General features: G+C 34.6%; 2 protein-coding genes across 2 annotated transcripts; one reads left to right on the forward strand and one right to left on the reverse strand.

Annotated features, from left to right (window-relative positions):
* The first annotated feature begins 5,843 nt into the window (after nucleotides 1-5,843).
* Nucleotides 5,844-16,647, forward strand: LOC133199684 (transmembrane protein 178B-like). The gene is made up of 5 exons (XM_061335558.1): nucleotides 5,844-6,182; nucleotides 12,053-12,160; nucleotides 12,369-12,506; nucleotides 14,542-14,642; nucleotides 15,618-16,647. Exons 1-5 carry the CDS (start codon nucleotides 5,966-5,968, stop codon nucleotides 15,924-15,926), a joined length of 873 nt encoding a protein of 290 aa, XP_061191542.1. The 5' UTR covers nucleotides 5,844-5,965; the 3' UTR covers nucleotides 15,927-16,647.
* Nucleotides 16,648-29,499: 12,852 nt separating this feature from the next.
* LOC133206305 (uncharacterized) lies at nucleotides 29,500-48,143 on the reverse strand. Its single transcript, XM_061342260.1, has 4 exons — nucleotides 47,471-48,143; nucleotides 40,101-40,181; nucleotides 39,230-39,367; nucleotides 29,500-33,866 (listed from the first exon to the last, which is right to left on the reverse strand). Exons 1-4 carry the CDS (start codon nucleotides 47,709-47,711, stop codon nucleotides 33,613-33,615), a joined length of 714 nt encoding a protein of 237 aa, XP_061198244.1. The 5' UTR covers nucleotides 47,712-48,143; the 3' UTR covers nucleotides 29,500-33,612.
* Between the last annotated feature and the right edge of the window lie 23,946 nt (nucleotides 48,144-72,089).

Consider the following 72,089-nt stretch of genomic DNA (forward strand, 5'->3'; position numbering starts at 1 on the left):
TTAGTAGATCCGACACTTAGGATATACAGTGTTGTTGGTTTTTAGTGCTTTATATATAAATATATATATATATATATATATATATATATATATATATATATATATATTGTCATATTAAGTTTCAAATCTGTATTAGAACTTGACCTGTATTTTCTGGTAAAACACTTGCATATGCAATTCCAACCTTTTAAATACATCCCTGCAAAAGTTAAATTTCTATGTACACGGTGTAGTACCTAAACGGTTGCTATCAGAAAAAATGCGCGTACATTACTGCTATCTGAAAATTGTGCGGTTGCTATTGGAAAAAAATGGACGAAATGGTAAGTATTTTTCTTCGCTGGCTCAATAAAATGGTCAATAATTCAATTATCAAAGTTTAGCTGCTTATTATTTCACCCTTACGGAACGTAACATACCTTTTAAAACTAACATGTATCTCTAATTTTTTATGAATAAAAGGATTGTTGATGTATAGAACGAAAAACTGTCGTAAGTCTCGGACACACTTACATGCACATAAGACATATATTTAATTAGCGTCAAAATGTTTAAGATATTTGATAAAAATGAATCGACAGATCGGTGTATTTTTGTAAAACGTATTGATTATTTCATAGAATTACCCATTTCAAACGGTTTCTTAAAAACAAAAGCGTTTTCATGCGGAGAAACTTATGTTACGGCTACTATTAGACAACAACACCGGTTTCTATTGGAAATGTCTCAAGTTTTCAATTTATCTTTAATACACGTCCTTAATTTACAATTATTATGCAATAGTTTAGAAAATTATATTTGAAATGTTCATTCTATATTCTTTTTAATAACTGACTTGTTTATATTACCTTGATTTCGATCCTATAACGATAAATTGATTTATTTCAATATCTATATGTATGGTATGACTAATAATAATAGTAGTGTTTGTGAATACCCTGTACATTTATTAAGTATCCTGCACAAAATAAAATTGTTAGTCTTTAAATTATGTGCACCTTCCATTGAATTTATCAGATTTCACCTGAGTAATTACGCCAGATTCACAAATAAAGGATCGCTCATGTCTTTTTTGTTTTATTTTTTGTTTTTGTTTTTATTGTTTTTTGTTTTTTTTTTTTGGTTGGATATAAACTATAAACTTTTATTCAGTGAGTTGTGGTAATATAGTTTCTTTAGAATGGACTTGTCTCAAACACTTTTCAAAAATTGAAGGCCAGATCAGCAGCATCGGATCCTATGTGTAAGCAAGGCAACCGTAGATACACCATCCTTACAAGTTTCATCCAAGTGAGCGGCTCGCTCGAATAACAAACCTTATTATAGATGCTACTATATTATACATCCAGTTCAATAAACTACTTTTTTTAAATTCAATTTTTGATGTACGAGTACAGTATGGTCAAACACTTCTAATGTCCAAAAAATATGTACATGTATTGAAAGTAATAAAGTGGAATTGCACACAATTACCCCCCCCCCCCCTTCTGTTTCGAAAAAGACTACATTTGTCTGTAAATAATTGTAATGCCCTCTCCTTTAAATGTACATAATTATATATTACTTACTGGATAGAATATTAGCCTTTTTCATGTTCGGATCTCCACCTTTTTAAGGGGGGGGGGGGGGTTCAAAGCCCACTCAAAAGAGACAGAGAGAGAAATAGAAGTAAATATAAGAAAATTGAAAAGCAAACAAGTAGCTCAGTCTTCTCCATCTGAAAGACCTTCTTCTTTTGAGCCCCCCCCCCACCCCCGGGAGGGGGGGGGGGGTTGATTGTCTCTTCTATCTGCATAAATTTAATAATCCAGAAAAATCATCCAAAAGGGGGAATCGGACATCCTCTCCATTCAAGATCCGATGGTTTGAATAATGCGTGTTAATTGTATTTTCTGATGCAACAGCGTACCAAAGCACTACCGTCAAAGGTTAAACTGAAAATTTACTAGACATTATTTAGGTCTGAGTATACATATAGGCTACAAAAATTTAAAAAGAAATAGTTTTCGAAAGCTTTCCAAAGCTTTTGAAGTACTGATAGAAAAGTTCTTTCATTTAATTTAAACTTACGTTTCCTTCGTATAGCTTTCTTTTTGATTTTGTATATGTATAGTGATGTTTTTCGAAGATCAGCTCTACTTGGCAGAACACAACAAATTCGAGTTAAGTTGATAAATGTCAATTGTACATGTAGACATTGTGTTCCATATGCTCTTTGGATGTTTTAAATATATTTACTATGCCTGTGCAGCCATAAGATTTTTAATTTTCTCTTTCTTGATTGAAAAACAAATTATATTTCAAATAGCAGCCGGTGCATTATATTCAGTTTATAGCCGGTGCCTACATACCAACATTTCTGATAGTAACCGTAACTTAAGAAGATCGTGTTTTGTCCAAAAATCTCTTTCAAAATACACTTTTTTTTATAAAAAAAAATTTCATATCTACGAATTATTATAGATTGACACAACTTTACATACCAAAATGAACTCAAACTAACCTATAAATGATGAAAAAAGGCATGGAAACTTGGAGTATATTGACTTGCGAATGGGTACATGCTTCGGAAATTTTACTATATTTAAATTTTTAGAAGGTTGTTCTACAAAATACATCTGGCATCATTTAAAGAAATCCCTTACTTGTTCCGTGCACAAGGATTTTTCTGAGACTAAATCGATTTGGGGTCACTTTCTGACAATTTTACCTCTTGTTCCAAGTTTTCCCGACATATTTATTTCAGCTAGTAGCCGTAAAATTTACGAATAGAAACAAAGAACGCTTTTTTGTTCTGATAGCAACCGTTTAGGTACTACACCGTGATGTAACTCTGTCAAAAATCATTGGACCACAACCAAATTCGAACTTGACCTGCATTTTCTGGTAAAATACCTGCACATGCAACTTCTTATATATACATCCCTACAAAAGTTAGAGAGCGGAAACTGAAAATGTCGTATTTTTCTAAGTTCAAGAGAGATAACTCTGTCAAAAATCATTGGAACACGACCAAATTCAAACTTGTCATGTATTTTCTGGCAAAATACTACATATGCAAAATCAACCTTGTACATACATCCTTTCAAAAGTTAGCAGGGATAGACATCAACTTACAGATTCACTTGCCCTTTGGGCAAGTGAACTCAAACTTTGACTTGTCCGAATACAAAACTTGGTTGCCCAAAATTTAGAAAGAAGGGAAACCGATAACTTAATTTATTATTGTAAATAAAGTGAGATATTTTTTTTTATATTTGGCAAGTTAAGTGCCAGAAAAATATCTTGATGTGCAGGTGATGCTACATTTTAAATACTTGTAAACTCACACTGCCATGCAGCAATATCTCCTTTTAAATGAAATTCATATTTTTGAAATTTATTTTCTTAATGATCTTTTTGTGAATTTAGATTTTTTCCCCCTGAAAAACTGAAGCCACGCTAAAGAAAAACATTGGCCATGTTTTGAAACATAAATATCCTATTTAGAATACATCGTGTGCCGAGAATAACTGGTTTTCTTTATGTTCTGTGAGTAAATAAATGAGCTATTTTTAAATATCATATTTCATAATAAGAATGTTAAGAAGTCAGTTTTGTCAACTACCCAGAAAGAAAAATGGAATAACGAACCCGATTTTGGAATAAACGGCGCTACCGAGGAATTTCCGACTACAAAAAGAATGTCATATATTCCTGGTAGAAATCAAATGTTCAAATTATTGTTTTGTTTATAAACTAATGTAAGATTTAAAAAATCTATCAAATATTCACTTGCCCGATCGGACAAGTACATCAGCAGTTTCACTTGCCCGTACTGAGAATTTACTTGCCCCGGGCAATCGGACAACCGTTAATGTCGATCCCTGGTTAGAGAGCGGAAACTAAAATTTTCTTATTTTTTCTAAGTTCAAGAGGGATAACACTGTCAAAAATCATCGGACCATGACCCAATTCGAACTTGACCTGCGTATTCCTATGAATGCAACTGTTGTAGGGATAATGAACGGAAAGTGAATGATGGCGGAATGACAGAATGACGGAAAAGGGTAACACTATATGCTCCGGCCATTTTATGGCGGGGACATAAAAATATAGGTCAAATCCAGCATGTGTAGCCAATCTGGAAGCGAGCATTCCTAGATGCATCATCCCTGTTTGGTCCAGGTAGGACTTACAGTTAATTGGGAATGAACGTGCTCTAAAATCTTTTATCTGTTCACTTACCTGGAAAATGTAAGTCAGATCCAAAATTCTAAGCCAGTCTTCTGATGTGCATCATTATATGCATCAGCCAAGAAAGTTTAGTCACCATAAGCCTTATACATGTAGTTACTTTGGAATGACACCTGCTAGTATAAGATCAGCTTGCTCTAGGAACTTAAACCTGGTTTCTTACCCGGAAAATGTAAGTCAGATCCTGCATTCGAAGGCAATCTATGTATGTATGATCCATTCAAGTCTGGTCCAGGTAAGGTTTATAATTACATGTACATGTACTTTGAAATGAGTCTTAAGCGGGACGCCAACACCGACGCCGGGGGTATAGCATAAGCTCATATGGACTTCGTCGGGGTGAGCTAAAATTATTAAAATACATAAATGAACAGCTATATAGCTCATATAGTGAAGTACCAAGTTTATTTAAATTTATAAATGGACCTGGTGAATGGTGACCAATATGTAAAGTCTGCAAAACAGATTATACTTATTTAGCTTTTTTTAAAAAAAAAGTAATTTACAAGTACGTATTCACTCTTAGTTAACAACTTTATTCAAAAGTCACCAACGGTATATGATTATTTTTTTATTTACATAAAAAGACATGATTTTTATCAATTCTATTAATTTTACTAATCCATGATTTGAATCTGTTTCACTAGCTTGGTACAACGTACACAAGTGAAAATGGTCTGTTGTCTCAAAGTACATGTGGCTATGAGTATATAATGATGCGTAATATTTAACGGCGAAATCATGGTCAGCTAGTCATAAAACATGCTGCATGAATTTTCATTCTCTTTTCCATACTTTTGTCCTACTACACAGTCTTTAATATTTTCAACATTCCTTTCTTCGGTGCATACAGGTTTTCAATAAATAAACCACCCAGTATTAAAATTGCTACTGAAGTGAATGAGCGAGTCACATTATTTTGAGTACTAATTGACTTCAAAATTGTATTTGTGCAATTAATGAAAGAAAAGACTGTCACTTTCAAGAATACAGCGCTTATTAAAATATTTAATCCATTAATGCAATACATGTATACAAAATTAATACATGTAAATATATAAGTTATGATACATGTACATGTACGTTTTACCTGGTTCTTTTTCAGTAATTCAAATTTTTCTCAAGGTACAGTGTATTTTGCAAGGGAGTAAAAATCTGGTTTCTAAATATCATAAGTGTGAGTGTAGGTTCTTTTTAATTTCTACAGCTGAGGCGTAGAGTCGTGAGTCAAGATATGCCTCATTTTTAATGTTACACCCTTTTTCAAAGAAGCATTTTAAGTATTTAATGCGACGGAATTCAGGGATGGCTTCGGAACCACACCTTATATTTGGCTTGACTTTTGAAATGTTTTAATAACATAATTGGCGTTGAAATTAAGACAAACTTACGAACCGTTTTGACTCTTTAACGTTCACATTTGATAAAGTTTTGAGAAATTGTTTCAATAATAAAAAGCAGCGCTTTTCTACCTGGTTTTACCTTTAGCAATGGCAGCGAATATATTATTATGTCTCCATTATGCGAAATCACTGGTCCGGAACTTTTGCAGGCCCACAATGTAAACTGATCAGTGAACAAACAATATATGGATTTTCTTCACAGTCTGTGAGCTCGTTCTGTAGTGCCTATTTTTTCGTCGGACCCTGCCCTGTTTTTTCTTTACCTCGGACCAGAGGTTCGGTATTTTATAGTGTGAGGGGTCGGGTATTTCCCTGGGAGGATAAATATGAGAACGAGCACCTGCGGGACGGTGATGCTGGTGTGTGCCACCATTCTGGGGCCCATCACCATCGTTTTTCTGGCCGTTTCGTTTGCCACAGATCACTGGCTGGAATTTAAGGTGGCCCGGGACAAACTCACCAGTCCTTCCGAACCCAACAGAGTTACCCACACAAGATACAGGGGTCTATTCAGGGAATGTTACCCAGGAAACGATACAGAATGTAAGTATTTATTTTCAGGGATATAAATAGACCTTGTACACAGGAACAGGTATTTTTTTAAACATCGCCCCACCCAAATAATGGCCGATCTTATGATTTCTTTCTGAGGTTTATTCCCAGGAAGATTCTATTTCAGGAAGTTTTCGCGGATTGAAGAAAATTTGTGGATGGTATTTTGATCGATTTAATTCTACTTTTACCTGTAATTCGATATAATTCCGATCACGTTGTACAGTGTTAGTGTCGCCTCATTTTTTTCTGCAAAGACATGTAATAATTAATACCATCTAGTTAATTGTTCATTTTATTATGAAGTTTCCCTTGGAGACAATGAATGCATTATTTCTGGATTTAACACCGTAAGAATATTTTTAAAAAAAAAAGAAAAAAGAAAGAAAAAAGAGATATATTAAGGTGTGTTATGTGTAAACCCAATGTTTTGCTGAGGTAAATTCACAATAATGAAACAATTTGTGATAAAAATAACATTACCGAAAAAGAAAAAAAACTTACTCGCTGTTTGATGCAGGGGAAAAAGTTGTTCGTTTGGCCTAGATAACCATATTCACGGTCAGATCGAATTTCCGAGGTGTGCTTGTGGAATGTCAAAGATGAGTGATTTTCAACAATATTTCTGTAGATTCCCATTGAACGAAATTCGTGTCCACTATTAACTTCCCAGTCATTCCCTCTACACTAACAGATTGGAGCAAAGTAATGAACGTCTTAATTTTCATCAAGAGGCAATGGGCACATGGAAATATTCTTATATTGTATACCTTTTATTTTCACTGAAGCATAAATAATATTCACAGTTATTGACAGTGCTGGGACCATCGTTGTTGAAAATTGCACAATTAAATTATTTAAAGTGTGTGTTCCTAAAACTGTAGATGTATATTTTTGTGACAGTCTTTTTCCCCCCTGATTTGCATAATGTAAATTGTATATTCATAATTAAGTTGCCCTTTCTAGACCAGTCTAAAACTTGTGTTAAATTACCTTTCATGTTTTCATTTTTCATCCATACAACTTGAACACAGGCAAAATGATTCGTTGAATAGATTTTGTGAGGTTTTGTCGCACAGTGTAAAAATTGTTGACCTACGATAAACATGAATTTCCAATATTAATATTCTGACAGGGAATATGCCACATTTCCAATTCAGCTCTAAATCAGCTTGACACTGTAAAACAAAAGTTTACATATACAGGGTATATTATCCCAATTGATATAAATCACACAAAAGTACAAAATCAGGTTATGCTAAACTTTAAAGAAGGAAAATTGGTATTTTAGCTGTGAATATATGTAGCATATTAAAAATTTACTTGGAACTAAGTTTTAATATATAGATATAATATTTTTAGCAGATATCTAGACACATTCCTCAAATAGCCCGTACAATGCAATAGAAAATGTTACTACATGATCAACAAAATGCAGTTATAACTGCCAATTCTTTCAAGAATGAATTGCTACATCCTACATCACGTATGAATTAAATTAAGAGTGTATATGAGATGTAAACATGAAAAACGCATTCGAGAGGTTTCTTGTATTGAAACGAAAGATTATGAAATGACAAAACATCCTGAGGCGGGACAATTTAAAAGCAAGCAAGGTGTTCATTAGTTGTACACGAGGTTCGGAAACCATTGTGTTTCTTTCTCACATTGTATATTTATTGGCTAAATAACTCCCGTGAAGTGATGCATCAGTACTCGCAAGGGTTTAGTCTTTCTTTATAAATGGTCTCAGCCAGAAGAAATTAAATCGACCATCCTTGCAAGAAGATCCGACCGTATAGGGCTCAATGACCGGGGGACTCGAAAAAATCGGGAGAAATTTAATTCTTGAAATAATGAGAAGCATGGCATAACGTGTTATATTTTTTGTTAAGTAGAACAGCAATTTAAGAAAATCAATTGAAATGATGGCTATTTGAAAGTATAATACTTTATTCTAATAGTATATATTCGTTCGTGATGTATGATAACGGGGTGTTGTCCATCAGTTTGTCTTGAGTCATATATTATAATAGGAAGTTTGAGGCCATGGTACATTACAGGATAGTGGGCTGTTTGAAACAAAAAAGGCCAAAATGGCCTAATTTTGAAAGATATATACATGTACTTGTATTCATATGATTGCACACAAAACTAGGTCTAGAATGCTTATTATGAAGTATGGGACCATTCAACTTTGTCAAAAGTCATTAAGAAGAAACTTTAGAATTTTATTGTCATCTTAATTCCTGTTAACATCTATTCTATCTTGCATGTCAGATTAAGTATTAAAATAATAAAATAACAAGCCATCTTCGCGTTTGGAATGAAAGGTGCAGAAGCCCACAAGTAGTGATCCCATTTTGAAATTATATGGCTATGTACGGTAACATTTATTCTGAATGCACAATATGTTCCAGCATTGATAATAAAATTATGATTAATTGTTAACTTTTGTATCTTAAAGAACACCCGGAATTTTCCAGGGTAAATACACTTAAATTACATAAGCTTACTAAAACCTGACCCACTTATCTGATTGTGATGTAAATTTCAAGCATAACAGACAAATCCTTTTAAACGCGATTTGTATTCTTTTAATCTACGTTTGATATATATGTAATACTTCCTTGTTGACATATAGAAACAGTATATTATTTAGGTGCTTACCTGTAATTTGTCTTCCTGGTGGTCGTGTTGAATGATGTGAAACTGAATTGTTTTGTTTGTTACTTATATGCACCTTTTGTTACAGGTGTAAAGACATTTAAGCTTCATATTTCTATTATTTAACAGACTACCCTTCTTTAGACACATTTAAAAAAAAAATAATATTCAACCGGGGCAACAACGATACAGACATGCAAGAAAATGCAGTGCCCCAAAGACGGAGCGTATACAGATTTGTGCACTCGATCTCATTTTAATCAATACGAAGTGATAAAGAATTCATAATAATTCAAAAACTTGTTTTTTAAAGAAATTCATGAATTTTAAGAGTGAAAATTTGCAATATCTTTTAAATACACACAAGAAGAAAAGCCGCCTTCAAAAACTTCTAATTGAATATAGTACTATTATACCATTTTCTTTAAAATTGTTTAATGCTTTTGACTTTTTAAAGTTCTTTGTTAAAGGAATATAAATAGTTCCGAAGTGAATTTTTCACAGGAAACTTGAGACCACCTTTAGAGATAGTGAATTTTGCTTTGCTATTTGTTTTAAACCTTGCTAATCATGAATATAAAACAGTAGTTTCATTATGAAAAATGCACCGCAATATGAGAGTGTACTTTTGCACAACTTTCACTTATTATAAATGCCAGTCATCTTAAGAGAGGCAAATGTATTGTTTCCAGACCGAAGTGTCATCTGTTTGAAATGGGCCTACTTTTCCTAGAGGATGCATATTGTTTTGCCCCACATTTCCTACATTAAAAAAATGTGGAAGAGTAAGAGAGAAAAACGTGATTTCTCTTCGTCTTAAACTGTTCCAAGGTTCTTCATCTCTAAACTATTGACCAAAGTTTAAATAAACCATACTGGGTCAAGACTGATATAACCTTTATTGGGTCAAGACTGATATAAACCATACTGGGTCAAGACTGATACAAACTTTATTGGGTCAAGACTGATATAACCTTTATTGGGTCAAGACTGATACAAACTTTATTGGGTCAAGACTGACTGATATAAACCATACTGGACCAAGACTGATAGATATAAACCATACTGGACCAAGACTGATATAAACCATACTGAGTCAAGACTGATATAAACCATACTGGGTGAAGACTGATATAAACCATACTGGGTCAAGACTGATATAAACCATACTGGGTCAAGACTGATATAACCTTTATAGGGTCAAGACTGATATCAACCATACTGGACCAAAACTGATATTATAATAAACCATACTGGACCAAAACTGATATAAACAATACTTGATCAAGACTGATATAAACCACACTCGGCCACGACTGACATAGACCTTGCTGGACCAAGACTGATATAAACCATACTGGACCAAGACTGATATAAACCATACTAGACCAAGACTGATATAAACCATACTGAGTCAAGACTGATATAAACCATACTGGGTCAAGACTGATATAAACCATACTAAGTCAAGACTGATATAAACCATACTGGACCAAAACTGATATTATAATAAACCATACTGGACCAAAACTGATATAAACAATACTTGATCAAGACTGATATAAACCACACTCGGCCACGACTGACATAGACCTTGCTGGACCAAGACTGATATAAACCATACTAGGCAAAGACTGATATAAACCATTTTAAACAAAGACTGCTAAAAACCATACTGGACCAAAATTAATATAAACCATACAAGGCCAAGACTGACATAAACCTTACTGGACCGAGACTGATATAAACTACTAGTATTCTGGACCAAAACCGATGTAAACTATTCTAGACCAAGACTGACATAAACCATACTGGACAAAGACTGATATAACCCATACTAAACTAAGACTGATATAAACCATACTGGACCAAGATTAATATAAACCATACTGGACCAAAACCGATGTAAACTATTCTAGACCAAGACTGATATAAACCATAATGGACCAAGACTGATATAAACTATACTGGACCAAGACTGATATAAACCATACTGGACCAAGATTTTCCTGAACAAAGACTGATGTAAATTATACTAGGCCAAGACTGTTATAAACCTTACGGGACCAAAATTTTCCTGGACAAAGACTGATATAAACTATACTGGGCAAAGACAGCATTAAAGTTTGGTGTGTTGTGTAATGGACTTAAGGACCCTCTATACACTAGAGGAAAATATTTTTTGGACATTGATGAGATTATAGTGTGTAAAGGTGTAAGCATTGAGCTTATCTATCACATTTTCAACAAAGGTTGCCTTACATTTACCCCCAGGAAAAATGTTCGAAGACAATGAAGTACTGATGAACATAAATCACTGTTGTTTACTTAAGTGGGTAAAACACCTGCAAATGAAGTGTTCTATCTATTCATCTTGACCTATTAAAGTGTTATGAATGCTTGATTTCATCCCAAATTAAGTAATAAACTGTACATTTCAATTTATTTTATTCTTAATCAAAGGGCAGATCACTCTATCTGCATAAAAATACCACAAAATCAGAACTCTCTAGTGTGCAGTGTATAGAGGGCTCTTAAGAGAGCTATGTACAGTGTATACCTATGTACTTTCAGTAACAACACTCGTTTACCCACATGTTTAATTTGTTATCGTTCCCGGTTATTAACACCTGTATTGGACGATACCTATCAATAATTTATAAGTAATATACAGTGTAACAGCTGTAAAACCGGTGATCGATTTCAACCTAAGTAATGAACAGATCACATAATTCCATATGTTCAAAAGAACCCTCTCTTTATATATATATGAATAATTTTTGTAAAATTCTTAAGATTTAAGGTTCTTCTGTTCTTTTATATATATTTTTTTGATAATGACTTTCTAAATAAGATATAAGTTGTAACTGAAATAAGAACAATTTCAATCTACTTAGGGGTGCAAAATTCTTCATCCTAGTGAGAGGTACATGTATCTCTCTCTTATCGGAGGTTCTTTGAACATCAAAAAATCAAATAAAAATGAAAGATCTGCTTATTTTGGCAACATGCTGGTAGGCCTGAGAGTATTTGATGAACTTAAACAAGTATTTTGCGTTCTGAGCAATTTTGATAGCCTAGGGATAATTAAAGTAAATTATGTCAAAAAATACATAAATATACTTGTATATAGTCCTTACTGTTATGTATGTCTGGTGACGATTTGACCAATCGATCCTATTTTTTCTTTTCAGTTTTATCGACAGAAACAGGTGTTGTGGATAATTACTGTTTTAACATAGATTACGAGGTGCCAGAATCATCCACGTCCAACCCAAGTACCGAATACCTCGCCAGAATCCGTAAGGGAATACACATTAATAAATAACTGTGCATATGAATGCATAAGAACGTCCTAGCTTGAAATATGATAAAATAATAGCTACAGAATTTGAAAATATTGAATAAAAAAACTTGGAAAGTTCAATAAAAAAAACTGAATGTGAACTTTTAATTAAGAATAGATGCTGTTTTGCCTATTACGGTTTTGGTTATCAACATATGTTTCAGACCTTTCTCGTTGTTTCTTGGCCTTTTACGTGGTGGCGCTGGTAGTCTTCCTGTTGGCCTTTATATTTGGTTTGGTTGTCTGCTGCTGGAGAAGATCTAAATGGGCCTATATCGCTGGCCTGTGTGCTTACATAGCAGGTAACGCGACAAATGAATGCTAGATTAGACTGAAGTATACCATTTTAGCTAACATAAAACCCTGATGTACATTGCTATTTATCAAGGATTACTATACTATTGAACAATTAATTTTACATATGATCATATACATGCATCGGCAGCATCTAGACTGATTCTCAGAAATTGCGTTTTGTCAATGTTGAAGTAAAGGTAATTGTCCAATATTAATATGACTGCTATCACTGAATGTTTCGAAAATTGTTGATTAACAATGATATTTACATTATCTGTATTTCAAAAGAGACATATTCATGCAGGTTGGCTGGGTCAGTTTTTAGCTCACCTCAACGAAGTTGGGGGAGCTTATGTAATACCCTCGGCGTCGGCGTCGGTGTCGGCGTCCCAGGTTAAGGTTTTTGGAGCAGTTTTCTTTTCAAGTACTTCTATGGCCTATATTAGTCAGAGGTGCATGGAGGATGCTTCTAGTGTGTTTTATTGTACCAGTCAAGGTTTCAGATGCTGGAATTTCAGCTAAAGAATGACCAGGTTAATGTTTTTGGAGCAGGTTAAAGTTTTTGGAGCAGGTTAAAGTTTTTGGAGCAGGTCTCATTTCCAAGTAACTATTAGCCCTATATTGACCAAACTTGCATGAATGATACATCTAAGGATGCACATTACTGGACTTGCTTCGGATGCTGGATCTGACCTACATTTTCCGGATGAGTGACTAGGTTAAAGTTTTTGGAGCAGATGTCATTTCCAAGTAATTATAAGCCTTATATTGACCAAACTTGTATGGATGATACATCTAAGGATGCACACTACTGGACTTGCTTCGGATGCTGGATCTGACCTATATTTTCCAAATGAGTGACCAGGTTAAAGTTTTTGGAGCAGATGTCATTTCCAAGTATCTATGAACCCTATATTGACCAAACTTGCATGGATGATACATCTTAGGATGTACACTACTGGACTTGCTTCGGATGCTGAATCTGACCTATATTTTATGGATGAGTGACCAGGTTAAAGTTTTTGGAGCAGATGTCATTTCCAAGTATCTATGAACCTTATATTGACCAAACTTGCATGGATGATACATCTAAGGATGTACACTACTGGATTGCTTCGGATGCTGGATCTGACCTACATTTTCCGGATGAGTAACCAGGTTAAAGTTTTTGGAGCAGATCTCATTTCCAAGTAACTATAAGCCCTATATTGACCAAACTTGCATGGATGATACATCTAAGGATGCACACTACTGGACTTGCTTCATATGCTGGATCTGACCTAAATTTTTGGGATGAGTGACCAGGTTAAAGTTTTTGGAGCAGATGTCATTTCCAAGTAACTATAAGCCCTATATTGACCAAACTTGCATGGATGATACATCTAAGGATGCACACTACTGGACTTGCTTCATATGCTGGATCTGACCTAAATTTTTGGGATGAGTGACCAGGTTAAAGTTTTTGGAGCAGATGTCATTTCCAAGTAACTATAAGCCCTATATTGACTAAACTTGCATGGATGATACATCTAAGGATGCACACTACTGGACTTGCTCCGGATGCTGGATCTGACCTACATTTTCCGGATGAGTAACCAGGTTAAAGTTTTTGGAGCAGATCTCATTCCAAGTAACTATAAGGCCTATCTGAACCAAATTGCATGGATGATGCATCAAGGGACGGACAATCTCAAAACTTGCTTCGGATGCTGGATTTGACTTACATTTTCTGGATGAGTGACTAGTTTTAAGTTTTCAGATAAGTCTATTCCCAAGTAACTGCAAGCCCTATCAGACCAAAATTGCATAAATGTTGCATCTAGGGATGCACACTCCTAGATTATTAGTTTAGTGTTGGACTTTGCCTTACTTAAAGACAACATTCGTTGAGGTGAGCTCTGTAATCTCTGATTACCTATGTTTTTCCCCTAGTATATATACATAGAAAGTTAGAAACTACTAGTATATTGCCTTACAATAAGACAGCAAACAACCATTTTCATATGTCTAATATCAGTCTGTTGGTTCTATCTCTTACAGCATTCGCCACGGCAGCAGCCATAGCGTTTTTTCATGGAGCTGAATACCTTGAGAGGAATAAAATCGAAGACGATCATTCTTTCTACTCAAAGTGGTCTGCGGTAAGTTATTTTAATTTTTTTTTTCATTTCACAAGAGAAAAACAACTGTGCTCTCATTAAGTTAGGGTTAACACTTAATTTTACTCAAAAATCTTGCATGGTGAACATATACAATGTAATCACACATTTGTTGTTGATGGAAATATTGTGGTATACTAGTACTACATGTATATACATTTATGTCAAGGTCAGGAATTGACTTATACATGAATGGGAGATTGAACAGTGTAATATTTTAAACATGAAGTAAATAATTCCAGTTCCATTATACTTAACCAGGGCTGAATCATTGTTGAAAAAGATTTTTGAATGTATTGATACAACATATATTTCCAGAGTCAAATAATTCTGCATAATCGATTATCCTTACAGAGAAGAGAAATGCAAATTCAAATATATAATTTAACACAACATAAATGACTAAAGGCAACTTGTACCCAGCTAGTTAGAAGACATTTCAGTTGAATATGAAATTGAATGACTGTCCAGAGATTTCTAAGCGTACTTTTATGTTTAAATGCATTTTTTAAATATAGGAAATACTTTTAGAAACCGGTTCCCTCAAGAAATTTGTACTTTAAGTGAATTAAAAGCTCAAATTACTCTCTCAAGGGTTTCCACTTCAATTATAAATTTAAATGCACGGGTCTGTTTGCTCTAGCTGCATAGATAAATGTCTTGTCTAATTCCAGTTATTATTCAAGACATTCTGCAAAACTTGCTCCCATTATTTGATTCAATAGATACAAGTACCATCAAATTAATTCAGAATGATAAATGAATGCAACTCAGAACACAGAAACTTACTTTGTAATCTCTGTTCAAAATTTATTGTATTATTACTGCATATATTTAACTAGGAACTTTACACACTATTTCATGCAGCATTTCGAAAATTAATTACATGTATAATATTGCACTTCTTAAACCACTTATTTAAAAATCGTTTACAGTTTAAGTTTCTTATTTTTACAGAGCTTGCAGAATGCAACAACACGCTCCTACGGCTGGTCCTACATCCTAGGATGGGTAGGCATGATCCTTGCCGCGCTCTCGGCAACGTTTTACTCAGTGGCTGGCTGCTACATAGGTGGTGAACGTTATGATGACAAAGAATATCTGGAAAAGAGGCGCGAATTTCAGGAGACTCAAATGGGACCAGATTATTATTACGGAAGACCTTATCCACAACCTGCCATGATTGGTCCATACGTATATGACATGGAAACTAGACGCCCACTACCGGCCATTGGATACGGTGACCCGTATGTGTCATGGAGCTAAAATGTAAATGGCATAGGCATTTTTTCACTACTGCATATCTTCTAATACTTTAAAGGTTTGTTAGAGCTGCTGTCAGAATATATAGTGCTTTAAGCATTATATGGGGAATAAGTTTTTGAGAGTTGCGTATATTGAAGATCTCTACTGCCTAGCTGCTTGAGGTTCAGTATTTTAGAAATAAAGCACATATTGAGGAAAAGGGAGATCTCTGAAGCCTTCATGTTCTACAGGAAATAAAATACTCTCTTTTTTCAAGAATTTTGTCTATAAAACATAATCTTTCTACCATGAACTTCAATACATATTTACTACAATTATACACATAATTTTACTTTCGAAGGACCACTTTTGTTGAGGACAAACGAATCGTTTATCATCTGACAAATGACCAAGGTTGATTGATTTCTCTTTTTTAATGAATAAAACTACATATGAAATACATATTTCTACATCAGACACCAAATATTTACATTTGTATCATTGAATGCAAGAGGTGCTTAGAAGGATCTGTGACGTCAGTGTATGACATAATGTAAAATGCTCAGAGAGAGGGAGATCACTCTTCTTTTTTCAGTATATTATCATTAAGAATCTTTTACTATTCTATATATTAGCATTTATATGTATATATTGCAATTTATCATATGTATAATTATATATATGACGTATCTTGAAAATACTGTAAAATATTTACAATGAATATACTATTTTCACAGTAAAATCTTGTTTTTGAGTTATTCTTTCCGTTGGACTATCATTCTGTACAGATCTAGATGGTTCGAGCTTACTAATACGCGAGTTTCGAGATTGTAACTCTCCTACGAAAGAGCGCAAAAAGTATCCATATCAGCATGGAGGTGGGACAGGTTCAAATCTGCATAAATAAATGAACGATGGCTAAGCTTTTAAAATTCATTTAATGTTATAGAAATTTGATCTAGTGCTAAGCAATGATCATTTTGATAGTTTTATAAAGCTGTACTATACATATTTACAAAATTTGCTTTCAGTTAGGATACTTGAAAACGGAAGAACCGTCATAGTCTTTGTAAGAAAAATAATTCTTTGATTGTACAAACCTTTTCTAAAATGTTATTGGGCTCTTTGAAGTTATTATAAGGGAAAGAGTAATTCAGAAAGCCAACGTACAATGATCACATGCGTGTGTATTTTTGAGATCCATATTTCTTCCCTCGTTTGATAAGTTCTTATGCACTGATATTTTCTTTTGTTCTGATTTTTATTTTCTTTTGTTCCGATTTTTTGTTCGTAGAAAAAATGGACGCCTTTACTTTAATTCGGTAATTTTCGGGTTGAAGACTTCATACCGACAATTAGTTACGATGTGCACATGGATGATGTAATGTATCCAATATATAAAAAAAACAAAACTTCCCTCCGTAACGAAGGAGCGCACCAAGGGAGATAATCTCGAAACTTGCGTATTGCAAGACATAACTACACACTATTCTTAGTGCAATGTGATATTCTATGAACAAACCTTCTTAAGGTAAAACTTCTTTTCAATAATCTTGAATATAACATCTAAATCTCATGTTTGTATAAACACAAGTAAATGAAAAAGTTTAGGTCGCGAAGTTTTATTTTCCATTCAAAGTTTCTCAATATTGTCCTATAAAGTGAAAAATAATGTATATTTATAAAGGAGATGGCAAAAAGATTTCAAAGAAAATTGAACATCATAGAAATTCTACAATTTCTTTATGATATAGAAATTTGATATATGCGTCATTTACAACCAAAATAAGTCCAAAAATATATACCAATCCATGCATCCAATTTTTTTTGTCTCCTTTGTCCGAATAGGTTAATGTCCGAGTACCTCTCCATTCCTTAAAAGTAATGGAGCCGAGGTCCCTAGGCCCTTATGAAGGAATTTTACTTCGAGGGGAGGACAACAACCAAACTTTTTTTTAACTGGGGGCACTACCAAGCTAAAATTCCTTGACAGGGAAAAAAGTCAGAAGTTATTATTGAGGGGGCACAAACATAAAGTAAATATGTTTTATATAGTCATTGAATTCAAGGAAAACTTTCCTAATAATTGCATGTTCAAAAGTTGTTGTGATATAACTATCTAGATTCAAGTACAGAATACTTCATGTAGCATTGTAGAATATTCATATATGTATACAAATGTATGAAGGGCATTGTTGTTGTATAAGCCAATAATATAAAAGTATGGAAGGTCTTTGCATAAATACATGTATACTGAAACCCAAAAAGTAAATGAGGGTCATCACAATTCAGTACGATTCACATTTTTAAAAAAAAATGGTACAAGTTTTATTGTGATCGGCTTCGACCGACATTACCCGACGGACAACAGTAAACTTGTTTGCAATAAGGGTTCTTGTAATTCTTTCATATTATTCATTGTGTTTAAATCATTAAAAGAGATTTTTTTCAAAACATTTTCCTTGTAATATATATGCCCCATGCTGTATGGAACTAATTTCTGTAAATGTGCGCAAAAAGTTTATTTGGTTAACGAGAACCTTTAAAAAACTGAAATAGATTTCCAAACGAACTTGTATTTACTACTGCATGGTAGCGACTGGAAGCAAATACTAGTGAGGCCAACATTTTTTTATTCCCTGTTTTACGGGAGCGCCGACCCTAATTTGGGCTAAAATGAAATAAAAATAAAAGTCCCTACTTCAAATTTTATTTTTATTTTTCCCGCCGATAGTTTATTTATAGTCACCGAAAAAATAAAAGAAATATAAACTTTTCACACGCCTTTCAAAACGCGATTTGTTATTGGCTGAGGTTAATATATTCATCAAATCGCAGGTGACAGCACTATAATATTGACCCTGTATTCGAAGCGCCAAAATGTCAGAATCGGAGGGTTTTATATATATTTTGAAATACTCGTTATAAAAAGTGACATGTCAATGTCATATATTAGAAAAAATATATATTTCAGATTAAGTTTTTATGAATGATTGAACGAAGTAGACTAAACAGTAATCTTGATCAATTTTCATGCGGAGGGCCACGTGGAAATTGAGGTTCTGTCAACCCCTTGTTTTGAAAAGTTTTAAGCACGTATTATATTTGAATTTTTTCCAATACGTCTTAAAGATTTTTTTAAAGTTAATTTTAAGACAATAATGTTTTCTTTTACAAGCAAAAACAAAACAGAACACTGTAAAAAGCGGCGTGACTGAGGAAATTCGAGTCACAGCTTTCACTCGTTTTATGACAAATATAAAATTACCTACAAAAATACCTGTTTGATTGATACAAGACATAATTTTCTTTTAATTATTTTATGGAATTTTGCTTGCTATATTACAAATTAATGTACATCTGTGTGTTAATTCAGCTGAATATAGTGTACTTTAGTGAAACAACTTTTTTTACCACTAGGGAAAAGCTATGCTGTAAATGATACGCCCATACAAATATTATTTGAATTCATTGTATCGACCATAAAACTTGCGAAATGATAACATCAAACAAGAATGTTGATATCCTTGTTTCATCAAATCGTTTGTCAATAGCTTACCTCGTTTTAGAAATCGTTCTCTTGCGTATCGAATCAACTGGGAGACAAAAACCCCACATGCAGGTGATAAGGGCATATTGCTACAAAAGTAAGGAAGCTGACGATTAAAAATTGAAGTCATCACGTTTATCATAAAGCTTTGTTGTTAGAATACCATTCAAGTCTTTTTGTAGTAAATATCCATATATGAAACAGATGTGTCTGACTCTGTGGTATTCTTTATTTCAAGCTCACTGGGATATATCGAGTCGACATATGAATGGAAGTAACTATTGTTAATTGAAATACGTCCTCTATATATCCGAATGTCGAGTTGAAGGCCACAGCAAGTGTTTTCTTCTCATGTGGAAGTTTTTTTTAATAAATTCTGCTTCATATGAATACAAAAAAGGTCTGCTAACAAGGGGGCGCAATTGGTACCCATGGGAATTCCAACAGATTACTGAAAGACCTGATCTCCAAAACTACATAGATATTGTCAATCAGAAACTCAAGCATCTTTTTAATATCAACTTCAGAGTACTTGTGTTTACAATCAGAATGCTTTTAAAAAAAATCATTTTGCAAATGACCAATGACAAGAAAATATCAGATTAAACAACTATTATCAAATGGAACATAAGAAAACCAACAACAGCTGGTTCTATTCGGATTTTTTTCTAAAGTAAAACATTTTCTGTTTCACATTTCATTATTTTAAAGTTATTAGTCATTTCTGTAAAACTAACAATATCATATATACATGTAGTTCTGGCGCATTTTCTGCTGCCATTAGCTTTGATTTTAAACCACAGACATTTAGAGTAAAATATTTTGAGTGACTGTTGGATTTGCATGTAACATTATCAGGTGGCGGCCTTCCACTATACAGTCGAAATAGTGCAAGTCTGCAAGGCACAGTTCCTTGTAGTCCACAACGTGAAAGCACCTTTGAAGGTCATTCAGAGAACCACATATAGAAGATTCATCGTTAATGGGCATGTGCATTCGTGGGTAAGGATTATCCATGAAATTCACGAATCCCCCACGAGCAATGATGATTCCAAAGTATGTTGGTACGGATGCGGAAACTGACACTCATAAGTTACATATTCCTCACAACATTGTGGCAAAAGAATAAGATCACGTGTTAAACCTAAAGATAACTCCATGGATCTAGTGCTACATGTAGATAAGATGTACAAAACCATATGTCATGTCACAATTGAGAACAACATGTAGATGCATGTTGCATACACTTAATTTCAACGAACTCTCCTTCCAGTAAAGACTGAAAAATCTAGAAGCTGTCAATTCCTTTCTAAGACTATGATCACCGGCTATTAAAATGCACATAATAAGAATTCCAACCAATATTCGTCGAATGTTCATTTATCTGATTTCTTTTCCCGAAAGACTGAATTACTGCGATGGCAGGGAATTACTAGTATTATCACCGAGTTTTAGACAATTAGGAAAAGTGTAGATGTTTAGGGGAATGTGTACCTTGTCATTTATGAGGTAGTCGGTCATATGTTCTAGTATATAACGCCTAGTGTTGAACACGTTTCAAAAGTTTAATTTTTGAGTACAAACATTTTCTTTGAATTCGACCCTGATTTTCCAATACATCACTTACATTATTTATTCATTTTCAAGTACGAGTACCTCATAATTTTTTTTTTGGGGTTAGTGCGAGAATAATATTAACAATTGCTAAGCAATTTAATAATGAGCAGAAGTGTCCGTTTCGCCTTACTCGGTACCTGTTAATCCACTCAAACCCGAATGGGATTTATTTTTAAGCTTTATTTCTTAATTTGTTTAAAAACATCGCACTTTAACCGGAAATCGCAAAATCAATCCGCTAAGAACTATTTTGGCCTAAAAATTAAAAAATACTAAAATACCATATAATTCCTGGTATATGTCGGTGTACACGTACTTATTACAGCCATGGTCATTAAGTAAATGTAATAAATTGAACCGATTTTCAGCATCATATTTTGGGAAGCGTCGTGTATTAGTATTAATGAATACATGTATTGATAATTCCTATTTCAGAAATGTTGACAAGGATAATTACCCCATCCCTCTAGGCTATTGTCATTTTCTTTATACATTCTATACATTATCTGACATCGCGTACACCAACAGTAACGGGGAGCATATGAAGAGTGACGACGCATGCGCTGAGGATTGGAATCAACACCACTTCGCAACTCCGGAAAATCATGTAATATTTCCGGTTCTGGAGTCCTTTCTGGAAGTTCAGTGATAGTAGCCTCGGCATCGGCCCCTTCAACTTTTTGCGATGACGCGGCATCTTTATCAAGTTCAGTTAACATTTTCTTTGTTTCATTTGAGGGTTTTCGAAGAAAGTGTCCTGTTTCATAAGGAATACTAGAAGTAGATACTCTCCGTTTCTCCGTTGTTGGATGATAAGACGCCTTTCTAAAAGAGGAGGTAAGTGGGGGTAATGTAACTGCAAGAGATCCTCCAGGCTTGTCTGAATGAAAATTAAACTTTACAAAATATAAAGAATTGCAAACCATTTCAGTAGTAAGTGCATTTATATCAGTACTGAAACAATGCATTTCAATTGCCGTTTATCTATTACCAACATGGACTTTGTGCAATAGACAAAAAGATTAATAAACGTAATAATGGACGAAATTGTAATAAGTAAATATTTTCCTCTTTAGTGCATATTTCTTACTTTGTTCTCGAGATATCGGAGGGAACGGATTTGAAATTCCCAAAAAGCTGTAATACTGCTGTTTTTCCTGGTTATACGAACTCTTCACAGTTGATCGGTTGCTTATTTTAGGAGTTTGCTAAATAAAATATATTGATTTCAATTAAGGTTCATTGATACTCTGATAAGAGAGATAACTCTTAATGACATAAATGTCTATTATTCCTTTATATTTTTGTTAAGTTGAAATGTCTATTGTCCAAATTTTCCCCACAAGCCATGATACAATTCTTTGTATTTTACTCGTAAAATGCATTTCTTTTGGAAAATCATAGGCGTTAAACCAACATTTTATATGAGTGAGCAGAGGGCTTATGAACCTTAAGACATGATAACAACAATGATTGTAATCAACACTAAACTTTGGAATCTGGATACTGCCATGTAGTTCGCACCATTGTACATTGACTATTTGATGAAGCGATTCTGCAATGATGATGATGACACGACGGTACGATAGCACGATGACGATAATGCGATATCGATTACTCGATTCATCGTTCAACTGCGTCATCGCCATCGTTTTGCATTGTTACTCCATCGCACCATCGTTTCTACATTATCGCACCGTTGCTTCTTGGTCATCAGGCTATTGCGCTATCACTTCATCGCCATTGCACCATCGCATTATTTCAAAACTCGATGACACGATGGCACGATACTGAACTACGTGGCCCTATCTTGATTCCATATTAAACCGTATTCGTTAAGTATGTTTCCATCTTCGCAAGTCAAGGGTTTTTGGTTCACTACGCTTCCTACATACTCTTGGCAGATTACGCCACTAAAACTTGTGCCAATATTATTAAAGGACATGTTCTGCGTGCGATAAATTTAGCCAATCACCAAACAGCTTTCAAATTGAATCCCGGTATCCATCGTAAAAAAAAAAGAAAGTTTATACGGAGAAGTACAAAAAGTGCTCAGTTCAGGGGGGGGTTGGGGGTTGGGGGTTAGGGGGTTCGGGAGCACCCGCTCTAAGATTTTTTACGCGTCATTTTAACAAGATTTTGCATGAATAAGATTGACTCAATATCCAAACCCATTGTTTTATACAAATATATAAGTATTATACTTATATAAGTATATATAAGTATTATACAAGTACGTACAACCCATTGCATTGTTTTGGTTTTCCTCTAAAGTAATATTCTTGCAAGCGCTTTTTCTGATAATTGTTTTTAATTTTATTGAACTACATGTATAAACTATGATTTTTTTTTTTTTTAATGAAATTTTACTTACAGTGTAATACAATATTTTCACAATCAGCATGACTAGATTGGCTTTTATTACTATTGGAAAAGTGGACCCTCCAGATGTGACGGTTTACCGTTGTGACCTTTACCAAAAGGTTCAAGTTTAAGGGGACGACCATTTGATATTGGAGGGGAAGGCAAAATTTTTCGAGTCAAATTATTTATTTTCTTGCCAGTCGAGGACAGATTATTAATTTTCAACATTTTCGAGGACATGGAAAATACAACGTAATAAGTTCTATAAATATTTTTTAAAAAATAACAATTACTATTGAATGATGCTTAATAAAACCCAGTGAACGATTACAACGTTGTATAATGAATTTAAGTAAAACTTTTATGTGTCCAGTAGAAGCCCTGCCAAAGCAAAAAAAAAAAAAAAACAACAACAAAAAACAACTTACAGACTCAATCTAAAATGCTGGAAAAAGCAACATTTCGAGCCATTTTTACAAAATTTTCCCGAACCTCCCCTAATGGGGGGGACCCCTCCAATGCCCTCCCCCTTCAAGCTTCACCCCCCCCCCAGGAACTTCTGGATCCGTCACTGTGATTTTAATGTATAAACACGGAGTAATAAATACAGTGTAATTAATAAAGAAATGTTTGTCTGTTGCATTTTCATATGATGTATGACAGCTGTTTTTTTTTATCACTCTCTCTGAGAGAGTAGCTTGGAAAGAATAAAATAAGTGGCGTAATCTGCCAAGGGTTTGTGTGGAGCGTAGCGGCCCGAAAACGCTTGGCTTTGGAAGTTTATATGTTTAACTGATTCGTCGGAATGGTGTCTTGTCGATATTCGAGGTTTTAGATTATAAAAATGTATAAGAAATCTCTCTTAACCTACATGCTCGTGTAATTTGTTTCTCGACATCCGCGTCGCAACAATTTTCTTTAATGCTGAGTATGCAACATTTTTAAACAAAGCCAGATGTGTCGAAGACATAATATATAATCAAGGTCCATATCACCTTCAACATTCATGCGCGGATCTAGAGGGGGTCGGGGGGGGGGGGTCCGGACCCCCCGTGGAATTTTGCAGAGTTATTTCGGTTAAAAAGAAGTTTAAGAAAAGTACTAGTACTAGATAATTATAAAGGCAAAACTATGGAAAAAGTATCCAAAATTCACAGAAAACTCCAAATTATATTTGTACAGTAAAATAAAACACAATCTTTGTACCCATGACCAGAAACCCTCAGCATACTCATCTTAAGGGATACCCTAAAGACACTGATGAATAGCACTTTCCATGGTATACATGGTATACAAGTTTATAATTAGTCAGTCCTGATAATTGTATGTTTAATAATACATAAATAGTAGCGTAATAAACAGACAAGTCATAATATTCTCAGTTTTTCAAAGCAGTGCATAATACAAATTGATATCAAATTTACAGGTGTTGTGAGCAATGAAGCGTGACTAATCCTAAGGGTAGTTGAAAATCACGAGATAACCAGGACACATTAAGTATACAAAACACTTAATTAGGGTTTCTACAAATAATACGTTTTTTATGTGTCAAAAACGGCCTGTCATGCTTTTATACAATTACACCTATCGGAGTTGGGTATGCCAAACGTAAACTAATAATTAGGAAACACCTAATTTTTGTATCCATTAATAGATTAATAAGGATGCCTTGTGTATCACTCAGAATTTTTTAAACCAGATTCCAATTCAATAAGATTAAGATTCCCTAAGTCCGTTTTTCCTGATAACCTTTTCGGTCACAAGCACCCTTGTTAAGTTTTGTTAAAAAAAATAACTAAACTATTAAATATTTTAAATGGTTTTAATAAGGCCAATTATTTTTTCCATAATCTCGCTGCACAAGACCAATATTATTTACATTAGTGACAAAAATTGGGAGTCACATGACTTTAGATCTGGTCTCGTAATCGGAAAAAATGGCCGCTATATACGAGGTAAAACGGCGATTTTATATGAAATTTGATGACCGCTGACCGCGTTACGCAGGTGACCGCTTAATAGAGTTACATTATATAGGAAAATTCATTGGGAGGAAATAAAATGACCGCATAGGACAGGTGACCGCTGGATAAAGGTGACCGCTATGACAAGTTTGACTGTACCTTAAATTGTAAAATCTTCCTTTGATTGCTTTCATATGTTTTTGGAAGAAAAATACCTCACAATGGCTGAGATCTAGCTAATATGGGGGATGCCCAAGCTCTGTAAACTTTCCTTTTTTCAAAATTTTATTTATTTCTCTATGCTTATTTGCAGCAGCGTTTTCAGGTGCAGAAAAATACTCCGGGAACCGGTATTTGGGCTTGCTTTGCAGGAAATCTGCTTAACTTTCCTGGGTGAAATTTTAACATAAAAGTTGCCAATGATAGTCTTTTCTTTGGCTGTATGTACATGTTTTACTGGACCTTTTGAATAAAAAGAAAATTAATAAAATATACTAGTATTTTGGAGCCCTTGCTTCTCTTTGCAATAATAGGACGACAGCTTTCTCTTTGATTCCACATTTTATTCTTGATCTTATAGCAAACTATACAGCGTGAAAGACTAGTCCTTCCACATATCAAAATCATATATTCAGCTATTTATGTAATGAAGCAAAGTTTTCAAAACGTCCTCATTTTCAACTTCTTGGCAGAGATCATTTTTAAACAATATTCAGCTCAGTGTAGTGACCATGCTTACTTTAAAAGTGAATTCCTTTTGCGTCAACAATAGGAAAAATCATGGGGTTTTCTGTGATTAGGAGTTCTTTAATAGAACTTTTCAACTGTTCAAAAATAAAATCAAATACTTCTACATTTGTTATGATAAACTGTGTGTTGCATTACTTATTGAATGACCCTCGTATACATGTACATCTGTTAATAAAATTTTAAAAAATGATATTGAACAATTTATATTTCTATCAGTATAATATAACAGTAAAAAAGTATATAATGTAGGGAGTTAGCAAGATTCCAGTTCCCCGAGAAATGGACAATTTCCTGAGAAGAAATCGAAGCCGAAGGAAATAGTTCTGATCTCAGGGAATGGAATCTTGCTGCCTCCTTCAATGATATACTTTAACTTTACACTAATGTTTTCTTTGAAATCTACATAACACTTCGCAAAAAACTCTCAGCACATGCCTAGTATGACAAGTCAACAAACCGATTCAAAAATTAAAAAAAAAAAATTATATAAAATGTAGCCTCTTTTGAGAATGAAATTATTGCAGTAGTTAATTAAGACATACAGATTCGTGAGGAAAAATACCAATACTCACAGAAGTCGTAGTCTTGGAGGATCGGTATGACATTTTTGTACAAAATTTCTGTTGTCAGGTGAAACGTTTAACTCTTTGTTTACCTTCTAACAAACGTTGTTGAGATGTGAAATTATTTATCATAACAGTCGCGGCTTTTGTATGTTCCTACGTCATGTCATTAGTAAGTGTTAATTTCATATCATGATGAAAATTCACACGTCTTGCACTTTGATTCTAGATGTGCTGTCTTCCCACAAATAAGTTTAAAGAAGCAATAAATTTTGCTGTGCCGTTATTATAAATTCTTTATTAACAGATTTCATATAAATTACTCAGAAATGAAGGAACCAGCTCTACTGAATATGGTATATTAGCTTACCAACTCATGTGTGCCTTCAGCTGTCCACGCATATCTCCCAATGACGCCTGTATCAAGGCACAGTGAATAGTTCGTGTCCTCGAAGAAAGTATGCTACACTGAGGTATAATTCCATTCGAGTGTGGTTTAGTTAGATTTTCATTCTCTCTAATTAATCTTTTATATCAAGAATGAACATGCATGCATTAAAGACAGATATTAAAGGAAAAATACATGTACTACGTAGCGTTTCGAATCACCTGGGGGACATCAACTCCATATGCAGGTGATAATGTATATTGCTACATAAATAAGGGAAGTTGACGATAGAAAAGTTGAGGTCATCACCTTTATCAAAAAATTTTGTTGTTATGTTAACATTAGCGTCTTTTTCTAGAAATATTCAAATATAAAACAAATGTGTCAGACTCTGTGATATCTTTTATTTTGATTTCAATGGAATATATCTAATTAACATAAGAATGAAAATGAATATTGTTAATTGATAAAACGGTTCGTCGATATAACTAAATATTTATGAATACAAAAATAGGTCTGCTAATAACGGGGCACAATAAGTACCCACTTCAATTCCGATAGATGGTTGGAAAACTTAATCTCCAAAAACTACATTGATGTTGTCAATTAGAAACTCATGCATCTTTTTAATGTCAGCTACTGAGTTCTTGTGTGTGCATTCAGATTGTTTTTGAGCAAAATAATTTTGCAAATGACTAATGACAAGGAAAGTATTTTTTTTTTATTGAAAAAGCAGCTGTCTATCACATCAAAAAGACTTTAATTTATCGAGGGGAATAGTTGTATGAAGTGTTGAAAACTCGCACGTTTTGATGTGATTGATACTCAAAGAAACTCAAAGAAATATTACAAAATTTGAAATCACAAAATTTTACCAACATCTGCTTTACGCCACTTCTCGATTATATTATAGATCAATTCTCCAGAAGTTTCTCCGTCACTGTTGTTAATATTTTCGTGAGGAGTAAAGAAAGAGGTTTGGTAGAAATATTATAATTTTATTTATAAGAACGTGCCAGCCCTGAAGAACTTCTAGGCCCTTGGGCGTCGGAAAGAAATTGAAAGTGGGATGGAGGGGATGGGGTGGGGGCTAAACCAACAAAAAAAGTTTGCTGGGCTAAGCCCAACATTGAAAAGTGGGGGGCTAAGCCCCCCCCCCCGGTTCAGACGCCTATGAGGCCTATATTCATGCAAAAATCGGTGCTGAAACGGGGGAAACGCTGCTTTAGCCAACTTTGAATGTCATTTATAAAATTGCAAATAATTAATTTTAGGTTCAAAATGCAAATATGAAAAATTTAGACATGTGTACGGTAGGAACTAACTAATGATCACTGATATTGAAATGTGATTTTTTTTCTTCCGGAAAATTGTTCTCTCCTTTAGGTCAATTCTTTAGTTACAATGAATACATCCTTTAATCAAAACTGCTTGAAGAATCATTTTCGACAGAATTTCATAAATATTTCTTCTTTTTTTGTGACCATAACAAAACCAAAAACTTGGCAGAAGTAGACCATACCATGGTTCATAATGTTTGATAATCTCTTAAAGAGTTTGATGAATGGTTACTAAAAATATAAATTTTGTAAAATTCTATGAAATGTAAAAGTAAATAATTTTGTCATTCTTTTCCTCTATAAAACTATCAACCAAGAAACAATTCTGGTTATTTTCATTGCTATTTTTCTACATGTGTCATTTTATTTATTAACAATATGCATGTATTTGAATTAAATGTCGGTATATTATTTTTAAAACCTAGTCAATTTTCATATTATCGATATAATAATACAGATTCAGATTTAGTCCAATGGAATATAAAGCTTTAAAGTTATGAATTTAATCTGCATTTGTTGTTTTTCAAACTTGACATATCATTTTTATAATTACTACAGTGAAACTCTTGTAAAGATATTCCATATTTCAAATGACATACGACATGAATTAGTATCTGACATTGATGGTATTTAGAAGTAATTGGGAAAAAGTCATAATTATAGTCGCCATAATTGTACACGTACATTACGTTTTTCTTGCAATGTTTTCCCCCTCCAAAATGAAAATAACCAGGACCTTTCAGGGACTTCGTCTTGGATCCATTGAGGGAAGGGGTTGAGTGGAGGATTGAGGGCAACTTAAAGCCTATTCACCCCCCCCCCCCCCACCATTATCATAACCCCAAATCATAGACCCCCCTGCATATTCCATACAGTTAGTCCAAAGGACACTGAACGATTATGAGCGCAGACAATGTCTTGCGTACTCAATAGCATACTACATGTACCATATCTACGGAATTGACTGCCATCCGTCTTGGCATTACAACTTCTGTATTAAAAGTTCTTAGCAACACAGAACAATGTAATTTCAAAAAGAAATATATATAACAAAGCTGTGGTGGTCCGTGAGTGACTTTATTTGATTCAGTAGTTAAAAAAGTTCAGTCCAAACTTGTTAGTGTATTTTTATTGAAAATAATGAATGTTAAATTGTGAAAAGACACATACATTTCAAAATGTCTAATTAACTGTTTAACGTTCGAGGAGAATTGATCACAACCCTACCAAAAATACTACTTAGTAAACTCTAGTTTACTATAGTTAACTATCCCTTACTATAGTATCAAAGTTTTTACTATATTAAATTAAAGTATCATAGGAAATCAAAATATTTTACTACGAGTTTCATACAGTTATATTTCATCTCCAATTCTTACTTACATTTTAAAAAAATATTTTTGTATATTCAAATAACAACAATAAAATTTACATTGATAAGTGCCTTAAGAAATGTCAAGACTCTAAATCTCATTTTAAAAAAGGTTCTTGGGTTTCATAGTAAATAAAAGTATCATAGTAAAGTCTTAAAGTATCCCACTACATCAAAGTATCGGACTAAGTGAAGCATAGGTAACTTTTACAACTATAACTTTAACTAAAGTAAATTTTTGTTAAAAGTATAATGATTATAGTTTTCAAAAATTATCCTAGTCTTCTTTACATTGTTAACCTTCCTAAGGCGGACAAATATACACAAGTATACACTTTTACGGCTATTCTTACTTATGTTAACGTGGACATTTTGATGCACTAAATTAATAAAAGTTTAGAAAAGTGAAAAAATATAAAATACATTTATGTACATTTTGGAATAGTAACAACTATTTACAATGGTAACAGTGCATATTCAAAATAAAATACCATCCCCTTCAAACTTGCTTCTTATCTTTAATTTATTCCATGTTTGGAATTCAAAGGGTTTAATTCAACCTCCAACGAGGAAATACAATAATTTTTTAACTTCCTGTGTTTTTGTATAAACAAAATGTTGACAATTTAATGGTTCATGGTTTAATTCGAGGATGACAATTTAATAATTTGTGAAATCAGTTTTGCAATACAAAAATGATCCGACTTCTAAGGAACCTTGTAAAACACGAAAACATAATATTTATGTATAAGAGAAAAGAAAAAAATAAAGTCCATACATGTGTAAAGTATTAATAAAATCACGCATGAGATTTTAAAGATTTTTAGAAGGGAAAATTTAAAAAAATATACTTGGGACAACTAGAAAAGCGGACCACTGTGTGCACTATGCACTCGAATATATATATTTTTTAATAACATATACATGTACAGAAGAAAAATGTGGTATTATTTAAAAATATTTCATATTATTTCATAATATTGCCTCAAATTTAATATGTGGTATTATTTAAAAATGTTTCAGTTTATTGCCGCAAAATTAGTCAAATATCGAATATTCCACGATTGAATATATCCACTGAAACGATTGAGAACTCTTGTTAGGAATCTGCAGTCCTACTTATAGTTTGTACCGAGATCAGAGTTGATCAATGTGTGTAAAGTTTTTGTTATAACATAGTCGATCACAGTAAGTGTTACAAAATTTTAAAAAAATCCGAAAGAAAACATATTTAGAATTGACATTGTTCGAATAACTTTAATAAATAAAAAAAAATTATAATTTAAAAAAAATAAGTTAAAATACTTAGTATTCGAATAGAATTCGTTGGATGTACGCAATCAAAACTTAAATCTGGACAAAATCTTTTCTTTTATATAAAAAAAAATATAATCTACCTAATAAATCACAAGTACACATCGACGCTATCTTGAACTCTCCATAATTAATTAAACCCCAAAAGACTGGGATACCATTAATCTTGTTTCAGACGAAACAGGAGGTCCATGGACCACAGCGCTCACCTGATTTACTTAAGCCTTTCTGATCTTCAGAAGTTTTTGTAAGATTTTTTATATTCCCATGAAAAATTGTGAATTCATATTATGGCCCCATCCTAAATCCAAGGTCTCTGAATCGACACATGCTTTAATTAAGTATCAATAAGACTAACGTACATGTAGCTTTGCACTTTGTATGCATGCATGCATTAAATACAATTTGATCCTGATTCTATTCAACTCTAACCTGACTCCGGGGCCATAAAACTTAGATGAGCTCACTTTTGATCTAGTCTCACTTTTCTACTATTAATTCCTTTGGTAAAAGTGAGACCGAGATCAAAAGTGAACTCGTCTAAGTTTTATGGCCCCAGAGACCAGTATTCATAATTTGAGAGAAAAAAATAAATCCATACAACTTTAGAATGACTGCAAATTAATGGTTCTATTGTTTTTCTTTAGAAGATTTTAAAAATAAATCTTATTAAGTTCCGTGCAAAAATTTGACCCCCTATCCTGGCCCACCCTACCCCCCGGGAGCCATGATTTGAAATATTTTGAAGAATTTAAAATCTATACAACCTCAGAAAGCTTCTACATACGTTTCATCTCTTCTGTCCCAGTTGTTCTTGAAAGAAGAGTTTTTAATGATTTAAACACTCTATTTTTGCCTTTTCTTGATTATCTCTCATTGGTATGAGGACTTTGCCTTTTATTTGAACAATTTAGAATCCCTCTACCCAAGGATGCTTTGTACCAATTTTGATTTTAATTGGCCTAATGATTCATGAGAAGTCGACAATGTGAAAAGTTAACACGCGGACGGACAGACAGACGGACGGATGCCGGACAACTGGTGATCAGAAAAGCTCACTCGAGCTTTCAGCTCAGATGAGCTAAAAAGTTGATGTGACTATAACCTTGAAAAACTCAGGATGGTGGCAATGTGTACTTTGTGATTTATTTGGTTGTGGTGGTGGTGGGCTATATTTTGTATATAAGAAAAATATATAACGTCATGTACGTTGTGGGACAAAAGTTCAATGTCTTTACAAAAAGGTTACATGCATTTGATCGTCATATGATGATAAAAGAATAGTAAAACTTTAGGGGACTCCATAAAGTTCATTTTATGTGTTCTGTGTATATTTTTAAGGGACATAAATTTGCATTTAGACAGTACGTAAATTTACAGTAAATAGATAGTTACAGTGTAAACGTATACATGTATTTCAAAACAATCTGCGAAGGTTAAAAAGAGGTCTATTTTGTCTGCAAGTATTTAAGCTTTAGTCAGAGTTTATGCCTTAGCTCTGAACTATGTATCCACTGAACCTATTTGCAGTTTTACTCCATAAGGATGATAATTATATTCATCACTATAAAGTACATGTAAAAAAAAATAATCCAACATATTACTGTTGAAATATTCTATAAATGTGTTCCTTTGTTTATTTTTATAATTTCTATATTATTCGTAAGTTTGGTGTTGAACTTATCAGGGTATAATCTTTTGAAAAGCATCATACCACTGATCTAGGTACCTCATTCATTTGTACATGCCTAAAAAATTGTCATATATTGTAGGAAAAATATTTGTTATTTATTATTTGAACAATATTTTGATACTTTAATGTATTATGGGAACCTTTGAAGTAAAACTGTATTTATTAAAAAATCAGTTTAATTGCTCTCATCAATACCTTGTTTTTGTTGAATGCTTAAAACTTCCAAAATAGTTCCTCGAGGATACAGTTATAAGTAATATTTTTGGAATTTAAAGGCAATAGGTTTTTTCCCCGATGAAACACTAGATCTTATTTCCATACAGCGAGTGCATCTGCAACACATTATATTCTAAGAAGCTTTAACACAGAATACAAAAAGGTGTTTCCTTTACCTCTTATAAAATCGGAAATAAAAAATATTGAAAAAAATCACATTTAATAATCGATTCAAAGGTGAGCAAGTAAAAACGTTAAAAAATAAAGAAAAATTTAAAAAAAAAAAAGAGCTAATGATAAAAATTATAGAAAAAATGTCATTCCGGAAATGAGCATTTCCCTCCTTTTTTCATATTACGTGACGCTTCAACGTTTGCTGGAGCTTTTCGGGATATCCAGTGGAATGCAAAAATCACCAAATGATCTGGTATGAGATCTTGGATTCGTAGGGAAAACACTAGCGGCCATTTTCCAGGTCAAGGGTCAATGGATATTTCGTATCACTTTTTGAAAAGGATATACGATTCCACTCGATTTTTAGGGTGTAGCGGATGCGACTTTATCGGGAGAATTACGTCAACGCCTAATGACAACTGGTTCGTCTTCCTCTGCAAACTCGTCAATAGCGTCTGCCATCTCTGCCTTTCTTTTGTGAGAGGTGAAAAGGAAGATAGCACCAGCTATAACGTATACAGCAAACGAAATCCATGACAAAACAAAGGAAAACCCATAAGCTGTTTCTGCATCAGCCGGAATGCGATCGGGAAGGTTCTCCTGTGCATATGCTATTTTCCGTATGAAAACTTCGTTTTCTACCAAAACACATGCAGCTGTAAGAAAAAAAAAACATGACAATTAATGATTCATCTAGGCCAATGAAGAGAGGGCAAGAGGGACGGAGTATTCCTTTTAGTAAATTTACTGAATTTTACACAGCCCTGCCGCTATATGGAGAAATTGTATTCATTCTGCTCATTTGCATATAATGGCGGCAGATTCCATAAAGGTTTATATAGAGAAAGTACAAAAATTGCAATTTTTATATACTATTTCGGATAAAGTTCTTCCGCCGATGGTTTGATTTTTCTTAATATCATTACCGGTGTTGTGAGCGTAGCGGAAACATGTACAACTCTGGATAGAGAATGATCAAAGTGAAAGTTGCGACCGCCGTCTTGATTTGAAAATTCGAAACGACAGTATTATGTTTTATTGAAGGAAAGCACAGGTTTGGTGTCTTTACCATTTTTGATGATGAAATGTAAGTGTTAATTGCAAGTTGACAAAGTTCTTCTATCGATTAATAGGTGCAGGAGAAAGCCTATTTTATAAAATACAGATGATATATCATTTCGTGAAGAGTTACGACCACCGTTTTATTTTGAAAACGTCAATTTCTTGCATCAGTGTGGCCTACTTATTATTTAAAAAAAAAAACGGTATCATGAGTTGTAAATTGTTTTAAATCACAAAAAGTTCAACCCATGTAACTATGACGAAGGCTTGCAGAAAAAACAAAACAAAACGAAACGGACTTGCAGGTTTTAAAATAAAAATTTTAAAACATGGAATTTCGAGTTTATGCAGAATCTTATGAATATTAATGAAGTAAACCACGTGGAAGCATTCTCATGAATAAACTGCACACCATTTCTCCATTGCTTAGATAATTTTAGGAAAATTTCAGAAATTTTATGAGGACTGAGTATTTTGATATCCATCCTGTAGTTGTTATTTTATTATCATTACAAAATACACTTTTCATTCAAACTTTGAATATTTTGCAGTTTTCGAGCATTTTTGCAACTGTTTATGTTTTTATTCGCTATTCTGGCGTCCTGTACATTTAGAGTTTAGTAGCCACCAACTAGAAGGGAACACTATTTGTAATAGCAACTACCTAGGCTGTTGCAGGTGTACATATTTAGCTGATGTACTGTACCTGGCCATAATACATTACGCAAAATGGCGGCCGTGGAAAATAAACAAATAAACATTTTCTCTCTCGATTTCTCAATAATTTAAAATTAACAAGTTTTGAAAGTCATACGTATCCATATATTCAAAGTGGGGCGAAATTGGTTCCTTACTCCCCTTGAAAGAAAAATTTCCATCAAACAATCGCTATTGTAACATACTGACCAGAAAGTAATTTTGGTAATTTTCCTAATTATACTGTATAACACATATAATGTAAAGCTTATACATGTATATGGATTGTTTTTGCATCCACGATTACTGTTTTTAGCGTAACAACCTTTCATGTAGGAAGGCTTCAAATAATGACTGTGATATTTTAAATTTCAACCGTTTGGTCTGGAAAGAAAATATGATTTCAATGAAGATTTTACTTTCTTTTATGTGTCTTTTCAAGTCAAACAAGATGTGTTTGTCAAACACTGATTCCTCTGTATGACAGCTTATAGCGAAGGCTAAACTTTCTCAAATGCAATTCAAACTCCAGGTCAAGAGATCATAAATGTTGGCACCAAAAGTAAGGTTTTGTCTCAAGGAATATACCTGTGAAATATGAAAGCCATAGCACCAACCATTGAAAAGATATGGAGAAGGTTAAAGTTTTACAAAAGTAAGTCAAAAATCAAGGCTAATGGGTCGAAATTGTTGGTATCAAAAGGAAAGTTTTGTCACAAGGAATACACATGTGAAATATGAAAGTCCTAAAATGTAACATCAACCGTTCAAAAGTTATGACCAAGGTTAAGGTTTTTCAAAAGTAGGTCAAACTTCAAGGTCAAAGGGTCAAATTTGTTGGTATTCAAAAAAGGTCTTGTCACAAGGAATACACATGTGAAGTATGAAAGCCCTAGCTCCAATTGTTCAAAAGTTAAGGCAAAGGTAAAAGTTTTTCAAAAGTAGGTCAAACTCAAAGGTCAAGGTCAACGGGTAAAAGTTGTTGGTACCCAAAGAAAGGCCTTGTCACAAGGAATATACTTGTGAAGTATGAAAGCCCCAGCACCAAATATTCAAAGGTTATGGCCAAGGTTAAAGTTTTTCAAAAGTAGATCAAACTCCAAGGTCAAAGGGTCAGAATTGTTGGTATCCAAGGAAAGGTCTTGTCACAAGGAATATAATTATGGAATATGAAAGCCCCAGCTTTTGTTTAAAAGTTATGGCAAAGTTTAATGTTGCTTAAAATTTTGTAAAATTGCGCCAAACTCCAAGGTCAAATCCAGGTAAGGATAAAGAGTTTAGATGATTGTGTAATCTATTTTTTCGAAATACTGCGCATTTGGTGGTTGGGAAACTTAAGAAATGTATACCCTGGTATTATACAATATCAAACTATCTTGTTTAAAAAACATAATATGAAAATAATTTTGAAAGCAAGAGGCTGGCCATAAAGAACTATTTTAATTTGACAAATGCTATCAATTGCAATTAAGAGGTCTCTAAATCTTTTGCCCAGTACCCAAGAGATACAGTATGGATCGCACCTGCTTGATCAGAGATGCTTCTACAGAAATGATCAAAGTAGCCTTCTTACAATATACTCAGTAATTGATCTTTAACATGACAGATACAGTTTCTGTCTCATATCAAATGTCTAACTGAACTTGAGAAACTTTATCTTCGATCATAATTCCTCTCATGGGACAAATGGAATTACTCTATCTGCTGTGTGATGAACAAGTTACTCGTAGTATATCACTATTGCATATTTATGTCATTATTGTAAGAAGCAAAATAATTGTTTTATAAATTGTTGTATAGCTGTATATCATGAATAGATGTGTATTTCTTGGTGTATCATTTTTGAAAGATTATTGCATTACGCTTACCTTTGAATGAATTACCTCCCTTAAAACATTATTCTATATATATATGGCATCTGAATTACAGGTTACAGTGACCTTAATGAAAGGTGTGACATCTGCTTAAGCTACATTATCTGACGAAATTTGATGATTCTAAGCCAAATAGTTTTCTAATTTGAACCGGACAGGGTTTTGCAAAATTTGGCCGTATCATCTTAATTAAAGGTCACAGTGTCCTTAATGTAGGGTACTACACACTTTCTATTTAAGATGCATTCTCTGTCCAAGTTTGATGTTAGGCCAAATAGTTTTCCAGTTATGAGCAATACAGGGTTTTGCCATATCATCTTAATTATCAAAGTACTCAGGAGTACAGAGAGCCGGGCTTATTTACAAAGCTGATTCTTTTTTTTTTACATGAGCCATACCTGTACATTGTATTAACAGCTAAATAATGAGCTCTGCAGACATTGGAAGAATATGTACAAACAATTATAAAAATAATAATAATAATAAAAATAAGGGTTCAATGACATCTTATTTGAAAATAATTGTTAAAAATCTTATGAAAAATTTATTTCAAAATATCAAAATAAATGATAAACCAATTAGTTTTGGGACCTAAAACCACAGTCCGAATTTATCAGGGTCAGAGTTAACATGGCACCGTCGAATGTATCTGGTTCCCTCTCCTGCTTTTCTCCGTCTTTGTAGAGAACTAGGCTACGACAACATTGACTATAAAAAAAAACATTACGCAGATGAACTATGGTGTTTGACTTTGGACTGAAGTTTTCAAAGTCATTACTACTGATGTTTATTTGTATAGATAAAACTTCGTTTCATTTTTGTTGCTTTATTTAGCATTTGTATTATCTCAAAAGTGGTTGAGAGTAAGTACTATATTTTTACACGTAACTTTAATTTGGCGACTATGGGGTCAACACTTTCTGCATTGAACAGGCTGACAATAGCCGGCAATTGCTCTTTGAGCAATAAGCCCGGCTAAAAAGTCACAAAGACCTTAATGTAGGGGCCGTAACCCACTTTTTACTAAACATCATTTATCCAGATAATTTTAAAGTTATGAGCCAGACAGGGTTTTGCCATATTTGGTCGTATTTTTTTTTAAAGGTCAACAGACCTAAGTTTTAAATCCGACACACTTTCTACCTAACATGCAACAGCTGACAAAGTTTGATGATTCTATAGACTTTATATTATTAAAGTTATGAGCGGGACACAAACAAGACAGACAGACGAACAGCATGATTGCCATACCATAATACGTTCCTTCATAGAAGGACGTATAAAAAGATATAAAACATGATAACACTGAATTTCTTCAATTAATTTATTTCGGTAAAATAAAATATCATGTCGGAGAATCAATTTTTTTTAACCCTTTGATTTAAACCGTAGCAGAGTCAAAACAAAATTTCAACTCAAATATTTACCTAATCGATATACTGAAAACTGGAAGATGGTTCTTTTTAAGAGATGTCAGCGTATAATTGAAATAAAAATGACAGCAAAGTTATAATCGAGTGGGGACCAAAAAATCCACAGAAACCTTTACATGCACCAGGAATTAGTGAAATATTAATAGAATATTTGATATGGATTAGCGTTTTGTCTCACAAAAAGAAATTAAATTGTCGGACAAATCGATAACAAAGCCCATATTTACAAGGCTTCTAAAAAGGATGTTCATTAAAAATAAAATTAACAATTTTTCACAGAACGCCCCTATCTTATACTAACTGAAAAAAACTAGTTATGAGAATGCGAAAACACGCACTTATAACAATAATGCTTTCCACATCTTCTAATTCTCATGGATACATGTGTGCATGTATTACTAGTTTGTCTAATGTCTAATTAAACAAGAGGCCTATGGGCCACAACGCTTACCTGAGTTACTATGCCCTTCTTGTTCTTCATCACCATGTAAAACTTTGATCGCCAATTGTAGCCCGATCCCTTGGGGGTATTGATTTGAACAAACTTGAATCTGTACTACCTGAGAATGCCTCCAAATAAATATGACTAATCAAGGTCCCTTTATAAGAAAGTGTAGTCCTTCATTTGAACAAATTTGAATCCCTTTACCCAAGGATACTCTGTGCCAAGTTTGGTTGAAATTAGCCCAGTGTTATTGGTGAAGATAAAAATGTAAAAAGGTTACAACAGCAAAGACAGATAACGGACAAATCTTGATCAGAAAAAAGCTCACTTGAGCCTTTGGCTTAGGTGAGCTAAAAAATTAGTCTAATGGTAAAATATGATTAAGAAAAATAGCCAATTTACTTGAAAAAAATGTAGTATCCATTTAAACAAAAACGTCTCCTATTTACTTACTTAAGTACCTTCTAGCCATACGTTTTGCCTTGCAGTGAGATATACATTGAACTTACCTGTCATAAAATGCATTAGAGAGGTAAGGCGTTTTACAATATATCGTGGTCTTCTGAGCGTATAGAACGCAAACATATGCCCGAGCAACATAATTAACAGGGATATGATTGCAAAAGCTGACCCCGTCCTCATGTAATCTGTCAACAGAAATGAATATTAAATTTAAAAATGGAACATTACAGATGGAAAATTCACCAAAAAAAACTTCACTCTGCAAATTAAAATTTAAATCATGAATATATATATTACGGTATTGACTCTGTGACCATTAGTATATACACTGTAAAAATCAAATTCATAATGCGTAATGTTCATCTTTGATTTCAGAATTTGTATATTTAGCAAAATACATCAGAAAGATTTTTCTTTCTTTCTCTCTCTTTTTTCCTCTTTGAAGAAGTATGCTTATTAAATTTTAAAGTTACCTGGATAATGGATCTGAAATTGCTACAGTAAGTAATTGATTTACCCTAATTGCACTGAAATGGAGAAATCTGTTTCAAGTACTGTAGATTTGTAACAACTGTTTGAATTAACAGTAATGTAAATAGAAATCAAATTGATTCATCTGCATTAATATCATATTATAGATTCCCAATTTAGTGAGCATATAAACACTATTTGCTTTACCGATGTCTTTAATGGTATATACCAGTAACAAAATATTCCTAATGTTTAAACTGGAAAACGCTCGTGACAGATACAAGTATATTGAACTTTAGCAATGTACCTCAAAGGCATCTTCTCAAGATACTAAGATTTTGCAATTCACAACTTCAGCAGAACACAACACTAGTCAGGGAGTGACAAGGTGCGGCATGTTGCCAGAAATAATTACATGTGTACTCTCAAATCCATGCAATTTCTTACCTACGAGTTGGATATCTGTCTTTGTATCTTTCTTTAGCTCGTGTTCTTCTGGGAAAAATTTATGTGATGTACACTCTTCATCTACAATATAACAACACCAACCAAAAGTGCTAGAATGAATCTTGGTACGAATATACTTAGCCTCTAACCAAAGTATCATGAGTTTGAAGACGGAAAGTCTGAACGTGTATAGATTATGATATCTTGAAATCTACAAGATTGGTTCAAAAAAATATTTTTCTCCCAAGATAGTGGAATAAACGTATTTTACACCTGTACAAATATCTATTCTGTTTCGAAAACAAAGGCATTTCAAATTAATACAGTATTTCTATAAATCATTATCGTTTATGTATAATATTTCAAGATCGTTTCGTGCCATTTTCCACCCTCGACGTCAACTTGACATATTTCTTACTATTCTTCATAAAACGTATAAATAATTAACAAAGAAAGATAAAATACAAAAGTCATCCATATTTATTTATTATTCCAGGTATTGATTTTATTCTGCATTACTCATATAAAAAGCGATGTAACCATGGTAACTGACTCTAACAGATGAAAGTATTTTTGGCCGACGTCACAAAGAAATTGACTTGTAATAAAGCCATGTGTCAAAAAGATAATCATACACACTAATAGCAGCTTATTTAAAATATAAATTACTACAGCAGTCATGAATGTTCTTTCCTTTGGTTTCTTTACAAAGGTTAAGATCAGTACTATTAATAATTTTGAAAATCAACATATCACACGCTTAAAAAAGACTTCTTAAAAAGTACACAAGTTCGTGAATAGTAATGCATATCTTAAGTGGTATTTCAAATCTTTGTGTTTTTTGTTTGTTTGTTTGTTTTGTTGTTGTTTTTGTTTTGTTTTTTGTTTGTTTGTTTTTTTTTTAAGCCTAAAATGATCCTCTCTGGGTCTACCTGTCTATACTATAATAGGATGCCCCTCATAATGTGAGCGCTTCCACCTTATTTTTGACACTGGCAAATATCTTTTTTAATTTTCTTGAACGAAAATATCATTCATCATTTAAGTTCCATTATTTCCAAACACATATTAGTCAGATTGGAAACATACCTATAACTTGAAACATACCAGTATTTGACACGATTTTGGAAGTCAACGGACATTTTTAATTCACGATGAAATTTTTCATTAAATTTAATTTCGGTAATTCCTGTAAAGCGTACAAGGGAGAAGTTATTTCAAGGGATCTTCCAAGTATTACCACGAAATCGACTTAGGCTTATTTTGCTTAATGCATTATTTCTTAATAAGAAGACAGTGCTGCAATGGGGGAAGGGGGGGGGGGGTAACCTCTCAGTTCAGAATGTCGACAATGGCATCACTGTTGTTTAAGCAGACATAAATAACAGTTTAGTAAACAAACATGTTAATGGCGGGGTTGCGAATCTCTGCTATTTATGTCTCTGGATTAATGAAATATAGAGATTACGAACAGAATTCAACTCATAGTACATTTAAACAATACAAATCAGGAGCAGAGCAAACACGGACATCTAAAAAACATCAGAGGAGGGATCAGGTGCCATAGAGGAGTAAGAATCCCCTGTCGACCGGTCACACCCGCCGCGTGCTCCTTATCATGATCGGGTAAACGGAAAGTTTAAGCAATCTTTAATTCAATGTTATTTCAATATTGAGGGGGAAAGAACAATACTTTTAAGAGTTCTGAGCACCAAGTTTAAATACTATTTTCTTCTCTAACTTTCCGGCAAGCTCGAAATAACAGTACATCTCCATCTGTTAAAATTTTGTACAAAATTTAAATGGAGTTGCTTCCTATTAATTAAAATTCTGAGGGAAAAATCCCAAATAAAATTAATTCAGTCTGTAAAACGTACGGTACATTTATACAATGTACGTTTTTAATGAAATGCCAGGTTATTGCTTTAGACATTTTCCTGACTTTTCATATGAAATACCTTGTATACACTGTAGATAAAATTATCTTATAAAAATAATTTATTAAAGAAATCAAATAGTTACAGGATGTACATCAAGGGAGGGAGAAGGGGGTTGTCTTGTCCACAAGTACCAATTCAATTCAATTCAATTCGTTTATTGACCAATTAAGGGCCCTCATGGGGCAAAAAGAAAGTACATTGTTAAATTGTATATAATGATTATGATCATACATACGAAATACAATATACATATACATAAGAGGGAAAGAATTGCTTGATTGATAGAAAAGACATACAAGTAGGGGAATACCCAAAATATTTCATATGAACATAAGACTTGTTTTATAGGTATATATATAGTACATCATATATATATGCATTCATTACTAAACCATATACTTGAAAGTATCATACTTTTACATAATTAATAATAATAATTAAAAAAAAAATTATGGTAATGTTTTTTGTAAAAATCTTCCAAGAGAGTTTAGTATATCTAGTTCTTCGCAATTTAGAATCCAGAATAATTTTTGTTTATCAGGCAATTCTGTAAAATGTTTTACTTTAGATGAGATCAGGTTTAATAGGTCTTCTCTTTCCTTTGTAAATTTGCTACAGTGAATAAGGAAATGTTCTTCATCTTCAATTTGATTAAGCGTACAATTTTTACATATTCTTTCTGATCTGGGTGTGTTATTATATCTGCCTAATTCTATGAAAAGTCTGTGCGCTGATACACGTAATCTACATATTGGTTTTCTGTATTCAGGCTTTAATAAAATTAGATATTTTTCCAATCTAAAATTGTTCTTCAGAAATAAATAAGTGACAAGTTTGCCCTCCTTTAGTGTTTCATTTGAGTGCTGCCAATCAAGTGAGTATTTTTTATTCATGGATTGTTTTAATGAATTCATAAAATTACTCTCAGTATAGGACATTATGTTTGGGATATCAAGAATTTTTAGTAATTTTTCTATTGAGGAGTACCAAGTTGTTTTTTGGGCGAAATGAAGTTCCTTACTACATATAAATGCATCTTTTAGTAAAGGGAAATCTGAATTTAAATTTTCTAATCTGTAGCAATATTTAAGTAACATGTTGATAATATCATAATGCAAAGGATATCTACCTAATTCTGAAAGAGAGGCATGGTTCGTACTTTTCCTATTCAAACCTAGTATAGTTTAACTTGATGTGTAAATTTTCTCCTGTAAAGTTTTTATAGCATAGTTGCATCAATATTTGATTAGATTGCTTTATTTTTGAATTATTAACATTAAATATTCCCATATTTCTGAGCCTTAAATTTATATAGGCTTAATTATGTGATCAAAGACATTGAGGCTAGTGGATATCCCAGGATTTAAGCTAAGAAAGTCTTTTCGTAACTTGAAAAAAGCTTTGAGTCCCTTTTTGTATAACTCATTTTTTGCCATAGAGAAAGTCCCCGAGGCTGTGAAATAGATGCCTAGGTATTTATAACTAGATACACATTCAATATTGAAATTTTTGTAGTGAAATTTATGTTTGATTGTTCTCCCAACTTTGTTAAATATAATAATTTTCGTTTTATTAGAATTTACTTTCATACCCCAATCATCACAATACTTTTCTAAAGAATTTAGCTTTTGCTGTAGTCCTTCGGGTGTTGATGAAAAAATTACTATATCATCTGCATACATCAAACAGTCTATACTTTTTGAGTGTAACATGACAGAGTCTATACAGCCTTGTACCTGTGAAAGTTGTATTATCTACTTGTGTGAACATTTGAAGATGAGAAAGTATCATTTTCTACTTGCTATCTTATTGGAAAGTGGGAAAGTAATCTCACATTTATTTTCCTTCCTGTCAGGGAATTTTCAATCAGTAGCTTAAAGTTCACATGGACAAGACAGGATGAAGGATCGATAAATGTCAAATGTATGTGATTGACTGCATTAATTTTAATTTACTGGCGAAAATACGTCAACTGTAGCCCAGAGTCTGTTTACATAACAGCAAAAAATTCTGTGGTAAGGTGAACGTCTGTTTGGAATCTTGCCCTGGATGTTTTGATTAAATGAAACCCCTTTCTATCTCTTTGACCTGGTATGTATTTGAGAGAGAGAGAGAGAGAGAGAGAGAGAAGCAGGCTTTTTGACATCACGTGACCAGAGTTCCACTAGTTTACTTTTTCTCTCATCGGTAATTTTATTTATCGATTTGAGATCCAGGCGATTATCCTGGCAAAACATTTTGATTGCTCGGTCATCATTCACCATATTGTTATATTTTGTATTCTTTGATTGGGAACACATTGGAAACTAGTGGAAAAGTTAATCGATTGTACACACATAACTCAAATCAGATGGTTGACCACCCTTGTCCAGACATATTTTATTTAAAGCTGCCATTATTTCATTATAACAATAACTACAATAGATTTGATGGTTCGATTTTTAGTTTATAATATATAACTTTATCGTGGCGCTTACCATTGAACTGTTTGAAATAACGAACCATAATAATTAAATTGATTATGTAAGAGAGGAAAGGACATTTTCCAGAAAAACACTATTACAAGTACTAGTATATGGTTGTTGTTCAGCTAGGACTGAACCAAATCATTTAAAATAGTGAAAATTTTACGATTAGAAAAAACACGTTTGGTTTTAATTTATCAATAATTAAATCTTTTGTAGAAAAAATCATATGGAATATAGCTGGAAAACACGAGAGTTTATATCTGAAATATATGTTTAATACGCTTGCTTTGAGTGAACATATTTTGCTGCCAGTTTGAATAAAAATTGTTTTCGTGATCATGTACAGACTCATGCAATTTCAACAATGTTCTTCATTCTTCAAGACTATCCAGACTAATTATTACAGAAATTTAAAGTCTGTTTTCTTTTTTTCTTTTCTTTCCTTTTTCTTTTCTTTTTATTTTTTTTTGGGGGGGGGGGTCATTTTGTTAAAAATTTTAAAAAAACTACTAGTAAATGCAATTATGACTTTAAGCTTAGAGTGAATTACTTTGCCAAATATATGGAAGAACAAGGTCATATAATAGAAAACTGAGACATGATTATATGTTTGCTTAATATACAATTAATTACCCCTTATGCGGTCAACATGGTAAAATAAGGACCCGAGACCTGGCCCACGAGGTGACCTGACCTGACCGAGGCCGCGTAGCGGCCGAGGTCAGGTCAGGTCAGCGAGTGGGCCAGGTCGAGGGTCCTTATTTTACCATGTTGAACTCATAAGGGGTAATCAATTGTTTTATTATACCGATATAAGTTAAGGCAATTTTTGTAAGCTTAATTACTAAAAATAATCAATTACATGTATAAGACCTACGAACTGTTATCAGTGTTTCATCGGGATCGGGATTCGCTAGTGAAGTTGTTTACTTTTCGGCTGCTAGTCTTGTAAGTTTTTGCAACGCCGATTTATTAAAACACTCTGTGATTGTCAGTAACATTGCATTTTTATAAATTCACAGATACCATTCCCGACTACAATGACAATCTGGTGCAGACTTTTACTGTACAAGAGAGCCGAGTCTGCGTTCGTTGAATTGTAACGAAAGTTAATTTCAATGAAAACGATAAATGTTATGACGCATCTAAAGGCCAATCGTGTTCCGTATCCTAAAAATACTATACATATTTTTATAACGGCAATTTTTGTAATGTACAATCATTACTGTATGCATATTTTTTTTTAATTTGAATGGAATTTGGATTAACAGGTCATTTTTAGCGGTCATTAATTTTATTGACCGGTCATTATACCCCACGTGCAATGATTCCTAGGTCATTATTGCTGTAAACGGTACTTTTTGGAGTCATTCTTGAGTTTAAAAGCCTTCTAACAAGCCAATCAAATTTGAGTATTCTTAATAGAGATATAATAATAATGGTTATTGCTCTTCTCTTGAAAATCGGATGGTTTTTGATCGTGAAAACAAATTTAAATTACTTTATCAAACTTATATCTTTGTAGTGATAAACGATATGACATATATATTTCAATATCAAATTCTAGTTCTACTAGTTCTATTTAATACCATATTGGCATTTAAGCGCAGATAATGAAATGGTTCAATTGAATATAATCAAAACTAAGGGTATCCGCATACAAGAATGGCAGGTGTACGGGAACTAGCGGTTCTGATTCAGCGTTCCGTAAAAATGTTGTTTCTACACAAAGCTGTCTGTCTGAAGAACCTCTAGTATGTGGGAGAACAACTTAAACGTGTGACTACTGACAAAAGCAAACGACTCAACAAGGGCGCGGATCTAAGCATCATGGTTCTTTAATACATATAGCAATGTTGCATTTTCCCCACAGTTGGCTTTTGAATTTTTACAATGTACTTAAGAACTTGTGTCTGATAAAATGCAATTATTTGAGACAATGCATGGATGTCTTTGACAACATTTCTGGAATTCAATTCCAGGACACTTTACATAAAGAAACAATATATTGGATTTCCCTTTTAAACCTGCTAAGCGGATTTTGAGTTTTATTGATTTTTCAAAGCAATGGAACTAATATGATAAAAATGATTCTCCTTCCAATCCAATTTCATCCTGGATAGATTGAGTTCATATAATGTCTTCTATTAGATATGACAGAATCATATCTTCGATTTCGAAGACGAGAAAATTTTCATTCGAAATGAAAATACAGGAACTAATGTTCACAGTCATCACGGCGGTAAATTTCCTTAGGGAACAGAACCGAACGTCAGTTTTGATGTGGAAATAAACTTCATAAAAACACTGAATAATACGAAGAACTGCAAAACAAAGGTCTCTACAAGGTCAACCGCCGAGGTATTGGAATTAGTTTATGAGTTCAGAGCATTTTATCAGTTAAAACGTTTTATCATAATTACTATCTTCACTACCTCGAGAGATTTTTACATGGCGTAAATTTTTGCCTTTGGGTTTTGTATTCTTTTATACAACTCACAATAAAGAAGGGACAAGCAAATACACACATCAACAAGCACACATTATCAGTAGCTGCTTTGTAAATTGGAAGACACATGCATGACACATATACACATTTTCCGACACGTGTTAATTCGCGTTTGGTACTTCTCCACAGATAGATAATGGACGTTTCCACGGCCGATAATGGTCATAAAGAGAGAAAGATATACTGCTGTGCACGACTTTATGGTTCCTCGATATCAGATCTTCTCAAGATACAGCCAACAAAAACATTAGAAGGTTACTGAAAACCAAGAAGACACTGAATCGTGTCGTATATGTGATCAAACAAGGATATTTTTCATCTCTGAAATCTGAAATTGATTGTGTTTTAATAGAACATCAATCAAACATTTCCAATTTTGGTCAAATCAGCAACATATCTGTTGTCTATAATGGTCAAGAATAACTCGTTATTTTACATTCTATTAATACTCACGGTCTTTCCGCTGTCCGTCTGAGCTTAAGGTGTACCCCTCCTCACAAACTCGGAAAAGACCCCCTGTAAATCCTTTTATGTACACATCTGTCCCTGTAGTATTTTGAACTATTGTAGAATGAAACTCAATATGCACCCAGTTAGTTGTCGCAACTGCAATAATTTGAAACAAAAATGCTAATAATGTAAAAGCCGTAGACCCGTAAAGGAGTCGTTTCTCCCCACATAGTGTGGCAGCCATCGTGTTCCCCTCTTATGCCACGACGTAAATTTTCCCCCTCACATCTGGAGTTGCATTCCACGAAAATGACTTCTCTCTTTCTTATGATAAGCTATTTGCAGCACAACTGACCACGGCTCTCGTTCAAAATCCTTGCAAATATTAGAGAGCAACAGAACAGATAATATGCATGTAGGTATATTTAGAAGTGTAAACATGAAGGCACACGGCCAGAAGATAGGTGTTATCACACAGTTATCCGCTGCTCCACGAGTAACGTTATTAGTACTGCAAGTAACATTTACAGAAGCAATGAACACCACGGGCGAAATCCGTCTCTCGTCTGTACCACATCGCAAATTTCACTTTGCACAAGTCGCGCCATTCGACGCTCCATTGGGCTTTTATCAGATCCAAGTGCAACTTATTTAATATTTCATGTGATCACAAAAATAACCTTGGCTCTTTCTTTCTACGCCATCCACTGTGTGTGTGTGAAAATCTATATGGATCTCGAATAAAATATGGAAACTCACGAAATAGCAGTATGTAAACAATGGAGAATAGAGTCAAAATGGTTCAATTACCAGAATTAAATACGAGCAGTTTCACATTACATCTGCGCTTTCAACAATAAAATTCGATCAGATAAAACAGATGTCTCTTTTTGGGGGAAAAGTCAATAGAAATGACACAGTTTAAAGCATCTATCAGAAGCTACTAATCCGAGACAATACTGAAACACAGAACAGGTGTTCTCGATTTTTCAGTAAGATTTCCAAGAAAAAGGCAGCCCTTGATTAATCGAAATACATTAATTATCATCATGGCATATTTTAAACAGATGCTAGCCTTCCTATTTGATTGATGCTTTGTTTCATGTTGTTACATGTCTCAAAACTTTGAAATCATATAAATTATATTGGCGCTATGTACTCTTATACATTTCATCAAAGTCAAATATATAAAACAAAGAATTAACCAAGAATTCTGCACTGCATTGTTTTTCTTCTTTAAACTAAATTATGTTCATATCATTCTGAGAATTTATACAGAATAAAGTGTACAATGGATTTTGTAAGACCAACACTAACGCAGTAGTGTAACTCTTCAGGTCAACGGAAACTTTGCACTTGTTGACGATAATCAATGCAATTGCAAAAGACGGGAGTTTGTGACTAAGTCTCTCTAGTAAGCGGGATATTCCAGTTCATGTAGATAAATTTGGGACAGCACTCGTTTTTTTAGAAGGTTGGACTTTGAAGTGTTACTGCGAAACAACGAGACGACGTAAGCTTAACTCTTTCATCTTGTACATGTAGGAAACAATGCTTGCCATCGTCAAACAGATTACTACACTGACAATGAGACGTACACGTAAATATGCATGTCACTGCTAAATGAAAGTCCAAAGTTTTGAAATATTTGTAATGTTATAATTTTCATTGAATCAACCTCATTTATTAGGCGCCGTTTTAGTTTTTTTTATTGCCAATAAGTAATACTCAAATAAGTGAAATTGCCAATGCAAACAAGTGCTACCACTCATTCAAATTGAGTAGATGATATCACCTATTCAAATAGGTGATATCACTTATTCAAATAGGTGATGTCACCTTTTCGAATTGGTGAAATTCGAATAGGCGATATAATCTATTCGTATTGAATAGCATGCGCGGATCTAGAGGGGGTTCGGGAGGACCCCTGTTAAGTTGGTAGGAAAAGTTATGCATATGAAACTTAAGAAGTGAATTGAATCGGCTAACACCCTCCTCCCCCACCACCACCACCATACCACCATATAAGTTTTTCACGTTTTCGCGTAAAGTCCATTACCAACCGTGAAAAAAAATATTTCGTGATGGTGGTGGTGGTGGGGGGGGGGGGGTGGTTCTAGGTTTTCGGGAGGGGGGGTTCCAAAGTCATTTTTTGCTTCAGGATATACATTTTATGTCTGCAAGTTCCAGTTGACATCCAGTTGGGGGCGGACCCCCTGACCCTGTTGCAAATTAAATGTACATAAACGTTTTCGCTTGAGCTCAGATCACTATATTCCAAATTCTTCCAACAATCTTGTGTGAAATTCTTTGGGCACTAATGAGCCCCCCTTGTTAGCCGATCCGCTTCTATGTTTTTATGAAAAAAGAATTTCTTCTAAAACTTCTACATGACAAGAAAACTTGCGCTGTGTCCTTCAGTATGACATTTAGATATATAAAACGACGACATTTTATCAATTAACAGTACTTATAGTTTCATTCGTATGTCGACTTAATACATGTATATCCCAGTGAACCTAAAGTCAAATATTAAAAAAAAAACCATCACATAGTGTGCCACATCTATTTCGTATTTGGTTGTTTTACTGACTACACATTAATGGTCAACTAACACCTAAACATTATGACAAATGGGACGACTTCAGCTTTTCAGTCGTCAATTTCCCATATTTGTAAGGTAACATTCTACTATTACCTGAATGGTGTTTCTGTATCTCAGCTGATTCGGTACACAGGAACATGCTCAGAGAGAATGATTAATATTTAAAGCGAGGATAGCTACTGACAAATCAATTAATGTTGCAGGGCTTTCAACATTCTCGTTTAAAGTCAGCATTCGTAATTCTTTGGTCGTTATGATGGCTCGTAGTTTGCAAATGCAACCTTTCTTGCTGAAATGTTCAATTGTAAGACCATTGTTTTTATACAAATTCAAAAATGGCTTACTTCGTTTACCTGATAAATACAAAAGTCTCACGGCGGGTGTGACCGGTCGACGGAAGATGTTTACTGTTCCTTGGCACCTGATCCCACCTCTGGTGTTTTCAGGTGTCTGTGTTATTGAATTGTTCTCAATCTCAGTTGGTATTTTTAGATCAAAAAGATATATTTATAAAATCGATCACTGCACGTTACCTTCACCATTTCACTATATATATGTTAATGTTCATTAGATTCGACATACTCCTTTAAATCTATTATTTTCGTTTTTTTTAATGATAAATAATTTAATAAACTATCCAATTTTTCTCTACATCAATCACAGTGCTTTTAATTTAATCAATATTTTATTATGTAAAGAAGAATTACATAAGTGGATTGGATAACGGGCATTGCCTATGTACATGTAAGTCCTCTCCAGGAGGATTAACTCTACGTGCACACAGTATATATAGAATTAACCATTAATTATAATGTAAGGATTGACAAAGGATGAGAAGAACATTTACAATTAGATAAGAGCAGAAATTATAGACAGAAAAAGAAAAAAATATATAGCACAGGAGTACAGAGTATAACTCAATAGTAAACATATAACATGATTTATTGAAGAATTCTGAAGATGTGCAAACAAACAACAAACCACATTGCTGTGTTGTAGATGATCACGTTATATAATTATACATATACTGGAGAAAGGATGCAATAGAAAGTTTTTAGATGTTTAATTAAAGGTCCTACTTTTAACTTGTACCGATTTGGTACGAGGCTAGGCATGAGTCACATTAATTTAGCCCAGCTTTTATACTCAGCTTCACCAACACGTATATTTTTTTTTCTTATTTTATTTGACTTGGTTCTATCTTCAGTTAATAATATGTATAATTTTAAAATGTTGAGAGAATAAACGACAGTATGTATATATTTCCTGTAGTCTGCCACAAGGTAGCAACGTCATCGCTTTCTGCATCTCAAAATACATTTATGAACACTTTGGTCTGAAAGCTAGGCTCGATCAATGAAGCCTCTACATATTGAAATTCGAAGTCTAAAGGATTAAACATAGAAAGGAATCCATAATCATCAGTGATTTTTTCGTTGTTTGTCGTAAGCAACGTAATGACGTAACAAACGTTCGGGATTGATTTGAGGGTAGTGCTGAGATGCATTGATGACTTCTTCCTCTACCACTGAACAGTCTTCATCTAATCCTGAACAGCATTGACCGAAATTAACAAGACTTTGATGACTTCTGCCTCTAACCCTGAACAACATTGACCGAAATTAACAAGACTTTGATGACTTCTGCCTCTAACCCTGAACAACATTGACCGAAATTAACAAGACTTTGATGACTTCTGCCTCTAACCCTGAACAACATTGACCGAAATTAACAAGACTTTGATGACTTCTGCCTCTAACCCTGAACAGCAGTGACCAAAATTAACAAGACTTTGATGACTTCTTCCACTAACCCTGAACAGCATTGACCGAAATTTACAAGACTTTGATGACTTCTTCCACTAACCCTGAACAGCATTGACCGAAATTTACAAGACTATGAGTCGCCCGCGTGGCGCAGTGGTTTGAGCCTTCACTAGATCTAGAGTCGCGGAGAAAGTTGATCCTTACGTCGCGGGTTCGAATCCCACTGTGGGACGTGGAGACCGGTCCTTTGGATGAGACCGTATAAACCGTGGTTCCGCATCGCAGTAGGGGCTGGGACGAAAAAGATCCCTCACTGCTCAATGGCCCTAAATGTTGAGTATAGGTCAAAATTTGCAGCTCCCCACCACCGAGTGGCCTCTCCATATGAGTAAAAAATTCACGTTAAACAATAAATAAACAAATAAAAAACAAGACTTTGATGACGTCTTCATCTAACTCTGAACAGCATTGACCCCGAAATTAACAAGACTTTGATGACTTCTACCTCTAACCCTGAACATCAGTGACCGAAATTAACAAGACATTTTGATGACGTCTTCCAGTAACCCTGAACAGCAGTGACCAAAATTAACAAGACTTTGATGACTTCTACCTCTAAGTCCAGGGATAGACATTAACTTTCAGATTCACTTGTCCTTCGGGCACGTGAACTCAAATTTGACGTGTACGAATGCAAAACTTGGTTGCCCAAACTTTAGAAAGAAGGAAAATACCGGTAATTTAATTTATTGTTTAAATAAAGTGTGACAAAGTACTTTCTATCGGCAGGTATAAACTGCCAAGGAAAAATGTTGAGGTGCCGGTGATCCCATAAAAGTACAAAAATGAATTCATTTTAGAGAAATCGAATTTCCTTAGCCCTAGATAATAATGTTTATTATCATGATACGAAATTAGAAATCCCTGATGTTTTGCAATGATAGCAAAAGCTTTTCACACTATGTATTATATAACAACTAAAGTATACAGAAGAACTAAAGATCCAGGAATTTTTTCCAGGGGAGTCCACCCCAGTCAAAAAAAAAAAAAAAACAAAAACAAAACAAAACACCCCCCCCCCCGTAAAATCCATTTCCATATTATTTATATATTATATTATATATTTGCTTCAGTATATACTTCTAGTAACTCTGCAAATTCCAGCTGGGGTCCGGACCCCGACCCCCCCCCCCCCCCCCTCTAGATCCGCGCATGTAAGTACATGTATGAAACAAAATCAAGAATTTTCTTCAAATGCCTGGATATCTATAGTTTTTTTTTAATCCTAAAATATATTTATTAATCAATTTTCAATTAGAAAATGCAAAGCAGGTTTTTTTGTTTGCATTACCTGAAAATTTGTTGGAGATTTGATAATTTTCCCATATGATATGATAAACACCAATGATGAAGTTTGAAGAAATACACATTAATGTGTGAATTCAGAGACATTTTGTGAGCATTTTCATTTATTTTATGCCAGATTTTCAGAACTTGGGGTCGGGCTACCTAAATTACAAGAATAAATTATGTATTAATTTTGATAAAAAGACTGTTTGAAACAAGCACTTTAACAATAATGACACCATTCATACTGTAAAGGACAATTTAGACAGTCTTTCACAATGGAAAATGTTTTAGAATGAATCTTTTCATTTGTTTAACAAGACATTACATTCCTGTTCAAATGTAATGGATTCCATGAAATTTACAAAAAGCATAACAGAAAAGCCACAAAGAAAACATATTTTTGCATCAGCACGCATCACGTCTTCTTTAGAATGAGAATCCCATCTTTTAGATGTGTTTCCCTGGACTAAAACCATTACTTAAGTTTACGATTAACTTTTTATTTTAAAACAATGTAAATGAATGACTTAGACTTACAGAAACTATTGTTATGTCCTCGTGGTTTGATCGATGTTACATTAAAGGGTTTATAGAAACCTTCTAATGTAACTCTATTTGCCCACATATATTCCCTATTCTATAATTTTATCATAATGACGTCAAGATAATTTATTTTCCTGTATTTGATCAAATAAATCGGAAAATTAATACAATGAAATAAATTCCAATTTTCATTTTCTAAATCACATTATATATATTCTATTATAATTTTTGCATGCTATTTAAATTGGTTTTGAGATGAAATCATTGAATAATGATACTCATGTAAATTATTTTTTAGCGATGTTGAAAGATATTTTCCCATCAATATTTTCAATATTTTTAGGGGATCTAAAACCACACACAGTAATGGAATGTCGGTTCTCTGATGAATACGATTTAATGGGACTTTAGAGAATTTCAGCTTGATGGCTATCTATTTTTATGGCTATTTGCGTCTCTAAAAAAATGGAATTCGTTTCCACGATGCAATAAAATACGAGCAAATCTATAAATGGTTTGTTTCTATAGATGACTATATATACAGTATTTCTACTCTTGACTCATCCATTTTTGGAGATGTTTGTATCGACAATAATTAAAAAAAAAAGGAAACTTAAATTTAAGGTCAGACGACACGTTCCTAGAAAATATAATTATAATTTTTCCCATTTAAGTTTAATTTCCTAAACAAGTTTCCTCGCCAAAAATTGAGGTAACTTACCAGACATTTGGGCAAGATACTAGAGGGTGACATTTCTTATATAATCCTTATGGGTAATCTTTCGAATTGCCAATGTCACAATTTTTTTTGTGTACTTGTTTTTTTTAAACAAATTGAAAACAATTAAGAAATCACACGAGAATGACAATTATGAATAATTTTTGATATAATACCAAAGTATACAAAATATATATTTGAGAAACATGTCGTCTGACCTTAATATTAAATTTCGCGTGACTAAGTTGATCAAATGCGCAAGTGGGACTTTAACGTACAAATTTTATTACTTTATTTTATTATTATTTTAAAACTCAGTCTTTCAACAAATTTTATTTACAAGTGTTAAAATAAAACTCTCAATTCTCTATTGCACATTAAATCTTCTACAAATACAACACGACCGTCCTTTTCGTTGTCTTTCAAGTACATTAATCCTCAATGCTACTAAATTCCCAGCAAAGACTTTTCATTAACACATTGTGTTTTTCCCCCTTTAATCTTCCGATTTCAACAAACTCTTAAAAAGGTTCAATTGTTGGTTTTTATTCTTGCTTCTTCTAATACAAGATAGAACTATACTTTCCATCAATTCATTTGTGAAAATAAAGTTCGTTTACGACCAAGGGCATTATTTTCATTTTTTTTTTTTAGGAATCAATACTGTTGTGGCATCTTTCCCTTATCTGTAAGTTGTATCTCTCTGGAGTTTGTTAACGTGCGAGATAACTATGAAAAATTATCAGTGTTGACATGCAATATAATCATGTAAATTTAAGACATGAATAGTTTGAGAATATAAGGATCATTGCCGAAAGCATGTTATCAAATCTCTCTCCCTCTCTCTCTCTCTCTCTCTCTCTCTCTCTCTCTCTGACCTCTGCACATTGAATGAAAAGTTTTAAATCTGTGATACATGTTTTTTTTTTTTCATTCATCCAGTTAGAGTGATCTGCTCTTAGATCTAAGAAAAAGGGAATTGAAAACTGAAATCTTCAACGCACTACTCAATTTCTAATCAATTCAAATACTAGTATACTGAACATTTTATTGGGACACGATAAATTGAGGAACTTTTTGTATGCATTTTTCTGTTCGTCATTGTCTTAATTATAGGATATTTTCCTTGGGGTAAATGGCTATAATGCCTGATGCTGAAAATGATGTATTTTCTACACGTAGCTCTAAACAAAATTATTTTTTCAATGTCCAAAAGGATTTTTCGTAAGTGTATAGAGTGTCCTTGAAGTAAAGAAAGGGTTGCCCTCAGTTCTCTCAATAACTTCATGGTTTGTGGTTGTTAAGTATGTGGTGATTGGTTCAACAATTAATCAATGTACCCTTTCCATGTAAACACACAAGCATCACTTAGCGGCATTGCGTGGAAATCAGTGGTCAGTAGAGCATATGTATGCAACAAAAAATATATCAAATCCTGGGTGACCAAGAGCATAATCACGATAAATGATCTAGAGATATGAAACACTATAGATTAATTCCATATTTATTTCGTACACGTATTTATTGTAATTTTTAGAATACAGGAAAGCTACTAAGCTTTAAAATGACATCGTTTGCTTTGAGAGACTTTTTTTCTTGTCAAATAAATCGTTTCAGACGTCTGTGGTCGAGCCTCGTTATTGTAAACCACTCATTTCTTCCTCGAAAATTACCTCAATACAAAATAAGACTACGAATGGGATACATAGACTTCCGGTTGGGGTTATAGATGTAGGATAAATCCAGAGACTTACGAGTATTCCTTTCCGATGTCTCTGGTTTTATCCTTCATTTATAACCCAACCGGAAGTCTATGTATCCCATTCGTAGTCTTATTTTGTATTGAGGTAATTTTCGAGGAAGAAATGAGTGGTTTACAATAAAGAGGCTCGACCACAGACGTCTGAAACGATTTAATTGACAAGAAAAAAGTCTCTCGAAGCAAACGATGTCATTTTAAAGTAGGTTAATGATTGATATATAAACAAAATACGAACTTGAAGCGGGGGTGCCTGAAATTGAGTTAGGTACCTTGTGGTAAAAATAAGTAGGGGTGCCCCGTATACGAAACAAGTGCCTGTGGTATACATGCATTTTGTGAATTAATTTTTTTTTCTCAGATTTCTATTCTGGACAACCAGGGTCCATAATAAACATCCCAACTTGGGAATGTTTGCATATAATTAATTTTTTGTGTTACGAAGTGTATAATTGAAAAATTGCCCTAACAACAACAAGTAAACACATTGCTCGAGTCGGATAGGAAGTGTTGATAATTGTTGGGTACTGAGTAATAGCCAACAGGAATGTGTTTTAGGTTATGACGTGTTGTGACGGTACATATTGTCGTTTTGTACATATTGTCGTGGGCGACAATATGTACCTACCCTCACTGCACATATTGTCGTCCATCGGTACATATTGTCTTCGGCTGAAAAGTTACACATGTACATATTGTCGCTGGCGACATTATGTGCCTCACCCTCACTGTACATATTGTCGCCCCACAGATATCGTTGCTTAAAGATTTCGTTTGTGATTTTTTGGTGGTTTTGTGAATGTAATTGGTGTGTGAATCACACTGACGTGTCTCGTATGTTTTTTCATGCAGCGTGTTTGTGATGGTACATTTTGTCGTCCTGTTCATATTGTCGCCGGCGACAATACCTACCCTCACTGCGCATATTGTCGTCTATCAGAACATGTACATGTCGCATGGCAATGCACGGCAAAGCTCCATATAAATATGACAAAAATATGCTTTGCTGTTTTTGAGAAGATAATTTTTAAAGAATTTTTCCATATATATCCCTATGTAAAACTTTGATCGCCCATTGTGGCCCAACCCTAGGCCCGGTTTGATTTAAAGATACTTGAATCTGCTACCTGAGGATGCTTCCATATAAACATCACTAATCATGGGCCTACATGTACTGCTGTTCCTCAGTGGTGGATCTAGAAATTTCAGAACGGGAGGGGGTGTGGGTGTCAGAATTTTTTTTTTGACAAGCAAAAAAAGTCATATAAACAGTAATGGGTGTTACTGTATATGTTAAGTAAATTAACTAATTATGAAATTTTTACCTGTGGACTGAATTGAGAGTATATGCAAGATAAACAAACAGAATTTACCAAAGCAAAAAAAAAAAAAAAAAAAAAAAAAAAAAAAAAAAAAAAAAATCAAACCACCGGAAGGGGGGGGGGGGTGCACCGGTGCTACATCTGTCTGGTTTTGGAGAAGATTTTAAAAAGGTTTTCTGTATTTATTCTTATGTAAAACTTCGATCACCTATTGTGGGCCCACCCTACCCCGCGGGTCATGATTTGAAAAAAAAATTGATTTTGCTTTTGTTTGTTGGTTTTATAATGTCCATCTCGAGAATTTTTTATTTGTATGTAGGCGTCACCACTTGCCGGTGGAGGGCTGCAAATTTAGATCTATACTGGGCACTCAGGGTCATTGAGCAGTGAGAAATCTTTTTCGTGCCAGCGCGTCAAAATTGAATGAACGCTATATAATGAAGCTTTCACATAAGTATCATCTCTTCTGACCCAGTAGTTCTTGAAAAAAAGATTTTGAAAGATTTTTTATCTAAATATTCTTTGAAAAACTTTGATCACCTATTGTAGGCACACCCTTCCCCCGAGGGACATGATCTGAATACAACTGAATCTACACTTCATAATAAAGCATAAGTCTCAACTTTTCTGACACAGTGGTTCTTAAGAAGATTTTTGAAAGATGTCACTAAATTTTTACTAATTCTTAACTACTTCCCTTGAAAGAGGGCATGGCCCTTCATTTGAACAAACTTGAATACCTTTTATCCACGGATGCTTTGTGACAAGTTTGGTTGTAATTGACCCAGTAGTTCTTGAGAAGAAGCTGAAATTGTGAAAAGTTTACAGACAGAGGGACTGAGGGACGGTCAGACAAAATGTGATCAGAAAAGCTTACTTGAACTTCCAGTTCAGGTGATCAAAAAATGTCAACCCCAACGCTAATTACATGTATATCGACACATGATTCTATATAAGAATAAAGCAAAGAATTATGATCATTACTACTGAACAAAAACTAATACCTCAGAGTATATACATGTATTAAATATCCGTCAAAACAATATATCGACGACAATATATGCCGACCTTGACTGTACATATTGTCGCCGACGACAATATGTGCTTGTGCTTGACTGTACATTTTGTCATCCATTATGCAGGAGGAAAATAAGGCTCGTCTCGGTACATATTGTCGCCAGCGACAATATGTATCGATGGACGACAATATGTGCAGTGAGGGTAGGTACATATTGTCGCCGCCGACAACATGTACAAAACGACAATATGTACCGTCACACGTGTTCGAATAGGTTAATTAAAAAGATTTTTAATATTCATTTTCTAGCGCACGCTCTAACCGAGCAAGTCAAATTTTTGTACAGTGTAATAAATGACTAAGGTTTTTGAGAATGTGTCCGCCATTTATTTTGTTTACCTCTCAATTGCTACAGACTTACATATTTTTTCAACAGAAATCAGTGTTGTTTTTATCTGATTTTTCCTGGGCGGCAAGGGAAGCATAGTTATGTTCTTTTTATTTTCATATAATATTATACATCACTGCTTTGTTCATATTGTGGTGGAAACAATAAAGCCTAGCGTCATCTCACAGTGCGCTGAAATGCATATAAATGTATTGTTGTTATAATCAGTGAAGTGAAGTGTGGACATATGATTTAGCAAGGCACTGCTACTCTGGAAAGAATCTTCCTATCAGTTCGCTCTATATTTCGATGTAAAACTTGATCTCCCATTGTTGCCCTTCCCTACTCTCAGTGGCGATGATTTAAAATTTTGAACCGCAATAACAGAAAATGCTTGCTTACAAATCAATTTCACTAAGCAACTATGCATGGATTTGTTGTTCTTGAGAGGATTTTTTTTCTTTCTATATATTCCAATGTTTAATTTTGAACCCCTGTATGTTACTTACATACAGCTGTGATGATACTGCTGCAGCACCATCAACGTCCTCAGCCGAGGTCATCCCTCATTGTGTGTTTCGACCCCTAATTCAGTACACTCTCAGGATTGGGGTCCACAGTGATGATCAGTCACTGCGCGTTGGTGGTGGGTATCCAGCTACTAGTCTCTCTTTTTATCCAAACCCAGCATGATGATCTTTCCGCTGCTTGGGCCATCTTTTGGACTGCTGTTCTCCTGCTTCTCCCTGTCACCCATAACCCAGAGAACATCCTCCAAACTGACTGTGCCGGGAAGCTTCTACATCCAACCTCCACTGGATAGTTCCAGGTCTTTCCATCCTTTCTGCCTACAGTCTGCCAGCAATGGGTCATATTTTGCCTTCTTCTTTTCATGGGCTTCATCGCATCTTTCTTCCCAGGGAACTGTCAGCTCTATGACGATGATCTTCTTTGTACTTGATGACCACAGTACCATATCAGGCCCGAGATTAGTTGGAATTATCTCTGGGAACGTCAGTTTCTGACCTAGATCTACAGCCAGCTCTCAATCGTCTGCCTGGTTAAGTATTCCGGAGGTCTTCTCTTCTCTCTTCTTCGCTGTTTCACCTTTTACAAAGCAAATCTGTGTATGTTTCACTGTTGTCTGTTTGCTTTTATTCTTCCGCTATTTCTCTATAGTGTCTGCCATCTCTTTTAGAACCTGATTATGACGCCATGTGTATCTTCTCTGTGATAATGCCACCTGACAGGAGGATAGAATGTGCTGTAGGGTTCCTCTTTTTCCACAAAGGGGACACTCTGGCGTTTCTATGAGATCCCATCTGTGGAGATTGGCTGGTGTTGGTAGCAGACCGTACACTGAGCGTAGTAGAAATTGCAGTTGGAACTGCAGGTATTTCCAGATGTCTGCCCAGGATAGTCTCCGTTGGTCTATTTCCCATCTTGTCCAAGCCCCCTGGACTCCCATCTCCACTGCCTTAGCTTGTAGGTTTTCTTCCTCTCTGGCTTGGATCTCTTTCTGCACCATGCTACGTCTCTCCGTTGTGTCAGCCTTCTTCCAAAAGCTGCTTTTGGATGTCCCTAGACCTTGCCTTCCCACCGCCACCGTTCCCACCATCTCTTTGTGTCTCAATCTGCTCTCCGCCTCTTCTACTGCTTTGTTGCTGACCATTACCGCCCTGTCCGGACTCTACTCTACCAGTTCTACTCCAGATAATTGGACCTTATCATCTCTTGAGCCTTTAAAGTCATGACAAGCCTTGCTTTGCTGGCCTTACACTCTTCTACTATTGATGTCACAGGAAGTTGTAGTTTGACTGACCTGCCATACAATCCGATTGATGTAAAGCTTGGTGGTACACCAAACCATTTCCTGAGGTGTTTATTGATGATTCTCTCCAATTTCTCCACTGTTGATGTTGATATCTCGTACAGCATCAATTGACAGGCTTAGCGTGGTAAGAGGCCAATTTGGTAAATCCATGCCTTGAATTTCCCTGGTAATCCTGTTTTGTCTATGTTCTCTTACTTGTTCTGTTTTTTGAATGTTGGCTTTATTTCCAAGTGTTCCGTCAAACCATTTGCCTAAGCACTTTATAGGGTTTCCGATCATAGACGGAATATTCTCCCCCTGGATTGTGTGAAACTTTCCCTTTCTTTATTATCAAGGATCTTAACTTCTTAGGTTTAAAGGTCATTCTTGCCCATGATGCTGTTTCTTCTAGAGCCTTTAATATCCATCCTGCTTGGATATGGGTATCTGTTCTTATTGTAAGATCATCCATGAACCCTCTTTTTGGTGGTTGCCTAATATTGCTTGATGTCTTGGGACCTCTGGTTTCTCTCTCTCTCTAGCCTTGATGATCATATTCATAACATTACAAACAGGATCATTGAGATGGTACAACCTGTCACAATTCCCTTCTGCAGTTTCTGCCAAGATGATGTATAGCTGGCCGTTGTAAAGCGTAGATGTATCCCACTGAAGTAACTTTTGATCTTTAACCGAAAGTGTTCTAGTATATGGTAGTGATCAAGGGCCTCCTCTATGAGCGTATGTGGGATCGTTCCGTATGCATTTCAGTGCTAAATCTAACCAAACAACCGTGAGATCTTCTTGCTGACTTTCGCTTCATGGATTAGTTGTGTAATGATTTACTATAATCTGCACCACTTGAGAATTTTTGCAAATTGATATATATAGAAGCACATTTCGAACCTATGATAAAATATTTTTGAATTCGATATAACGAATTGTTTAATTCGTTTAAATAAATCTAAATTCTTTACAACAAATCTTTGGTTTCATTAGTACGAAATAAATGATTGAAGAATTCAATTGAACAAATATTTATATCGAATTGAATTTGAAATTACATATTTCAAAATTCATATGTTCAAATTTTACTGATTTAATAGTGTGTTTATATTTCAATAACCGTGTGGTTTTTAGCTATCAACAAAAGAGATGAGGAATGAATCCTGATACATGTTTGTGCTAAACAATTAAGAAACAGAAAGGTGGTTGAACCAGTCGCACCTTTATTAGCTAGAGTTGTTTTGACAATATTTCCAATGTTAACTATAAATTAATTATTGCCTGTGTTTCCCTACCTCTCACATGGGAATTGACATATTGGACACTGTCACCATCATATGATTTATTTACATCGTCAAAACACGTAAATATGTAAAAATCTGTATACAGTTAATGAAATAGGTAGATTTGAATGATCGAAAAATCTTCTAATGTTTCAGCACTACAAATCATGCACACTTTTAGTGACATTTGACCGTTAAAACAATTTGTTTTAGAGGTAGAAAATACTGAACAAACTGCCATAAATTTACAATAACAATTCTCAAACAATTTTTATGGAAGATACTAACAGTATTTTATACAACTGTGATTTATATAAAAGATTTCAAAAAATATATATATATTTGTAAGTTCCCTTTCTTTCTTTCTTTTTTTTTTTTCTTTTTTTTTTTTTATAGAAATTTCTTACCCCTCATATTTTCTAAGATACAACTTTTAATAAGAAAAAAAATCTGTATGTGCAAAGTATGACATGATGTTTGTAGATTCAACAGTTTAAAGAGTCCAAATTTATTGAAGTAGTAACGCCCGAGAATTTTTTTGAGTCAAATAATTGTCTATCTTATGCCTATTTCGTAAAGGATCCTAAAACAACAATCATTTCTCAAATCGGGTGAAAATTGTTTTGTATGAATGTTTTAATGAATGCAGAGTTCATACAGTTATCTATCTTTCAGGGGAAAACATGTGAATGTGTACATCGCCAAATAAAAAGCAGATAATACATGTATGCAAGACCCCAGTATTTTAAGAAGGTAACTTAAGTACCAGTTTGTGGTTTTCATTCACGGACCATTGTTGAAACACATATAGATATTTTGACAAGAGATTGTAAAAACAATCGTTTGGCGAACAAGAATGGTTCAGTACTTGCCTGTATGTAGAATATCCGAGGAAGCTATCAATGCAACTTTTGAAAAATTACTCGTATGTAAAAGAAAATCAGAGACATTTTCAATTTATTTTTAAACTTTCTAATCGCGCCATACTTCAAACATACTTCAAACATTCAGGGTTGGTAATCCTAGGGGAAATCTAAAACTTCATAGAAGCGCTATCAAAACGTTTGGAAAAAGGAAGAAAAGTAGTATATGAAGCCGTATTTTTTAAGCCCTTTTATGTTACAGAATCAAAACGAGGCTGAGGACAGTTGGAAAGTTAGCTCCCCCTGGCTTGGGCATTGCTACCTTAAGGATAACAAAATAAGCGAATTCCTACGCATGTATCTTTATCGTACAGCTTTAGAATTAAATTGTTGTTTTGATTTCACTTTTTGGACAAAAAAGATGCTTCTACAAATTTATATAATGCATTTGAACTCAGAATAATTTTTATGATCCAAGTGATTTTATTTTGAAAAGCATAAAAATGAAATATTTTAATTTAGATCAATTTACAACATAGTTATACCTTTTTTTCAGCGTTGCATTTACCTAATTCGTCATATTCGAATCTAGATAGGAACTGTGTGACTTCTCGTGCATTTTATTGAAATTCACGATAAGCACTGTACGTCATATATATATATATATATATATATATATATATATATATATATATATATATATAAAGCACTAAAAATGACCAACGACACGAACAATAATAATTGTCAAATTTTCGGGACAACCTGTCCCTTCCTCAGGACAAAGAAAAAAGTTAAGAAGTCATAAAAACAAAGGAAATAGAGAAGCAAAAACAACTAGCACTACTACTAAACTACCAAACACTAAATATTTACAATGTTACATGTTTAATTTGGAGTTTATAAACAGTTGTGAACAAAGAAATCCGGAGCGCTATGAATTGCGTCCGGTCTATCGGGTGTAGTCTGGTGAAGTGTGATTTACATAATTGAACGAATTAATTATCGCTAATTAATTACGGCCAACAGTAAATCGTACATTGTCTTATTCTCTCAAAATAGCGTAAATCTACATGATAAAAAGAAATTAGAGAAAGATAATATTGAAGGAAAATTTTGAAATATGAATTTGGATATATTATAAATTAGGAAATCGGAAAAAAGAAATAAACAAAAATGTGAGCCGTAAATATTTGGGTAGGTTGTTCCAGGATTACTAATACGAATTAACGGTAAAGTTTACACTATATAGAGAGAATGAACTTGTTTGTTACAATCCGGGATTGGGTCTAGTTCACATTCATCCTGGTGAAGTCGTTAAGTTTGTTAATACCATTAGGGCGGAATGACTTCAGCCTGTGCATCCGGAACTTTTCCTTGCCTTTTCTCTGCGCGTCTGTCCATCTTGGATCATGGTCAATAACCACTACTGTCATGTCCTCCCATTTGTGACCTTCAAGGTTGAAATGTTCCCCAATGGGTTCATTGAGTTTTTTGGTCCTAATGGTAGAACGGTGATTATTGACCCTCCTGCGGAGATCTCCTGTTTCACCAACATACTGTTTGGAGCAAACTTTGCAACTGATGAGATAAATGCGGTTGTCTGTTTGACAGGACAAATTCCCTAGTATTTTGTAGCTGCGGCCTGTAACGGGGCTGTTAAAACTGTCTGTGTCAGAGCTGTACTTACAGAGAAGACATCTTCTGTCAGAGCAAGTTTTAAAGCCCCCGTTAGGTAATGGATTGTCCAATCTGGTTCTTACTACCATGTCCTTCAGGTTCCTCGGGCGTCTGTATGCAGCCAATGGGGGCTCTTTAAAGACCTCTGCCATTCGTTTATTTGAGTGGAGAATTGGCAGATTCTTTTGAAGGATACCGCTGAGGTTCTTAAGGACGGGATGGTACGTGGTTACCAGAGGGACCCTGCCGCTATTGTCTTTTTCCTTGTAGCGTAATAGGTTTTGCCTGTCATGTCCCGCCATCTCATCAATAGCAGTTTGTACGGTGCGGGCATTGTAGCCTCTCTTGCATAAGTGGGACTTAAGGAGACCGCTTTGTTCTTGATATAAGGCAGGGGATGAACAGATGCGCCGAATTCTGGTGGCAAGACCCTTAGGCACACCTTTGAATGTGTGTGGGGGATGACAGCTAGTTGGCATAAGATACAGATGGGAATCTGTGGGTTTCGTGTGGAGACTGAACTCGATTTCACCATCAGTCAGGGTAGATGTAGTATCTAGGAATATGTTTTTCGAATTAGATACGTCTACTGTAAATTTGATAGACTGATGAAAGGTGTTGGCAAACGAAATTAAATGCCTCGAGGCTCTCGCGACATTCCACCCACTTCATCTCTATATCGTCAATGAAACGCAACCAGCTAAGGGGCCTAAATGGTGCTTGAAGTAGCAAGTTGCGTTCCAGTCTGCCCATGAAAATATTGGCATAAGATGGTGCCATTTTCGTACCCATAGCAGTGCCATTAACCTGCAGGTAATGTTCTCCATTAAACATGAAGTTGTTATACTTGAGAACATGTTCAAGGAGCTTGGCAAGGGACTCGGTAGAAGGAATTTGTATGGATCTACTAAATTTCTTTCTTTGAGTAAAGAAATTTCTCCGAGACAGTGTTCCACAGACCAGGAACAACCGATCAGAGGTCCGAGTTAACAAAACACGTAAGCCCCGCTCGAGACGCTTCAAGCGCTTAACGACAATCGCGAGGGACGGACCCTCACAAACTCCTGACGTCTGCCCAGTGCTCAATAGATCTAGTGTTCCTCTCTCCGAATCAGAGACCTCACTTCTTTCCAAGGGCCTGAATTTCTGTCCCACGCCACATGAGGTCGACGAAAAACAAGTCAGAGAGGACACCCGAGCTTTCTTTCGGAGACTTCGGTCGAAGGAGCATTTTTCTAGAAAAAACTCCGAAGTTGACTCATATGACTCTTCTCAGCCACAATTGCACGACCTAGAGGAACACAAACTCTATCGGCCAAAAAGTGACTGGGAACCTGCACCGGGCAAATGCGGAGCCCTTGAGTCGTATATTGACGCCGTTGAGTCAGACGTAGAGAAACTCCTTTCAATGCCAGACAAGGCTCCCGACAATTTGAGTAAGGAAGAGAGATCCGCCTTACAATCATTAAAGAATCGGGATGACATTGTAATCAAGAAAGCAGACAAAGGCTCTACAGTAGTAGTGCTTGATAAAGAGACGTACATGGCGGAGGCCCATAGACAACTCTCAGACGAACGTTTCTATAAGAAACTGGACTCTGACCCTACTAAAGAATTCTCCACCGCCATCACCAAAACTCTTGACGAAATGTTTGAGAAAAACGAGATTGGTATCAACGTCTATGAGACACTCAATCCTATTGACTGTAGACCAGGACAATTTTATCTGCTTCCTAAGATACACAAAGAAGGTATGCCAGGTCGCCCTATAGTTAGCGCTATTGGACACCCCACGGAGAAAATTTCTGAATACATCGATTTACATCTCCGTCCACACGTAGAGAATTTGCCATCCTATCTCAAGGACACCACGGACTACATTAACAAGACGCCCTCTACTGGCCTTCCAGATCATACCCTTCTCGTGACTATGGACGTCACATCTTTGTACACCAATATTCCGCACGATGAGGGTATCGAAGCCTGTAGAGAAATCTGGGATAGTAGATCCATACAAATTCCTTCTACCGAGTCCCTTGCCAAGCTCCTTGAACATGTTCTCAAGTATAACAACTTCATGTTTAATGGAGAACATTACCTGCAGGTTAATGGCACTGCTATGGGTACGAAAATGGCACCATCTTATGCCAATATTTTCATGGGCAGACTGGAACGCAACTTGCTACTTCAAGCACCATTTAGGCCCCTTAGCTGGTTGCGTTTCATTGACGATATAGAGATGAAGTGGGTGGAATGTCGCGAGAGCCTCGAGGCATTTAATTTCGTTTGCCAACACCTTTCATCAGTCTATCAAATTTACAGTAGACGTATCTAATTCGAAAAACATATTCCTAGATACTACATCTACCCTGACTGATGGTGAAATCGAGTTCAGTCTCCACACGAAACCCACAGATTCCCATCTGTATCTTATGCCAACTAGCTGTCATCCCCCACACACATTCAAAGGTGTGCCTAAGGGTCTAGCCACCAGAATTCGGCGCATCTGTTCATCCCCTGCCTTATATCAAGAACAAAGCGGTCTCCTTAAGTCCCACTTATGCAAGAGAGGCTACAATGCCCGCACCGTACAAACTGCTATTGATGAGATGGCGGGACATGACAGGCAAAACCTATTACGCTACAAGGAAAAAGACAATAGCGGCAGGGTCCCTCTGGTAACCACGTACCATCCCGTCCTTAAGAACCTCAGCGGTATCCTTCAAAAGAATCTGCCAATTCTCCACTCAAATAAACGAATGGCAGAGGTCTTTAAAGAGCCCCCATTGGCTGCATACAGACGCCCGAGGAACCTGAAGGACATGGTAGTAAGAACCAGATTGGACAATCCATTACCTAACGGGGGCTTTAAAACTTGCTCTGACAGAAGATGTCTTCTCTGTAAGTACAGCTCTGACACAGACGGTTTTAACAGCCCCGTTACAGGCCGCAGCTACAAAATACTAGGGAATTTGTCCTGTCAAACAGACAACCGCATTTATCTCATCAGTTGCAAAGTTTGCTCCAAACAGTATGTTGGTGAAACAGGAGATCTCCGCAGGAGGGTCAATAATCACCGTTCTACCATTAGGACCAAAAAACTCAATGAACCCATTGGGGAACATTTCAACCTTGAAGGTCACAAATGGGAGGACATGACAGTAGTGGTTATTGACCATGATCCAAGATGGACAGACGCGCAGAGAAAAGGCAAGGAAAAGTTCCGGATGCACAGGCTGAAGTCATTCCGCCCTAATGGTATTAACAAACTTAACGACTTCACCAGGATGAATGTGAACTAGACCCAATCCCGGATTGTAACAAACAAGTTCATTCTCTCTATATAGTGTAAACTTTACCGTTAATTCGTATTAGTAATCCTGGAACAACCTACCCAAATATTTACGGCTCACATTTTTGTTTATTTCTTTTTTCCGATTTCCTAATTTATAATATATCCAAATTCATATTTCAAAATTTTCCTTCAATATTATCTTTCTCTAATTTCTTTTTATCATGTAGATTTACGCTATTTTGAGAGAATAAGACAATGTACGATTTACTGTTGGCCGTAATTAATTAGCGATAATTAATTCGTTCAATTATGTAAATCACACTTCACCAGACTACACCCGATAGACCGGACGCAATTCATAGCGCTCCGGATTTCTTTGTTCACAACTGTTTATAAACTCCAAATTAAACATGTAACATTGTAAATATTTAGTGTTTGGTAGTTTAGTAGTAGTGCTAGTTGTTTTTGCTTCTCTATTTCCTTTGTTTTTATGACTTCTTAACTTTTTTCTTTGTCCTGAGGAAGGGACAGGTTGTCCCGAAAATTTGACAATTATTATTGTTCGTGTCGTTGGTCATTTTTAGTGCTTTATATATATATATATATATATATATATATATATATATATATATATATATATATATATATATATATATATATATATATATATATATATATATATTCGATCGGAAATCCCACTCTTTGTTTCTTTCTAATAAAAGATGTCATTGATGAACGGCAGTACTTAAAATATTAAACTGAAATTTGTAACACTAGACAAAGGTAAATACATAGGGGAAGAAGAATGTCAATTGCATATGAAATAATCAGTAATGATCTGAAGTAATTCGTACATCAATGCTTCGTTTGAAATCCAAGCCTTTGATCTTGAGAACTGTACTGTAAATAGCGCTTCTTTCTTTTAATCCTGATACTGGTTAGTATTCTTACCTCTTCATCTACAAAGGTTTTGACAGAACATGTTAATGAACAAAAATCGGTTTATTATCATAACATGCTTAACTACTTTTATGTTTATGTTAAGGGTATGTCGAAAATAAAACATTAATTCACAGAGATTTTTTACAATAGTTTGCATGACACGAGGGTATGTCCAAAAATTGGTATTATTCTCATGATATAAAGTACATTCGATATTGTTTAGCAATTAACAAAAGCTATTAAATATGAAAATTGACATTTAATGAACATTAATTTTCAACATATATTTTGTTCTGTTGGGTAAAAGATTTTTTTCAAAAGAAGGTCAAACTCCAAGGTCAAGGCCAAAATTGTTGGTAATTAAAGGAAGGTCTTGTCACAGGAAATATACATGTGAAATTTGAAAGCGTTAGTACTAACCATTTAAAAATTATGGTCAAGATTAATGTTTTCTAAAAGTGGATCGAAACTCCAAGGTCAATGTCAAAGGGTCAAAATTAATGGTAGCAGGGGAAGTCCTTGTCATAAGAAATATACATGCAAAATATAAAGCCTTTGCACTAACTATTCAAAAGTTGTGGCGAGGGTTAAAGTTTATTTCAAAAGTACGTCAAAGTCAAAGGTCAAAGTCAAAATTGTTGGTAATCAAAGGAAGGTCTTATCACAGGAAATATACCTGTGAAATTTGAAAGCGTTACTACTAACTGTGCAAAAGTTACGGTCAAGGTTAAAGTTTTTTCTAAGGTCAAGGTCAAAAGGTCAAAATTGTTGGTATCCAAAGGAAGATCTTGTTACGATGAATAAACATGTGAAAAATGAAAGCCCTTAGGTAGCATTAACTGTTCAAATGTTAAGACCAAGGTTAAAGTTGGGTAAATTTTTGCAAAAGCGGATCAAACTCCAAGCTCAAGAGGTCAGATATTTTGGACCTAAAGAAAGGTCTTTTCAAAAGAAATACACATGATAAATATGAAAGCCATATTCTCAACCAATCAAAAAGCATAAAAACATTTATGTGAGCAAGCCCAAAAAGCCATGTATGGCGTTATATGAAAAAATAGACAAAATGCAACAATTATGCAGTTTTGGTCTGATAGGGTTTGCAGTTACTTCGGAATGGACTGATCTAAAAATTTTGATTAGTCACTTATCCAGAAAATGTAAGTCAAATCCAGCATCTGAAGCAAGTTTGAGAGTGTTCATCCCATGATGCATCATCCATGCAAGTTTGGTTCAGATAGGCCTTATAGTTTCTTGGCAATGGACCTGCTCCAAAAACTTTAACCTGGTCACTCATCTGGAAAATGTAGGTCAGATCCAGCATCCGAAGCAAGTCCAGCAGTGTGCATTCTTAGATGTATCATCCATGCAAGTTTGGTCAATATAGAGCTTATAGTTACTTGGAAATGAGATCTGCTCCAAAAACTTTAACCTGGTAACTCATCCAGAAAATGTATATCAGCATCCGAAGCAAGCCTGGAAGTGTGCATCCTTAGGTGTATCATCCATGCAAGTTTAGTCAACATAGGCTTATAGTTACTTGGAAATGTGACCTGCTCCAAAAACTTTAACTGTTCCAAAAATTCTTTAGCTGAAATTGCAGCATCTGATACCTTGACTGGTACACTGAGACACAATAGAAGCATCTTCCATGCATCTCTGATTAATATAATGAATAGAAGTACTTGAAAAGAAATCTGCTCCAAAAACTTTTATCTGTGATGCCGCCACCGACAGCGACGCCGAGGGTATTACATATGCGATCCCCAAAATTCGTTGAGGTGAGCTAAAAATGTAGTAGTAATTACAGTAAATGATAGCATCTCCATGTGGTCGTTTCATACGTAGTGCTTGCTCTGATTTTTTTAAACCCCCGTATCGAAGATTCGGGGGTGTATAGTTTATGCCCTGTCCGTCCGTCCGTCTGTCTGTCTGTCTGTTTGTCCGCAGAAACTTTAACCTTGCCCATAACTTTCAATTGATTGGAGCTATGACTTATTTCACATGTGTATTTCTTGTGATGATACCTTTCTTTGGGTACCATCTTACATGATCTTTTGACCTTGTCCTTGGAGTTTGACGCGCTTTTGCAAAATTTTATGAGACTTTAACCGTGGTCATAACTTTTAAACAGTTGGTGCTTGTACTCTCAAACTTCACATGTGTATTCCTTGTGACAAGACCTTTCTTTGGATACCAAGAACTTTGACCTTTTGACCTTGACCTAGGATTTTGACCTACTTTTAAAAAACTTTAACCTTGGCCATAACTTTTGAACGGTTGGTGCTAGGGCTTTCATACTTCACATGTGCAATCCTTTTGATAAGACCTTCCTTTGTATTCTAACAACTTTGACCCTTTGACCTTGGAGTTTGACCTACTTTTGGAAAATTTTAATCTTGCCTTTAACTTTTGAACAGTTGGTGCTAGGGCTTTCATATTTCACATGCATTCACATTCCATTTTTGCATCATTGTACGTATTTGTATATATTGATGCACATGTATATCATACTTGGCTTCTTTAAATGAGATCATGACCCTCCGACTTGTGTCATATCTCGCCTTGTTATTTGACTGGATCATGCTACACAATGTACATTTATTATAAAAATAATTTATGAATGTTGGTATTCTATCATACATATGAAGCTATACTTTGTTAGCTTGGAATTAACGTATGACTGAAAGGAAAAAAGTACGAGTCCATCGGCTAAAACCCCAGTCACATTTCCAAAAACGACCAACAGTCGATGGCTTTTGATGCAAAAATGGCATCAAAAGCCTCGGACAACTGTCAGCAGTTCATCGGCCGTTGTCTTGCCCGATTCGACCAACCCTCGATCATCGTCCGACCATCGACAGACATTTTGTAAATCGGTCGTCGGTCGGTGGACATTTAGGTATTAGGTTTACGTAAATGTCGGTTGACAGTGAAAAATCAAACAGCGGCTCAGCGCTCGTTGATCGGGCGACGATTGGCCGACTTATAAATATTCAAACTTTTAAAGTTATCGCCAAAGAATTAATAATGTGACTGTTTCGCGTCACCCGATATTAGTGTCGGCCGATCATTTTTTTTCGCTGACGATACGAGAAAAAATTGGTAGCCTGATCATCGGCTTAAATGTGACGCAGGTATAAGAGAGATAAATCTAAATTAAGAAAGAACATGAACAAAATATAGGTTAGGGAAGTTGACGTCCGTAGAGACCTGCTGCGGAAATGGACACAGACAGGCACGGAAATCTTTCTCAATTCTTTAAAAAAAATGC

This window comes from Saccostrea echinata, unplaced genomic scaffold (assembly GCF_033153115.1).
Source record: "Saccostrea echinata isolate AGI-Se365-2 ecotype Australia unplaced genomic scaffold, CSIRO_AGI_Sech_v1 ptg000002l, whole genome shotgun sequence".
In the NCBI taxonomy this organism is placed as follows: domain Eukaryota; kingdom Metazoa; phylum Mollusca; class Bivalvia; order Ostreida; family Ostreidae; genus Saccostrea; species Saccostrea echinata.

Bases quoted from the DNA above. Each gene is read 5' to 3' on its own strand.
- LOC133199684 (XM_061335558.1), top strand. From the start codon at position 5,966: ATGAGAACGAGCACCTGCGGGACGGTGATGCTGGTGTGTGCCACCATT. The intron at 12,161-12,368 runs GTAAGGGAATAC...CATATGTTTCAG, and splicing joins CGAATACCTCGCCAGAATCC to ACCTTTCTCGTTGTTTCTTG. The intron at 14,643-15,617 runs GTAAGTTATTTT...TTATTTTTACAG, and splicing joins TCTACTCAAAGTGGTCTGCG to AGCTTGCAGAATGCAACAAC.
- LOC133206305 (XM_061342260.1), bottom strand. From the start codon at position 47,711: ATGGCTGCCACACTATGTGGGGAGAAACGACTCCTTTACGGGTCTACG. The intron at 39,368-40,100 runs GTAAGAAATTGC...TTCTGTTGACAG, and splicing joins GACAGATATCCAACTCGTAG to ATTACATGAGGACGGGGTCA. The intron at 33,867-39,229 runs GTAAGTTCAATG...TTTTTCTTACAG, and splicing joins TCTAATGCATTTTATGACAG to CTGCATGTGTTTTGGTAGAA.